Raw genomic sequence first — 69,057 nt, forward strand, 5'->3', positions numbered from 1 at the left:
AATGTAACAATTGAAAAGTATCCGATAATACCATCAGAGTGTGATACTGGGCCGTTTGCTGTCAATCACAATCTGATAATCCAAAGAAAAGCCAGAAAATAACCTCATTTCATCATTAGGGTAATAAATGTCCAAGCCAAAAATTAGTGCTCAAATAAAATTGAGTTGAGTTTTTTTCTTCAATTATATGAATGATTAATGGAAAGTTGAAGGTTTCTTGTTTTATTTTGTCGTTTTCATGAATTTTCACAAATTTGCTTGTAATTTGCTTGACGGAAATTAGCGCGCGCACACACACACACACACACACACACACACACGCACACAGGCATTGAACTTTAAAAAAAATACAAATTTATGTAAAACAACTTTAATGACATAGTTTCTCAACTGAGATAAGAGCACAAGTATTTCACAGCTACAAGACGGACTGAGCCGCTGACCAAAAACACATCAACTGGTCTAATGTGTTAATGTGTCTTTAAGTCTATTAACACGTGACTACAAATTTTTAACAGTTTCTCCTCCATACGTCAGTGTAGAATTTTTGTGTTCTTCTGCTTGTGTATGCCTTGTTTTCTGGTCACCTCAGCTGTGACTGGAGCCTGGAGGAACAGGGGCTATTCCATCAGGCTGGGAGGATGGGTCTGTGAAAGCAATACAATAAGTAGGTGTCATCACAGCCAAAGAATACGATTAAAATAGCACCAAAACAGGACGTAGACGCTGATTGAACAAAACATACTTACACATGCCGTTGGGAGCACCAGGGTGACGAGCAGCCTGTGTATTTCCTCCTCCAGGTATCATCTGGTTGGGCATGGGCTGGCCTGAATGAGAAGCATCGGCTTAAATGTAACTAGAGAATGTCACGTGACGACGCACAGGAAACAAACAAGGATCTAACTGATCAGAACCAAAGAACTGAGTGGCACTGGAGCATTTTAACTAAACAAGGCTGTGGTTTTGTTGTCCTTAAAGGATTCATCTGATTGGTTTGTGTGCTTTTTTTTGAAGTGTGTGTTTGAGGTCACACCTAGATGTTGTGTTGTGTATCCCGACTGCCCCTGCTGCTCCCTCTGCTGGCGAACCTTCATCTCTGCCTGTTTGAGCTGCTCTGTGTGGAACGTCTGTCTCTCTGACAGGAGCTGCTGCCGCTGCTGCTCCAGCTGCACGAGACAAATGCACAGACACGCATGCACACACACCAAAAATTTTTGCTGATAATTTAGTATTTGATTTTAACAAAAACAGGACAGTCATTTAATCAAAAACATATTTTTCAATAAATGTAGGTTCACAGAAAAATAAAATATATACAGTAGTCCTTCATTAATCGCAGGAGTTACGTACAAAAATACCCCGCAATAGATGAAATCTAATCTTTTTTTCTTTTTTTTTACAATTATTATAGGTATTTTAAGGCTATAAAATCCCTCACTACACACTTTATTCACTTTTCTCAGACAGGTCTTAAAATTTTCACAATTTTTTCTCTTGTTTAAACAAAACAGGATGCAGAACACAATGCACTGTAAAAAAAAAAAACCCATGCAAAATTGCACTAGAAAACTGCAAAAATACAAAAAAGGCCGCAAAAGGTGAACGGAATTATAGCGAGGGACCACAGTATATTAAATATATATCAGGAATACTACATCCTATGTCTGTAATACTTCAATAGTTAGGTGATCTTAGGCAAAGGTTTTAGCTGCACATTTTTCTCCTGTGAAGTCCATGTTCTGCCTTTGTAAGATGACATTTTCATAAGCAGCGATATTAATTATAATCGAAGCAAAAGGAAGAACCTTTTATGCCATCTTAAGGGTTTAAATGGGCTGCCACAAATATTAAGTTCACTCACAGCCTCTTTCTCACGGTCCATGATGGTTTCCAGCTCCTCAAAGTGCCTCAGCTTTATCTCCAGCTTCTTCATTTGTGTCTCCACCAGCAGAGCCACCAAAGATTTGATCTTTCTCTCCTCTACTGCTGCCAAGTGCTGGAGAATGAAAAAAAGTGAAGAAGAAAACATTTAGCTAAATACTGTAAATGATGAACATGCGTTGAGCACATATTTAATAAAGATAGCAATGCTGTTTTTATTTAAAGATGACAGTACTAACTGTTCAATAAAAAAAATCTTGAAGTCACATTAAACCAGAGCAAGACCATGATTGCAGAGTTGAGCTTTAAGTATATTGCATATAAGCAAGATATATTCACTGTATTAATATTTGAATCAACGAATTTAGAAACCACCTTAGCCTTTGAAGCTGCTGAGGCCAAAGCAGCTGCTGCCGCCGTGGTAACGCTGCCCTCCACCAGATCCAGCTCCATCACTCGGCTGTCATCGATATCTCCCTGCTGCTGCCCAATGGACTCGTCGTCATCGCCTCGGCCTGCAATTCAGGAAGAAGCTAATGCTCATTTCATCAGATGCTAACCCCAAAAGGCATCTCAGAGAAATGGAGCATTTTGAGTTTGCATTTTTGTTGATTGTGCATACTGTATACTCCACATATTTACATACCGTCTCCCTCCTCTGGCAGGATATTTTCAGCATTTTCTCTTTTGACTCGTTCTCCCTCCATTTTGGCTCCACTCAGTTCCACCTTAAGCCCATCCATCCTTAAATGAACCTGAAACAAATCCACACACTAACAATAAGGCATAAGATAAAAAATAACCAGCCGACAGAAGAAAATCACGTCGAATCACTTCTGTCTGCTTTACCTGATGGGAGGTGGAGTTGATCTCAAGTTTTTCTGTATCCATCAACTCTGAAGTACAGAGGATATTTTATAGATGCATTGTAGACAGCAGAGATATGCAGTTATTTGTGTGTAAGTAAATACACATTCATTACAATCTTACCCATTTTGTTAGGCTGGTTGGACATTTCAGAAATCTTATCCATTGACTCTTCCTGCACTCGGGAAAACTCCTCTGAAAACCAAAGGGGAATCACTTCACAGAATTTGTACATATAGTTCACTACCTTGACTAATTCAGACAAAATCAGTGACAGCGGCCATTAATGTGGAGTTGTATGTCAGCGTAGGAGGTCTCTCACCAAGTGCAGCCTTGGCTGCAGATGAAGCCACACGTGGGTCCACCACAGATGCCAGGAAGGCCACAGTGCTCATGACAGGGTTTTCTGATTGGCTGAAAGGCACAGGCTGGTATGCCAGTGGTCCCAGGGAGGCTGAGGAGTCTTCTAGGTAAGGGTCCTCTATCGGAAGACGGAGGAAATGGAGGATGCACTCATCCTGCGGTCTGGAGCCCACATGCTCAGAAACTTTGTTCCAGTCGTCCCTATAGACCTCCAAGGCCTGACAGGAACAAATAGTAGAGATGTGGAGGAAAGTAATGTAAATCCACATAGCTTATACTTCTCATAAATCATTCATAATCTATTTCCATTTTCAGTTAGAAATAATGCATCCATCATAGAAAAACAGTAAATTCTTTACCTCTAATAGCAAGAGTGTCTCCTGTTCTGTCCATTCGCTTCCTGCACTTGCTCCTTTAGTCTGAGAAACATGTAATAAGAACCACTTCAGTCAATTATCAATTCAACACTTGTTTAACAAAAATGTTGAGATGACAGACAAGTTAAATGACTAAATGAGAATGTATTTGTAAAATGTGTCAACAAATGACTGAAATTAGGTCAGCGTAGGAAAACTAAGACTTTTAGCAATATCTCCTTCTCAGTATGCTTGCATTGTTGCTTGGTCAGACCTTGGGATGTTTCTTGGTATAGATGTCAGTGCGCAGGCCAAAATTTTGGCAATCTGAAGGCTTGTCTCTGCTTTTTTCTGGGAAATACAACATGTGTTGCGAGGCTGACACCTACAAGAGCGAGAGCAGAGGCATCAGGAGGCAATTCAAATGATACTAACATGTGTTTCACGTTCATCTGTGACGAGCTGACATGCGGTGATTGGCTCCTTGTGTGTTTTACCTGCAGGGGTTTGTGCTGTAGGGGGGCCAACCCGGTTGGTGTGTCAGCAAGAACATTGAAATGAGGAGTGGGTGGGGGACCCATGGGGAGGGGTCTGCTCTCTGCATCCACCTGGTAGTTAATCAAACCCCACTGCTCCAAAAATGCATGAACCCTGGATGCAAAAAATATTTAATTCTTCTGTTATTATTAAGATGACAGTTTTGCAGCAGAAAATCTGCCTCTGTGGATGGAAATATGTAGGCGCACAAATCAAACCTGCTGGAAAATCAGCAGGTGTCATGTTTTTAATTAAAAATTAAAGCTGCAATTAAATGGCAGAGCCATTAAGTGCAGAGCGTATTCCTCCTAAACAGTGAGAGATTGCACTAAATACATTCAAATTAAAAACAAAACCCACACTCCATTAATGTTGCAGGTGAAACCGTTATTTTGTGGCAGTAAACATCCACACACTAAATTATACCTCATCACAGCACAGACGTCTCCCGTGAGGTTGCGCCTGCAGGATGTTGAGCTGAGATATTCCTGTGGGTTGAGCCGGTACGTGTCAATCATGAAGTTACGGTACGCCAAGTAGCTGCAACGTACAGGGAAGATCACGTTTGTAGTGACACTATTTCCGTCATCTGTTTAAACTTGAACAGTTAAGTGTGAATATTTGAAGTACTCACATTTCGGGAGATTTAGATTTGTTCTTCCCATTGAAGAATTCAGGCAATGCACGTTTCTCTATTGCATGAATGCTGGAATACACGGATAGAAAAGGTTTTTAAGCTATGAAGTTGGCCGTGCATTAAGGACAGCTACATTTTGAGTTAATGTCACAAAACAAAGATAAACATAAATAAGTATGCGTTTGCGTATTTATTTACCTGTTGTAATTGAACCAAGATGTGTAGCTAGGTATAATAATATGATGGGTTTGTTCTGTGATGCTGTCCTCTCCCTCTGACAAGCGACTTATCTCTCTGCCATCTTCATCTTCCTGGACATACACATAAATACAGAATGAATTTAATAAAACTGAAATAACAACAATAACTGATACAGATGACACAATTCACCATCAATTAAAAGAAAAACAACTTCTTAAATAGGAAACATAATCTTTGGTTTTTATCGTATTTACCCTTCCTGGGAAATCATCCTCCTGTTCGTCTGGAGAAAGGAAAGGTGAATGACAGATGAACTCAAGGTACACAAAAGCAATCCTACTTCATAAAAAATTTATTTTTTAATCATGAAAACATTTATTTACACATGCATTTCTCCTAACAAATTAATTAGAACATGTGAACCTACCCAAATCAGCCATGATCCCTCCTTTGACGGGTGTATTTTCACTGTCTTTCTTCAGGTTGACTACAAGAGATGGATAAGCATGAAAATTATCTAGAGAAGATATTCTACTTCCCAAATGCTTAATATTACACTTTTTGGTAATATTTTACCAATCTTGGGTAGTATAACTTCTTCCATGTTGGGAACTGGGGTAGGGTCCTCCATATCTTTGGTCAAATCCTCTTCTGGCTCTTCTTCCTGTTGTCCACGTCTTCTCCTGTGCAAACACGCAAAAATTGATGTTGACATTGTGTAATGAAATGCAATACGAAAGGGAAACCATAGTGCTGAAATAAAACTGCTGTCTGATACCCTTTTTTTCCTTTCTTCCTGCCTTCAGAGGAGGGTGGAGAAGGGGAGCGTCTTCTCTTTTTGGAAGGGCTGGCTTTAGAATCCTGCAAGAGAGTAGATGGTAGTTAAAAAAAGCAAGAGATGAAGCAAAATTAACTGAAATCACATAGATCAACATACGTTGCATTTTGAAAGTGAAGGTCTTGCGGGTTACGATTTCCTCAATTTTCGCCAATAAAAATTGCTAGAGCTTCATTTTTAATTATGTATCATCTACATTTTCACACAAACCTGGTGATCACGGAGGTGAATACGCTGGCGGAGAATGATTGGTACATTCCTCTCATCCACACAATAGTCTTCCTCGTTCATCCACTCATTGAAAACATCTGTATCCAGAACCCAACCAGCATGAACCTGAACCACACACACACACACACACATGCAATATGAGTTCAAAAAGAATCTGCACCATACCATATCAGATATCAGTAAAGCTTGCAGATAAATGAAAAGACTTTAGCTATCAATTCTCATGGTGAATATTCAAGAATATATTGAATGGAAGCTTTCTAGTTCCATACATGATGTAGGATTTTTTGTATCCTCCTTGGCAGGTGAGCAAAAATGTAATTTTTTTTGGTGGTATTTTTAACTCATTTTAAGTCATGTTGTGAAATAAAAAATGACAAGGTGTAGTGTTAAATAATACATCTTTAAAAGATTTTTAAAACTAATATAGCAGAGAGAAGTACGTATAAAGTTTTAGATTTTAGTATTTTTGGATGTGTTCAGTGGTACAGACCCGCCATTGCTTTTCCAAAAGTGGCAGCTCTTCAACCTCTCCCTCAACATCACTTGAGGACAGCCAACTGTCGTAACTGTGGAAAAAGAACAACAAACATAAAGAGTATTTAGGTTGCTTCTGAAAGCAGTAGAAATAATAATGGAAAGGAAACAGCAGGCAAGGAGTCACATACACATAGATAAACAGTGGAAAGGTTGACAGCAGATTTTCCTATAAAGAGTTCCTTGACATTTTGGGAAACACGCGTACTAATGATAAATATGAACCCATAGCCCACACGAGGAGGAAACAGTCCCTTTACCTCTGTCTGACCACCTATCGGTGAAATTTGACTCATCCTAAACCTTTAAAGCAAACTATTGCATCACTGTCAGAGGTTGTCAGCAGTCACAAACTTCAGGAACTAATCTTCCTGCTGAAATATTCAAACTTGTCAAAATTTATTACATTCAATAAATATATAATTAATGCAATTATACATAGAATCAAAAAAGTGGAGATCTCTGTGTTTTTTTTTCAAGACAGGACTGTCAGACATTTTTTTTTCCTCCTCACCATTCTTTTGAAGTTTTACGAAAGGTGACACAGAAGGAGGAATGAAACTATTTGTGACTGCGTTTTTTGAATGGCAATACGTCCTTAAGTTACAAATTTACTGTCAAATTAAGTTAATAGTGCACACCAATCCAGACTGCAGGGGAGTGAATACTGTACAATATTTTCAATGATTGACAGTTTGCTCTGGGCAAAGCCCTGTGACTGTGTTGCTTTGTTCACAGTCTGAGCTATCGTTAATAGTTAGTAAAGATTTGGTTGGTGACCCACATAAACCTGCTGTTAATTATTGTTTATTAACCTTGTAGAAAGGATCAACAAATGTTAAGTCTTCAAACAGCTGGAAATATAATCCCACTGTTGTAAATCAAAGGTTACTTCTACACTATCGGAGGAAAAAACATGTGTCAGCTTTGTTGATGAAAGTTTAAAAAAATGTAGATAAAACTTAAGTCTCATTAATCATGTTTAGTGCATTTAAAAGTTCCCAAATTCTACTAAAGGCCTCCGTGTGATGGGCAAAGTTCAGAGTAAGAATATAGGTTAAAGCAGAAACGAATAGATGATGCCTTTAAATGAATTATTGTTATAAAACTGTCATTGGCCTTATTTACTAGCAAGTTGTGTAAAGTAGCGTGATATGGCCTTCAAAAACAAAAGTTTAAAAGGATTGAGCTACTGTGTATGGTTTTTACGTGCAGTACCTGAACGCACCACAGCGTGCTGATTTAACAGTCTTTAAGTGTGTGAGTGTGTGTGTGTGTTTGTGTGTGTGTGTGTGTGCGTGCGTGCATGCGTGTGTACATTACCTGTCAGGGTGCATGCCCCAGTGCACCAAGACATGTTTGTCTTTCCGCATGACAGGACGCATCCACTCATCTGACAATAAATGCAGGGGAAAAAAGATGTAAACTTAAATAAGAATTATACATTCAGAATCAGTAAACTTGACAGTCATTGTCCCAGGTAAGACAACAAACTTTGTGTACGCAACACACAAAATACAGAATTATAGAAACACACACACACTCCACTACCTCTGACAGTCTTTGAAAGACACACATACACATACGGACACAAAGGTAAACTGACCTTCCTCGGCAGAAGCGGGAGAGGGGTAGATGTGGTGACTGGCGAGTGTCTGGTCCTCAGTGAATGTACCCTGTGGAAGGACAAACTGTGAATCAGTAGCATTTACAGTGAACTGAATTATCAGAGCTACCCTTGCTTTCATGGATTACTATTTTTAGATCAGTCATACGGTGTACACTTCAACCTGGAAACATTAACTGATCCATCAGTCCATCTAACTCTCTGATCATTTTTACGCTCTGCAGTGTTTTACCTGGTGTCTAGAGACAATAGCAGTAAGTCTGCTTGCCAGTTCCGGATTCAATGTGGGGTCCAAATACACTGCAGGTAGTGACATGCAGTTGTTCTGTGGGCAAAAAAAAAGAAAACCCACAGGTGTGTTTTTTAGTGGTGTCCTTGATGAGCTTTTGGTCGTTAGTATTTATGTTTGTTTATGGCACCTGGATCAGTGCTCTTTCAATCGCACCAAACATCTCAACATTCCTCTCAGTTCTGGATGGATTCTGCAGGTCAAACCTCCGCCTTTGAAAATAGGGAATGGAAAAGAGCTGAAGATAAAAGGGATGACATTGTGACATGGCATAGGAACTACAAGGTTATGACTCACCAGCCTTGCTCTGCCTTGAATTTATATGCAGTGCCAAGAATATGGCAGAGTCCACCCCCTGCCCGCAGGTCCAGGAAGCACTGTGCCTGCAAACAAATTGCAAAATTGCTCAGTTTGTTTTATTTGTTTTAACCCTTCTTGCAAACATTCCCACACTTTATACCTTCTAAATTCTTTACAATCACACCATACATTAAAACTTGTCATATAATTATAGAGTGATTTCAACCTCTCCAAAAAAAAACCAAGACTAATAAGAAATATTTTGAAATGTTGGAGAATGCAAGCAACCATTAAGGTTTCAAACAGGTTAAGTCTAAATCAATTGGAAATATCTGTCGTCTTAATCTGCAAAAACGTGCAATCTGTGATTGGAAATTTTATTTTTTTAAAAAGACAATAAGAAAAAGACTCACTGGCAATTTGGTGAGAGCAGGACTGACAGCTTGTCTGCCAAAGGCATCCTCTTGAAACTGGAGAAGCTGCAGCGTAACTGCAGCCAAAGCTTGACACGATGGAGCATCCACTAGCACATACTAACAGAAACACAGAATGTATAATGAGCTGGAGGATAATATTCTGTTATTTCATGTTAATGTCACTTAATATCGACATTACGGTACCAATTTAGCTACTGCATTTGGTGCGATGTATCTCTAAGACTTAGAATATCTATTAATATTCTCAGTAAATACATATTTAATGGCACAATTTGATTTAAAAACAACAATTGTGAGATAATGTAAATGTAACACTGTACTCCACGACACATTTGTTTACGGTCTTAGCTGTCGGATTTGCTAGCAGGGGGCGGCTAGCTTTTCAGCTAGCTTCCTGGTCGGCTAACTACCTTTTTGTAGTGCTTCCCGACCCACTGTCGCACCACATCCAGCTGGGCTAAAGTATCCGCACTCTCCCAAAACCGAGCAGATGGACTACTGTCTTTCTTCCGATGTGTAAGTATTCCGGAAGTGTGTTGGCTTGCGCCTGGAATCCCAAAATTTGCTCCTCCAGACATTGTGACCATAATAAACGAGATATATCTGAAACGGGATTAAGCTAGCTAGCGAGCCCGCTAGCGCTCGCGTTGTCGTTTTTTTTCTCGCGAGACTTGAGGAAACGTCACAGTCAGGTCAGCGTAAGCGTTTTCTATTGTTTTCTATTTTTGGATATTTCACTTTTTAATTTTCAGATGTTTTTTTTTTTTAAATAACTTGTATTTAACACTTGAATCAAAAATATAAACTTTGTAAAAATAATAATAAATGCAAATAATTTAACTTGAGGAAACGTCACAGTCAGGTCAGCGTAAGCGTTTTCTATTGTTTTCTATTTTTGGATATTTCACTTTTTAATTTTCAGATGTTTTTTAAAAAAACAAACTTGTATTTAACACTTGAATCAAAAATATAAACTTTGTAAAAATAATAATAAATGCAAATAATTTAAACATACCGGATACACACTTTTGTATCACACACTCTTATTTTGAAGTACACACGGAAATAACTGCTCAGAACATGTTCACAAATATGACGTGAATAGGTTGGTGGGTAAACCTTATGATCCAAAACTACATTACGAATAATTGTTTAAGTACGGTCATTACTTATTTTCTGTGAAGCTGCGTCTCAGTTTTGGAACATTCGTGTTGTCTTAGGCCTGCAATTTTCCCGGAACCAGTTCTCGTGTCTGAGTTTGTTACGAATATTTTCCTTTCCATGCTATAGTTGGATCTGGTAACCCACAGACTACATACACCCTCAACCGAGTGAAGACAGCGAAACCTCCACCGTGGCACTGACATGGAAGCATCCTTCAGAAGAACTTGGACTCGTTCTCACTTGATGTTTTTGTAGGTTGATATTCAATGGGTGTCCAGGGGCTGACCACCTTTGTGGAGGGGAACAAACACTTGCTTCAGGATGTGAAGTTCAGGGACAGTCGTCTGGTAATTGATGGCTGCAGTCTGTATTTCCGCCTCTACTTTAACTATGGTTTGGACCAGCTGCATGGAGGGGACTATGATGCCTTCACTTGCCTGCTCAACCAGTTCTTCTCTGCCTTGGAAACATGCAACATCCAGCCATATGTGGTACTGGACGGAGGTAACAACAGCTTTTAGACTGCAGTTCTTTCATTTTTGGAAAATCAGCTTTTCACCGTTGCACAAGTTTTTTCATTGGGTGTGTGGTGTAAAGTGGGCTGCAATGTTGTCTAACAAGAAGGTGGGAATTGTTACCTGTTTGTATGGAATGTGCTGGTCTGTATAAACAAGATATGACTCAATAATGGAAGTCACATGATAGCCTAGACATGTTATACTTTCTAACATCAATGTAGGCATTGATGAGCAAACTAAATATAACAAAAGCATTTTGTCACGTGTGTCAAAAATCCAAGTTATTTTACACCTGCTCCATTCTAAGATTGCCTGCAGTTGTAATCCCATCATAATCTACATTCTGTCTTATTCCTGTGGTTTCAAGGTGTTGACCCCAGTGACAAGAAGTTTCCAACCATGCGTCAACGCCTTCAGTCCAAGATAAAAGAGGCGGACAGTCTTTCCCGTGGCCGTAATGGTTGTGTTCTCCCCATCCTCACAAGGAATGTCTTCATCCAGGTGCTCATCCAGAGAGGAGTTCCGTTGGTCCAGTGTCTGTTTGAGGCTGACAGGGAAATCGCTTGTTTGGCTCACCAGTGGAAATGCCCAGTTCTGTCCAATGACAGTGACTTTTATATCTTTGACCTGCCAGGTATGGATAGTGACAGAATGTTTGTTTCTGTACATTCAAACATGGTAGGTTTATAATGAATGATGGTAATATTATCTAGCACTGGGCGTTTCGCATTACATGTGGTGTGTATGTTTGTTTTCTACCTTAGGTGGTTATCTGCCACTCCATTTTTTCCACTGGTCCAACCTCAACGGCAAGGCGTCTCAGCGTTATATCTCAGCTCGATGCTACACGACTAATGGGCTGTGTCGCTGGTTTGGTGGCATGAACCGGGAGTTGCTACCATTGTGTGCTGTCCTGACTGGTAATGACTATGGCAATCCAAAAGATGCTGAAACACTCCTAAGTCTGTTGGATGTGAATGCATTAAGAAGAGGAGGTGGCAGGGGTAAAAGTAGTACTTCCCGCATTGAGGGCGTCCTCCTTTGGCTGTCTTCTTTTTCCTGTGCAGCGAAGGCCCTAGAGGAAGTGAGCGGTTTAATGAAGGAGGAAATGAAAGCTGGAGGTGGCAAGAGCAAGAGAGGACAGAATAGTGGCCTTAGTTCACAGTTATGGGCAGGCATGCAGGAGTATCGCATCACCTCTGAAAGCTCTCTGGCTCGCTGGTTTTCAGTTAGGGAACCCCCTGGAGGCTCAAGCTCGTGGCTCCCGGAGTGCCTGTCGCTGGTGGCAGCACAAGGGCTGTTGGATCCTTTGGTAGTAAATGCAGTTGTGATGCACCGGGCTCTGCTCATCCCACAGGTGGAGAACAGCAAACTGGCCAGCAGCCACTGCTGTGCCAGGTCCATACGCCAGGCCATGTATGGGATATTAACACAGAGAGACCAAGATGTTCAACCGCAGGATTTGAGGGCGCAAGAGATCATCAGCCAGGGTGTGAGAGGTGGAAGAGGGCGAGGGGTGAGGGGGTGGAGAGGTGGTCAGACTGATGGCAGTAAGGGTCAGGGCTTTCCTTTACACACACAGCAAGGTGTAAATGTAGCAGTTGGTGGAGTGCAGGCTCAGATCTTTAGTGTCCCAATGTATGTGGATGAGTACGACCGTCTTGATCTGAACCTGAAGAAAAACCAAGTGGAGGCACGACCACCCAGAAACCCCCTACATCTGGATACAATCGGCCAGGTAAACATGACGATGCAATGCGTGTTATTCTCAGTTGAAACAGTTTTGGTTTATATCAGATTTGATAGAAATTACTCATATGATTTGATTTTCTTAATTTAGATTCCTGTGGCAGTTCGTCTTGGTGTCTTCTTGGAAGTCCTGGGGACGAAGGAGACTGCGTTGGCTCCTGTTCCTCTCCAACTGAGGTTGGCTGTAGCGGTGACAGGCTTCTGGATGCGAGAGGCTACACCAACACCTTCACCGTTCCAGCTCCAAGCTTTGGTACTGGCTATGGTTTATGGAGAGCTCTCCTGGAACAACCTGCATGGATCCTCTGACTATCGATATCCTGGTTTGTGGTTTTGTATTTTCAAATGTAGCTAAATAACATGTCAAATAGTGATAAGTTCCCTATGATCTTAAAATAAATGACTACTTGTATCATCATAGTCCCACAGCTAGACTGGTCTGCAGAACGCAACGTGTTGGCAGGGCTGGATAAACTTCGTTTGAGGCCAGGGTCGAGACGAGGCCTGGATGTTGGAGTTGCACACAGTCTCAGTCAGTGGCAAGCCTGCGTCTGGAGTGCACTGTGTCTGAATCAGTTACTGCTGCTGCCAATACCTGAACCACACCTATCATGGTAAGCCACACGGATCATGAAGATTTTTTGGCACTCAAAACATTTACAGTTTATATACAAAGAAATAAACACTCACCGAGACAATGTACAAGGGCTCACTATCAATAGATGTCACAATAAATGGAAGTATTGATATCTGTTAACTTCTCCGTGTGTCTCAGGCTGTTCAGCGGTACTTTGATTCACGGCTTCGTCAGCTATCTAAAGGGGGGCCGAGCTGCTGAGTCGCTCCTCGTTGGGGGTTCCTTGTCCAGACAACTCTACTTTTCTCTGATGGAAGCTGTGAGAAGCTGCAGCTCCAAAAACCATCATTCCTCTTTGGCAGGACGAGGGAGGAAAAGAGGAAGAGGACAGGGAGGGAGAGGAAGAGGACAGGGTTCGAGAGGAAGAGGCAGAGGTGGAAGAGGAGCAAGAGGAGGGGGGAGAGGGACTGACGAGTTTAACAACAGGTTTGCACTTCTGATGAGTGAGGAAGAGTATGATGAGTTTGATTACTGATTGATGAGGCAAAGAAAAATGACAAATATTAAGTAGTTTAATATTGAGCTTTATTTGACCAAATAATCACATTCCAGTGTTTAATAATGAAAAACACTCAGGGAATGCTGAATGAACTACTCATTTTACCACTTGGGCACCCATGGTACCTTTTTCATTGTATTGCACTATTTTAACTTGTTTATATTTCCCATCCATCTCAAATGACGGCATTTGCTTGCCGTATTTTAGCAAACTTAGGAACTTTTATGAAAGTTATAACTAATTATGAAATATTTCAAGGTCAGTTTTCACATTATATGGACACAAAACAATGAATTTAAAGATCTTTTCTGTGATGTATTGTTTTTTTAACAAAATAGTGCCTAAATTTATTCATCTTTGTGCTTTATCAACGGCTGATCATATATCACATTATCATACAGGTATACCTCACCATACGTCATTAAATGGTTCCAAGTGACATGTAAGTAAAAAAAATTGCGTATGTTGAATTAACTTGTCTCAAGTTTAAACCAAAAATAACTATTCCCACTTTTGTACTATTTATGAATGCATTTTCAATAATATATGGTTAATACAAAACTATTTTAAGCTTACAAATTTTAGTTTTTAATGAAGTACAGAAAAAAAATCTAAATTTACTAATAAAATTTGGCAATGTTTACCATATATTGCAGATGCTTTATGAATGATCTAAAAGCCTTTAAGGTTATAAATAAAAGAAGTTGAGTAAATTGACGTAAACTTTTTATTTTTCCATGTATTTCTTTTGTAAACCGAACTCAAAACGAAGTAAGCCGAGGTTTACCTGTATTCAGTTTTATTCAGGACCACATACAGCTGTAATTATGTTACTTTTTTTTAAACACATACATTAAACTAAAATTACTCAAATAAAATACAATATATCAGAAACAGCTCACTTTTATCAGTCCTAAACCAATCTGACAATCTAAGCAAACTATCTCACGAAGCATCTTAATGAGAGAATAAAACTAACTTTAGGTACAACAGGTATATAAACATTTGTGGACATTGTCCCTGTGGCACCTCAACATAATTGACACACCAACAACTTATTCACCTAAATGCACAAGTATTCACATTAGTATGTTGTGGCACAACGAGTCTTTGCCTTAAATATGTCAGCTCAGGCGACTTACGACAGTAACATCTTCATATCTGCTGAAGCTTATTCTAAGAGGATGATGAGGCTGAGGCAGATGAAGAGGCAGCAGATGCTGCGTGTGACTGAGAGTCTATGAGGTCCATGTCCTCGTCTTCATTGACTCCACAGGTGTCGACCACACAGATTAAGCAGCTGGTGACAGGAAATGCTCTCACTTTGCTGCAGGTCACCCACCTGAAAGATGACAGCAATCAGGACAACTTTCAGTCATGGTGATGCATTTAGGTTCAAGGGTCACATGGTAATACTGAAAACCTACAGTCATTTCAAGTCTTTGTAGCGAGAACATTATCGGTGACAAAAACATCAGTTCTTTTCATTTGAGTTAATACAACAACCTGTCAGTGTCAGTGTGATACTCCAGGACGTGTCCAAGCCGCCCTACACCTTGGAACCCTGCCAGGACATAGATGACGTCACCGACCGCAGCACACTTCACGGTCACACCTCGCCAGGGCATAGCTGAAGCAGCTCGCCACTCATTACTGGCAATGTCATAGTACTCCACCGAGTCCAGTCCACCTAGAAAGGAGACAAGGATAAAAAAAAATTTGTTCAGTCAAGCTTTTACAGCATTATTTATTCTTCATTGCCATGTAGTGATGTCCCATACTTACCCATTGCCCCCTGCCCTCCAACAGCATAGATCCTGTTGTTGACAACTGCCAACCCGTGGTTCTTCCTGGCCTCTCTCATCCCACACAACTCGCTCCATCTGGGGACAGATTAGTTTAGGATTAAATATTATGGGATTTATCTCCTTGTACACCTGAATTGGTTTTTAAAAATTGGTGAAACTACAGTTTTGGCCTTTTTGTTTGATAAAAATATCTCATGAATTTATTAGCCTGTTGTTAGGAATACATAGGTTTTATATAATTATACTGACATGACCAAACAGACTTATAAATACCGTTTCTTCATACTGTAGCAGTTGCTGCTAATGGTCTACTGAAATCTGGACATGTAAATAATCGAATCATAATTCCCTCAACTTCTTTTTATTATTTCATGTAAGTTGTCAAACCAGTGGCATAAAGCCTGACATTCTTTACATTGTACAGGTGTAAATTTCCCATTTTGGGAACATTATGCATATTTGTCTATCTAGGTCTGACCCATTGTAATAACTTACTGTTGTGTGCTGGGGTCATAAACCTCACAGTTATTGAGGATCCTGCCAGACACGTTGTTGCCCACAGTTCCCCCACAGACGTAGATGTGACCGTTGGCCTCCACTGAACCGTGGCTGCAGCGAGCCATCAGCATACTGGTTTTCACTTGCCATGACTCCGTTCTGGTGTCGTAGCATTCGAAGAGGTTGAGAGCAGAGCTTCCTGCAGACACAGGCGCACAGTAAATACCACAATTTAATGCTTTCAGAAGTAAGAGGTTTTACCACCATGAAGGATTGAAAACAATTTTATCCAAGACTCAAAAATCATTATGAAAACATCCAGCACACACACACACACACACTGCCAACCCACACCCTAGAGCCAACTCCCCAGTTCCTGTTCTGAAGTTCATCCCTTCCCCCTTCCTGTGCTCACCAACTTCTGACCCTCCAGATGTGTAGATCTTGCCCTGTGCAGCACAAGCTGCCAGGCTGTCACGAGGCGTGGGTGGACCCAGCTTGGAGTACCAGCTGTCCTTCAGGACGTTGTAGCAATCCATCCTCTTGATAGGGAAGAGCTGTGAGCCGCCCAGGATGTAGACCACATTGTCCCAGAAGACCGCCGTGGCATCTCGGCGCTTCTCAAAGGGGCAGCGAATATCTGTCCAGCTGGAGTCCTGCAGAGAATGCCAAACGGTAACTTTATAGTAAAGATGAATAAATGGCAAAACAGGTAGTTTACACACATTTGGAGATATCCGACTACTGTAGTTCTACTGTAACACTGGCCAAGTATTCATTTAAGTGTTTTCTTCTTCTCAAGAATTAAATTTCAAGGAGGAAAATCTTACTCTGCATCAACAAATCTAAATTCAAAACAATTGTTTGAATCATTTTATTTTTCTGTGTATTCTTTTGAAAACTGACGTACAATCAAGAACGACTTAAGTCAAAACAAATATTATTTTTAAGGAATAATACTTTTGTGTTTAGAGTAGTAATGGCACTTAAATGACCTCATATGGTGTGTATAGTTTGAAATTTAATGAATAATGACTTGCGAACAATTCAGCTTACAATAACCTCTCGGAAACAGTTGTATACGTAGGGTGAGGATTACGTATGCCACCAAACCTTGTGGGTCAAATTTGTTTACATGTAAATCTCAGTACCTTGGGGTTGAAGTAGCGGCAGGACTGAGGTTGGGAGCCTCCAAACAGAGCGATGCGGTAGTCGTGCTTCTTGCGGCGCGGTCGGCTGCTCTCTCCAAGATCCTCCCGATCCTCCAGGGACAGCAGATGGTAGCGCATCCCACCTGGGTAAAAAAACGCAGGCTGTTTTGTTTAGGTTTTTTTTAATGAACACATTAGACCATAGTACTTAAACTTAAATTGGGCTTGTGAATTTGCATTACAAGAGCCCTGTTAAACGATTTTATCATCCATTACTAAAAAATTGATGACAGCTAAAAGTCACACTAAGGGAACATTTTCCTCACAGCGTAATTCTTAATGAAATTACTTGTTATTGGTAACCTTTCTGGTTAACTATGGTTAGTGTGTTTTGTGTGTGTTTTGACTCACTGATAACCATCTTCAGGCACTGTGGGTTGTCCTGGATGAGAGGCTCAGCTTGTACTGTTTTGGAGAGGAAGGTTTTGGACACAAGAGGGAAGCGAACACATCCCAACACCTCCACGATGTACTGTTGTCGATTACACGCATCATACTTGAGCCAGCGCAATGCTGCATCATAAATCTAAACAACAACACAACAACAAAACTGGTGGGAACATATAAGTTTAACTTAACACATTTTTATACATCATATTTACTACAATTATCAGGAACATTAATGTTTCCTAATGAAACAAGTGAAATTATTGTAAAAACATGCATACCTGGGCCTCAGCACGGACAGTAAGTTTGTCCTGGTGTAACAGATGTGTGAGTTGCGTGACGTCCAGTTGAAGGAACTCATCTAATTTGTAGACTTCAGTGAAATGGAGCTGGAAAAAGTCTTCTGCCGCCGCCTTCAGTTCAGGGCAGTCCATACAGTCTGCCAGGGCAGAAATCCCTGAAGGTGGGACAAGGATTAGTAAGGTGAGCCAGGATCAAGGTACCGGCTCAGGAAAATTTCTCTGTGTGAAGTCAAATGTGCGTCTAATAGAATTGTCACTAATAGCTCAATAAATAAATAATTGAGCTCTGCAAAGTAAGGGGTAAAAGTGTGTGAGATATGACTTGATTGCAGTTATGGAATGAAAGTTTTGAAAGTTATGTCCTTACCAAGGCAGTTTGTTGCATCAATTTGCCCTTTGAGAAACTCCACACACATCTTTTTCACAGGCTCAATCTGGTACTGGTTGGCTGCATCCAGCAACGACTGGACGTTACTGCTGTTCACTGAGATTCTGATGAAACACACACGCACAGCAATACACAGGTGTTATTCTGATATGAAAGTAAAAGCTCTATGATCTAATCATCTTTCAACTTTAGTTACTCGTCTCATAAAATAAGGATTTTTGATGTTTTTACAATTCTTACCGAGCCGTGTAGATAAATTCAATCAACAGCTCAACAATATCAGACTCAGCACTCCTGAGCTCCACCTCATGGGACATTGACTCCATCATTCTGGCTGGAAGTTAAAAAAAAATGCAGGTACACTTCAGTGATAAAGAAAGAGAATAAAAACCAATTGCAGAATCACATTTAACGTGCAATGCTGTGAGTTCTGAACACCACAAACAACTTGTAAGGTTGGTTGAATGTGTAAATGTGACAGTGTAAACATTAGCCACAGACACAGCATCACACACATGTTGGGGTTGTGCAAGTCCATGAGACGAATGATTACAGTAATTTCCGCACTATAAGGCACACATAAAAGCCTTTAATTTCCTCCAAAACCTACAGTGCGCCTTATAATCCAGTGCGCCTTACATATGAAACAGTTTTAGAATAGGCCATTCATTGAAAGTGCGCCTTATAGTGCATAAAATACAAAATACTTTGTATCCCTGTCCTTGATACATACAGTATTTGGTTGTTTGTGTTGTGTCTCACTGGAAATCAAAGGCATATTTTTCAATATTGTGGTTTCCATATGTTCAATGCACAAAATAACAACTCATGATTATGTGATTTACATCCAAACTTACTCGTAAACATGAGGCTGAAGAAGTGGCTTGCAGCAGCCAGCACTACTCTATGGGCAGGAAAGTGTTTCCCCTGAACCACCAGGGTCACATCACAAAGAGTACCCTAAAGCAAACACACAAGTAGTTACAAACACACACACACACACACACACACACACACACACACACACACACACACACACACACACACACACACTACATGTCATTCCTGATCTGCCTGCTGTTTGTCATTTCCTCGCTCACACACCTGTTTCCTCAGGTTGTTCATGACTCCCATGATGCTCGACAGTTGTCTGTACTCCTCTTTGCTTGCACATTTCCTCTCGGTCTTCTTCTTGGATGTCGTCGGTTTCTCTGGTGAGGCTACTCCCGTCATGTCAGCAGTCTATTTAAAAACAGTTCACTTAAAAATATTGATAAAAACAAAAACAGAATTCTAGCTGCCAAAGCAGCGTGTAGCTCCGGTCTGTTTGTTGTAGCTCAACTACAGTGTTCTTGCTAGCAGTAGCTTGCTTCTCTTAACGCAAAGATTTATAAAAGGAAAGTCAGACAGACTCGATTTCAAGTGTTAAAATTAATGTTGAAGTGGCGTTTATTTTAAAATACATCCAAATCTTTGTGATTCACTCCATGTTCCCTTTCGCGCTTTTTCTTCTTCTACGGTTCCTTATCGGGTTGAACTCGCGGTCGCCACCTATCGGCGGAAGCCGTGAAACTACTCACTGGCATTTCTTTTTTTTTCCTTTTTTTTTTTTTAGGAATGCGGAATTACTGTAGTTATCTTTTACCAACGCTTGCAGATCTACAAGAAATGCTTAACTATTCACAACACTGAAGTAGATAGTATATCAGATTTTATCACATAAATAACCGAGGACTTGATTTAACAAATAGCGACAGCAGAGTTTTTGGTTTTGCTCTCCTGCAGGTGCACCTTTATGTTATTATCATTGTTTTACAGTAATGCAGGAAATAAAACCAGGATCTCATGACATCGACGTCATTTTCAGTGTGAACTACAGATGCATTGTTAGAAATAAGTGACCCAAAAACAAATTGAGAGCATAGACCCGAGCTGTTAACAATGCTCCGTTTTCTCTGTTGTTGCTGCTTCGCAAATGAAAACTCCGACGAGGTATGTGTTGAAGTTTTTGGGAATATTTGCAGAAAATGGTTTCTTTAGAGATCAGACTAGAAAGCATAGCTAAATTGTGTCAGTGGATTAAACTATTACTGAATGTTGTATAGAATGCATAAGCGCACTACAGCCATCGTCACAATATCACTTTCCTAAAATGACGAAAAGTTATTTAAAACCAGAATTTTATCGTTTGACACAAATGCAACGTGACAATATTGAACCTTGAAGTAGGCTATGATAAGGTCTCCATAAATGCGCAATGAAACAGACGTGCGTCAAGAATAGTTCACTTATTATATGACAATGTCATGACTTGCATCGGGATGAATGAAAGCTTTGTTACTGCTTTATGTTTCTTTTTCTTTTTAAAAAAAGTGCCATTAAACAAGAAAAAGTACAATTCCATTTCAGAGGCAGCCTCTTTTGCATCCCAGACCATCTGATTTGAATGGAGGTGGATCAGCAAGGCAGACAAGGCCAGCACACAGTGGTACTTAAACTTACAAAATGTTTGTCTCTCAAACCTGTGTATTTCCATACAGTTATTTATACATGATTTTACAATTTACTTCTTTACTTCTTTTCATTTATTCATTTTTTCCATCGCTGCAAAACTTGTAATGGAGGATGGAGAAATGTGGCAGAATGTGTTAGGTTCTGGAGCTGATGTTACTAATGTCCTTGTGTGTGTTGTGATTCATGGATATCCTTTTTTAATTTTTTCATAACTGATTAATTGAGGTATTCTTTATTATTACTATTATCTTTTAGTATTCTTGTTATTATTATTATTACTGTATTTTTGTTCTCTTAACTACACCTTAATACTTATGTTTATTTTTATGATCTTTATAAATTGTGATTTATGGGATGGGACTATGATTTTGAAATGATTAATTTGATAGAATGCTGCTTTGTATATCTCAATAAATATTTGAATGCAAATTAAATGTATAAATCAGTGAAACATTTTTTTGTGTGTTACTGTTGTGTGATACTCGTTTTCTTCTATCAGGTGCGCAAACTACTAATCGGATGGGCAAGTTGTCAATGAGGAGAGTGTGTGTGCCAGAGTTGGACCAGAGGTTTTCTGACGTCTCTGAGACCTTCAATGACCAACAGGAGCACTATGAAGCTATGGTCAGACACATCAATAATGTGCGACAGATCTATGGTTGCAACTACAGTGATACCCTAACCTTAGCTGAATGCCTGGGCAAGATCACAGAGGAGCACGGTACGAGATTTTTGACACTGCACCTATAGCCCCGGAATTAAAAATTCTTTAGAGGCTGTTAGCCTAGGGCTCAATAACCTTCATACTTGCATTCAGCCACATTCCAAATGGGCTGACCTCAACTCAGTCACAGGCATCCTGGTGCTTTCCTGCAGCAGGATTAGCCACAAGTTTAAAGGTTGTATTTTGAAAATCAAATAAATGCATGACTAAAAGATGCAATGTAAAAAAAGAAACATTTGTCTCATGTTCCAATGGACGTTTTACAAAAATATAGTCTGAATATTGTAACCCTAAGCTAAGCGTATGCTGTTTGAAAGCCCTTAAACCCCCCTAATGGTACAGACCAAGTGACTGCAACATCAATTTTCTGTTTCTTTGTTTCTTTGTGTCTCTGATTTGATGTCAATTTCTATCCACTCCCAGAGGCCAAGTACAGGATCTCACTCAAGATAAAGGGTTACGATTTCTTCCTCAATGTGGATCCTGTGGGATCATCTGAGGAAAGTATGGAGGAACCACTTCCTCCACACTTGCAGCTGGCTCAGGATGAGCTAAAAGGCACTTCTGAGAATGCCAAGGCTGCCATCTCCAAAGGTACTGCACTTCAAGAGTTAATTGGCTGGCTGCTCCGTAGCAAGGATCAAATGGCTGAGCAAGTGAAGGGTTACACAGCCTCTTACCAGGAACAAGGAAGGCTAATTGAGAACCTGGAGGAAAACCTGAATGAAGTGAGGAGGGCAAAGGAGTTGTCTTCTGGATATAGACAAAAAGTTGGCGAAGTCTTCACTGAGGCTGCAGAGATTGCAGGGGCTTCTTTGTAGATCTTTCATTTCAAATGCAATCCACCACTGATACTATATTGCAGATATTCAGGGTTCAATTATTTTCAGATATCATGCACATGCTTTCACAATTTTTACTTAGGACATGTATTTTACACCCAAATCTCTTTATCATTTTCTGAAATGCATATTCTTTTGCAACAACATTGGTGTCATGAATATTGCAAAACAAACAATTATAATACTGCATAATAATAATAATAATTTTAATGACTAATGAATCATTTCAAATCTCAAACTACTGTGTAGGCCTTTTGTTTGATAGATGTTATTCTAGTGGTTAACAATAGGGGGCGCTATGCACTTTCTTTTGTAATGTACTGTAATAACAGTAGTAGTTCTTTATTCATTTCAGAAATTGTATGTTTCTGAGAAATTTTATCAAAATGAATAAACACTCATTAACTACAGAAATCATATATGAGTAAAGTATTTTCAACAAAGGTTTAGGATTGTATAAAGTATTTAAAATAAAGTACCAGTACTTTGAGTGTGAAGGAAAGGCATTAACGAGGAACGTTCTTTTCCTTAACACCAAGAGACCTGTTTTGCTTTTGAACCGTTCCTGTTTAGTTATGGTAACTTTCAGGGAGAATTCTCTACTTATGACCGGCACCATGACTTCATCAGATGTTAAAAACACGATGTCACGGAAAAGCAAGCAGATCATTTATTCACAAATATGACAACAATAGAACTATATTTTATTAAAGTAAAGGTAACCGTTAGGCAGTCATGATTTCTAAAAGAAAACAGATTCGAAGAAATGCTTTGTTGTAAAGTGTGTAACACGTGGTGGGAAAAACCCGACGATGAGAAGGTCTACAAAATAAGCTAACTGTGGCTAATATGTAGCACAGCCATATACTAATCATATTTTTCACGACTTTCACTATACTATGTTAGCGTGATACAATCATTACAAATTTTTAAATGATAAAATATTCAAAATAACTTATGTGTAATTTTAATTTCTACGCTGTAGTATCAATTATTCACACAGTGAGATCTCATTCCAGATGTCAATGATTTACTTATTTATGAATCGGTTAAAGCACGTCTGGGAGATCCATAGATCATCCTTCTGTCAAAGATCGGTGACTGACAGCGACAACCTACCATGCTCGTGGAAATTACTGCAATACATTCCTAGTGTCTTATTTGATTGGATCCTGGATTTAAGGGGCGTGGCGTTAGAGTGTACACTAGTTTAATCATTGGTTCAGACGCTTGTCACTTTTTCAGAGAGCGAGTTTCCTCGTCTAAGGCTGTACGTGTGATGAAAGTACTGAAGATGGAAGGATCTGATGTTGATGAATTATTTAGGTGATTTATGGAGTAGCGAAGTGATAGCGATTTGCTCGTCTTGTTGGAACCTTAGAGGACAACGATCCCAAAAAGTCGACGGATAGCATGCTCGTAAGTAAACAGTAATTTAACCGGTTTACTTGGTGTCGCGCCTTAGCGGGGCTAGCTAACTGACAAGCTAATCTGTAAGGAAGCAGTGTGACAGCATGAAGTCATTCAGCAAGTCCAGACAGAAGTGTGATAATTCCGTGGTCTGGAGTCGATATTTATTTAACGAGTACTCTTAACGGGAAAGATCATGTTTGCTACCGAGCTACCAGCGCCTTGGGATGCGGTTTAACATCGTATTGAGGAATCTGAGTAACTGGTTGTCATTGTGTCAAAGCAGCTGGTTGTCGGTGGTTCCCTAATAAATAAAGACAACAGTAAACAAAACAACAACCAACGGAATTCTGTCGGTCATATTAAACCAACGAGCTACTGATGGACAATTTTGAGCCTAGAACCTTTATCTGCTTTATTAACAGCTGTGAGTGTTTTGCGGTTTTCCATGACTACACATTTGAGATTCCTCAGGTGGTGTGTGTGTGTGTGTGTGTGTGTGTGTGTGTGTGTGTGTGTGTGTGTGTGTGTGTGTGTGTGTGTGTGTGTGTGTGTGTGTGTGCGTGTGTGTGCATACACCGGTTTGGCAAAGATGAAAATCCACTAAAAATGATCTGCTAAAAATGTTGTCGGATGATGCCAGTGTAGAGATCTCCTGGTGTGCAGCTTTCCCACATATTATCCATTGACAGTCCTGCTTCATGCCATCAGCTCCTTCATTAATATACTGTATACTGTATATGTCAGAGGCAGTAATATGTCTTTCTACGTCTGGTGTCCTTCAAGGAGACCTTGCTTATTGATAAATCAAGTACTGCTTACAGTTTCACTGATACAGTATCTTGACCTTGTTTGCTATACATTTGACTTTGAGTGTGTGCCTGTGTTTGTAATTCGATTGCTGCTAACTCCTCAGCAATAGATGGGTCTGTTGGGAGTGTGATGACGCACCGGTTAAGTGGTGATGTTATGGTTCAGATGTGTGTGTGTGTGTGTGTGTGTGTGTGTGTGTGTGTGTATGCACAGTCTGGGCAAACCTCCTTAATGCTGTCTGACAGTGGACCCTGGTAGGTCATAAGGCAAGAAGATGGTGGGCGATATGCTGTCACCCAGCATCAGTGCTGGAGTCACCCATGCCTCTGGTTACATGAATTACACTGACAATGAGCAAACAGTTGCTTTCTCTTCCCTTTAATGATCTTCCAAGTCCTGCTTACTCCAGCATGATGTAGGTGAAGCGCACATTTCAAAAGATCTTTTTGTCAAGTTATCAATTAGCAAAGCTTTATATATAAATTCACAACTGGGGAAAAAAGGTAGAAATTGAAACTCATAACGAGGCCTAACAGTGATTCTTGAATATGAAAGTCAGTGCCTGAACAGCAATGTAAAAATGTTGAATACATGCAAGGAAATGATCAAATAAGTTATATAATTCAAACTTATAAGTCACTGATTTTAATCACTAGTCAAAAATGTAGTCATAACAAATTTATCACTGACTTAGAGGTAGCATAGAAAGGTTTGTAGACTTTAATAGGATTTGTCCCTATCAGATCTGTCTGTCGCCCACAGTAGCACCTTATCTTTATTTCTACTTGGCGACAGGCGGTCCTGGAGCAGAAGGAGAACGCCGCTTTCCTCCAGTATTGGAGCGAAACGGCTGTCAAAGACGACCGTAAATAGAACAATGTGGGAAACATTGATGCAAACAGGGTTAACTACCAGGCTCAGGTATCCATCAATCAATCAATCCGCTTTTATTTGTAAGGCACTTAATCACATCAACAGACATTTCAAAGCACATTTCAAAGGTAGTCGATAAAAAGCCTATACCAACTGACAACATGGAGAAGCTTTTAGGCAAACTTGAGAGGTGTGAAAACAAAATGCAGAATTCCTTGGAGTGAACAAACTTTAGGAGTCGCCTCAGGGGCAAGGGTGGAGGTATCTGTTTAAAAGGATTAGGTGTGTGGGTAAACTGCTTTTAATACATTTAAAAATTTTATTATTTGATCCAACTTTACAACACTTGTCTTTCCTTTGTTGTGTTCTCATTAATCCGGGTGTCATTCTCACCCTAACCGGTCTTTTGTGTTACATCCTGTGTGACGGGAAAGAGTGGCCGGGGCACCTCTGTCAGTCCCAACGCAAAACACTCTGTGTTCCCTTCATTTCCTCCTTTCAAAGCTGCTGTATTACTTCCTGAAAAAAGATATCTATGTAGTAGGAAGTGACAGCAGAGGGTGGATGTGTGTCTGTGTGTATTTTACCTGTTCCATTCTCACATGGACTTACTTTAATATTGTCTCTACCAGCTCTCACATACAGGTACGTTTACAGACGATACTCTGTGGTTTGTGGTTATTCTGTTAATCAATAGAAAAAGGTAATGCTTGTTGCTTACAGCAAGAATTCTGAATGTTGCTGGAGCAAATCTGTTTGTGTTGAAAGAAGCCTCTGGAAAGGAGGAGTCCAAAATCTTGTTTAGACTGCCGTCCATGTGTGTTTGCGTGTGTGTATCTCAGAGTTTAAGACAGATGCGTGGGTGAAAATTCAGAAGGAACAAGCTGTCAGCGTTAGCTAGCTCACAGGAACAGACATTGTCAAACTAGATATTGAAGAAACAAATGTTTGAAGAATACACAACACATATTCCGTCTCTTTTTTTTTTTTTAGTGTTTGGCTGCGTCTGAATATTTTCTTAGGCTGTATTGATCTCAGAGGTGTGTGTTTCGGTATGTCGTGTGTTTCCCAGAGCCGAGAAAGTTTACCACGGGCAGCACTGATTGAAATCTAATGAACTCTCGTCCTCCTCCTCCATCCTTTTGATTGTCATACATCACTTTTCTTTTAACTCTGTCCAGACATCCAGTTCTCTCTCCCTCTGTTCATTTAGCCGTTGATCCGTGCTCTCCGACTGCACTGCCTGTTCCCTCACCCGCATAAGTCATGCATCTACCTTTTCATCACATCATCGGCTTGTTACTCGCACTTGTCGAGCCTGTCCGACCACTTGTCCTTAACACTGTTTCTTCATGTGTGCTTGTGCCAATCAGCGCGGCGCAGCTGCAGGAAAGAAGCTCACCAGCTGCTGCATCGCTTGTTGTTTGTTTGTGTGTTTGCATTCACATTGATTTCTGTCACGATCTGTAAGTTCACAATGTAACATAATAATAACACAATTATGCTCAGTTATGTACTGCCGGGCTATACTGTTTCATTTCTCCAAGCACCAGTTGCTCGTGTTTATTTGTGTTGCCGTATAGCTTAGTGACATTTGAGGTGATTGATCGACTTACTTTTTCGGCTGACTGATGGTTCTCAGTTGTTATAAAAACTTAGGTGTCAGCCAAACTCAACTCCTTTACTGGTAACCTGAATATTAGCAGCGTTATCAAAATACCATACTTCATGAAAACACATATAGCTTGATAATGACTGTTGAAGATGGTTGATAACAATTTTTTTTTTTGTTCTGCCTGAATACATAGTTAAAAAAACAAAAACAAAAAACGATTATGTGATAAATCAAGGTAAGGGTAAAGTAATCATCAAGTTTTTATTTAAATTAAAAACCTTTCTGATTTAAGCTGACTACTGTTGGAAATTACAATGAACATCTAGTTACTGCTTTTTGACATTTGAAACACATACAAAAGTTAGCCTGGTAATAACAACTACAGGTATTATATTAATTTGTTGCTTCAAGTATTCAATATAATAGGCTTTTAAATTTAAACTTAAGAAGATCTAGTGGTTATAGGTCAGTAAACATGCGTTTAAGGAGTATTGAACCTTTTACTGTTGTGTGATTCCATCTGAATAGGTTCATGAACAGCTTAACATCACATTTTATCCCAGGGGTTTTTGAATCGGTGCAGCTTCTGTCTCTAGACTCCCGCACATGTTTTAGTGACATGTAAAACATTCAAATACTTTCACATCATGCGTGCGGTCGGAGACAGTGATTTTCTACTTTCTGTGGTCCCTTTCAATCCCTTCTTCCTTGTTTTCAGAGATGGCTGTTGAGTTTCGACGTAATTCTATTATTTCAGTAGGCAGCGTGATTATGGTTTATATGGATACAAATGAGGAAGATAAAACAGATAGCTTGCACCAGAGGACAGAGTTGAATAGTGAAAAGAGAACTCTGTTGGAGGAGAAACCTCTTACAGAACTGACTCATGCATTAATCACAGCCGTTTATTTTATTGTTTGTGAGCCTGTATTTAAAACGTACATACAATTCAAGGGCATGGGATAAAGAACAAGCTTCTACAAAAGAATTAATTTCTCTAAATGGAGGCTTTATAAACCTTTACAATTTCATGAGTCACTGGCTCGCCCACCCCCTCTCGTTCCTGTCGTTGGTACAGTCCATAAATAGACACCTGGCTACCATGGAGGGACTAAACACCAGAATGAAGCTTTTGGATGTGTGAAAAATAGATTAGGGAACAGGAAAGATGGGCAGAGAGAAATGACGATGCTGTGTGGGAGGATGAGTGGGAGAAAGGAAGGAACAAAGAAGAGGTGGACGTCATTCTGAAATAGATATTGTGAAGGTTTTTGATAACTCTGATTTTAAAATTATTCTCATAATCTCCTGATTGTGTTTGTATTGCAACAACCATTTCAGGTGTGTGTGTGTGTGTGTGTGTGTGTGTGTGTGTGTGTTGGAATCGTTCCATCCTCAGATCTGATTTGAGCGCATGTTTCTACATGACAAGTGTGCACTTAAAAGGACTTTTTCCTCGGCTCGTCTTACCAGTCGCACCAAACATGGACTTGGTTTCTCCTTTCAACAGCCAGGCGAGATCTGTGCTGGTGGTTTGAGCACGCTGACACGATGTACCGGTCTGCGAACACAGACTACATGATGGATGACACTTTGTCCGCCTCAAGTTTTTTGTGATACTTCAGACCCAAGTTCATGGAATGATGAGGTCTGGAACTATTTAGTTCATTGATACATCACAGCCCCCCCAGAGCCAACTGTGTATTTAGTCTGCACTGATTTTCAACAGGACAGAAGTATAAGTATATTCCATTCGAGCTATTTGCTATGAAATTGCGTTCATGACCTTCACGGTCTCTCTTGGCTGAATCTTACTGACTTTGTTGTTCCTTTTGCTCCGGCATCACTCACATGTATTTACATGACATTTGGTGAATTTGTCATTCTCAGAGAATTGAATTGTAATAACTTGATGCCCTTATTTTTGCAATTTATATCAGGCAATCAATCAGTCAATAAAATTGTATTTATATAGTGCCAAATCATAACAGAAATCATCTCATGGTACTTAACATCTAGAGCTGGTATAAACCAGTCTCTCAAGCCTATATATAGAAAATCTGCTCATTTATTTTAAATCCAACATCATCCTCATGTTGTACTTGTGATATTTTTTCTAAATGTACTTCAGAATCCCAGCTGAATAATTATTTTTTTTATCCCTCTGTTTAACGTTCCCTCAGTATACAGGTATTTGTTTCTCCATTTTTTTGTTCCCATTTGTCTTTTCTGACTCCAAAAGTGTAAAGTCACATAGGAACCAGCACGTGCTTTATTAAAACAATCCTGTCCAGGGAATAAACAAGCCATGATAGAGAAACACTGGATACTACTGCCAGTTCAACAAGCATCTAAATTCTGCTCTGCTATATTTTGGTGCCACCTGCTTCCAACTGGGCTTCTGTGTGTTTATGTGTGGTTGATTTATTATTTTTTTTACTACCCTAAGTTGACAGCAGCTATGTTACTCTTTAGAAGTGAAATGTACTGTAAATCTGGAGAGGGTGAAGCGCAGGGGGGAAACGGTATGAGAGGGACACAGAGGCTTAATGTTTCTTTCTTTTTGAACTGCCTGCAGCTTGTACAGTTCCTATTCACCTCTGCCATGGTATTCTTAGCTGTTTTCAATAGGATATTTTTATCCAGATAGCGAGCGATAGAAGGATGGCAAACAGTGGCGACCGCTTGCATGTGTGCGCATGTGTAAAGTGCACTTAATGTTTGTTGTGTAGTAAATGCACAATGTGTGTGTTTTGCTTTTTTTCAGGGAGAAGTGACTCCACTGCAGATGAGGGATCATGTTGGCTATGGACCAAGGAGTGGTGGAGGAGTGGTTGTCAGAATTTAAGGTACTGCTTTACTTCACTGTGTGTACATCCGTGTGGATAGACACACAAAAACGCAATGGGGCGGTGTGACAAAAGAGGAGCATCTTATTTACTCCCAACAGTCACGTTCTGTACAATAGTAGTTATTATGTATGTGTGTGTGTGTGTTTCAGACACTCCCCGACAGCGCTGTGTCCAACTATGCATCCTCGTTAAAAGACAAAGGCGCTCTGGTCCCTGCTCTCTATAAGGTCATCCGAGAGAACTACAGCGACGTACGGACAGACTTTTTAAAAAAATTTTGAATCATGAAAACGTCACAAATGAATCTCAGATCACAACCTTTCACCACCAATCAGTGTTTTCCACCGTTTTCTACACTGTTTACCTGTGATTATCATATCTCTATCGATCTTATATTATAATTCCAAATATAATTCACATATTTGCTGATTGTGGCTACGAAATGTTACTCGAAACATTTTTTTTTTTTTTACAGTTGTCTGTTGCTGTGATGTAACGATATACTGTATGTGGCTTTGTGGTTTCCTGCCCTCTCTAGTTGCTGGAGCCAGTGTGTCACCAGTTGTTCGAGTTTTACCGAAGCGGCGAGCCGAAGCTGCGGCGGTTTACGCTGCAGTTCCTGCCAGAGCTCCTGTGGAGCCTCCTGTCCGTCAGTGCAGCCAGAGACCCCCACACCTCAGGCTGCATCGAGGCCCTGCTGCTGGGCATTTACAACCTGGTAGGGAGGATGGTGAAGGGTTTTAGCCTGATGCGTCTATTTTAATTCTCAATAGCCCATTTTGTCACAGCTTATCTGTTAATGAGGAGAGCTGCTGCTGTTAATACCAAGTAGTTTCCGGTGGGATAAGGACAAATAATAGAAGAACGGTGCGTGATCCTCAGCAAGTGGGCGTAATCGTGCAGCTCCAGAAGCAAGCTATTGAAACACTCGACTGTTTCTAGAATCTGCATCATTTTTTCACTGTTTTCTTCCTTGTGAGATATTCATGCATGGAGTTTGACAGGAAATGTTAGTGAGAAAGAGAGGAATCGAAACTTAATGACATTGCAAACACACAATATGGAAGCGTTTCATTCCGCAAATGCTCCCTAATGCCACAGCAGAAATGCCAGCTCTTTCAATTATTAAAGTGAGCTGAGTCCTATTTTCATACATCTATGCTCTTGGTGTCCTATCAGCAAACTTCCTATCTGAATAGCAGAATAGGTCAGCTGTCACTCATCACACTGGCTGCCTCCCATTAATCTATTTGACATTAACATGCTCACAGGAGGCACCAGAACTGCAGGGTTTGTGTGTGTGTGGAGTGATCACACACACAAACACACACACCAGCAGAATGAGTGGGGGAACAGAGACCCTGAGGTCAACACACACACACACATACCCTCACGCCTCACAGAGGTGGGCGCTCCAAGTGATGAGCACACGCTCTTCGCAGATTCAGGGCTGACAGATTTAAAAAGTCCAGTTTCTCTCACTCACAGGATCTTTCTGTCCTTGTCCTCCTGTCTTTGTCTTTCACAGGAAATTGTTGATAAAGACGGACAAAGTAAAGTATTGTCCTTCACTGTCCCTTCCCTCTCAAAACCCTCAGTGTATCATGAGGTGAGAAACACACAGATATTTTCATACGGTGTCACACGTCCAGCTTTTGAACTCAACCTTAATTTCTTCTGACGTCCAGCCTTCGGCCATCGGTTCCATTGCCCTAACGGAAGGGGCTCTAGCCAATCACGGGCTGAGCAGGGTGGTGTACAGCGGGCCGCACCTCCAGAGAGAGACGTTCACAGCACAAAACAGGTAAGACGCTACATGGATACACTTGTTTTTGAGTCTCCAGTGTGTGTGTGACATTATTAAAATGGGCTCTGCTGGCAGAAAGGCCACCAAATCGCGTTAAATGACGCTACTCTAGTCTCAGTCTCTAAATATTATATAGAACATGTTAAAAGTCATTTGCTGGTGTCGAGTTAGGAAGAAGGGATCTTTCCAGAATTAACACAACTGAATCTTTGACTTAGCTATTGAAGTTGAGTTGCATAGTGAGTTACATATCAATGCCAAGGTCTGGCAAGGTCGAGGAATTCATGGAATTAAAAACATGAATCTCTGATTCTGGTTGGAGTAAAAAAAAAGAAGAAGAAAAAAAAAGACAACTTGTTTTTGAAATCCTTATTGAAGTGATCCTGCAGCTGTGAGTTCTGATTGTCATTTGTTTTGTGTGAGACGTGTGATTTCAAGAATATGTTTGTGGTTGAGGTTTGAGGTGCTGACCTTCCTGCTGCTGTGCTACAATGCTGCTCTCAGCTACATGACCTCCACCTCCCTCCAGTCCCTCTGCCAGCTCAGCTCCAGGTACAACACATAACAGCATAATGGAATCTACTGAAATGTCACTTTGCCATTGGGACATTATACACACACACACACACACAGACACGCAACTATATCATTTTGACCTTCATACCACTTTCTTGATTGTTGAGCTTTTCGAGGAGGTTACTACCAAACAAACACTCACCAGCTGCTTTGTAAGCAGAGACTTATCCGATCCTCTTATAGACTTTAGGGTAGGAGAGATCCAAGATACCTGTTATTTAGCAATCACACACCACAGGTCAGTGGTTTTGGTATTCTGCCAGCTGACGTTGAACATTGCTCTGATAAGCACAGAGCTAAAGAGGAGCCATCAGCTTTGATTTCCTACTGGACAACTTGATACAACATTTAGCAGCTTGCGAAGCTTCAAATGCCCAGAATCCACCTCTGCATTTTGCTGAAAATGTTTCTTGCAACTTTTATGTTGCCACTTAGTGTGTGTGACGAGACACAGGGGATAGAAATCCCCTCAGTGGAGCTGCTGATAAGTAACTTCACTTAAGTGGTTTTCCAAATTGATGCTTTCCTGTTTCACTGATGCACACTTACCCATTGTGTCTTTAATGATTATCCTACAGGGTATGTATATGCGGTTACCCACGGCAACAGATGCGGCGCTACAAAGGCATTAGTACACGAATGACGGTCACGTCAGAATTCCTCGTTCAGCTCATCACAGGGATCCACTATTCCTTGTGAGTGTTCACACACGTGTGTATAAAGCAGCACAGTTTCTGTTGTAGGTTATATGTGTAATGCTAAGCATTTAATCTGCTCCATATGTCCACGATGGTGAGTTTTCAGGATGATGCTCCTGATGAAATCACAACGCGTGAAAAACCATTCGACATCAGCTTGAACTGACTTGCGTCTGCTTTCAACCGCTCTCAAATAATATTCATTCTAATATCTTATAATAAAGTTGTTAAAGATGGCCCTGTGAATCAAACAAAACCCGCATGTCATTCCCTAGATTATTCATAAACAGCAATCCACCCATAAAACACTGTCCGTAGTGCTGGTAGATGGCTGACACTCCATTGGTGAACTTGGCTCTTTAACGTGAACATGCTGTGTTTAGGTGTAACGGGGAAGTCGATCTGGGATCCAAAGCCCTGGACGACGTCCTGTACCGGGCCCAGCTGGAGTTATTTCCTGAAGCTCTGTTGGTGGGTGAAATCATAAACGTATAAATAGGACTTGGTGTGTATTGTATGTGTTCACGTGATTTAGACGCACATGCTTCCCTGTGGTTTTTCAGGCACAGCACAGTACGCTGTATTGTGTTGTTCGCTGTGTGTGTCAGAGACTGCAAGCAGAGTGTAATCCCACTAGATTATTTACATGCTTTCCACTCTGCTTCGTTAAGCCGTAATCCTCGAGGCCCAGGGAGTAGAGGATTGAACCGGAGCTCACAGCATTACTACACAAATCGAGGTGTACTTTTCGACAAACAATTGACCTTTGAATTTTCATTAAGAATGGAGTTGAGGTTTGTTGAATCAGACTTTTGATTCCAAACTCAAGATATGTGTTACGATGTTGCTGATGCCACAGTGCTGCATATTTAAACTTTTTTTTTTTTTATTTAGAAAGAGCACTTTCAAGTGACAATGTCACATTCTGTTACATTCAGCCTCAAGCACATACTTTATATATATAAAATGAAATTACAATGCATATTTAAACTTTATACTCAAAAAACAGGTCTTGTAATTGTTCTTTTTCTAAAAAACAAATCGGGCAACAAATCATGAGTGCAAAGACAAAATCCAGATGGTTCTATAGGTGCTTTGGATACAGAAGTACTTAAAGTCCGTGAAACAAAGCGTATTTTCTGCCTCACCATAACAAATCCATTCATTTTTAATGGCAACAACCTCTGCGTCAGAGATGTAATTGATGCTGCATTAATTACAAGCATCTGTACAATGACACTGTTTCTACTGCATGTCTGTGTTGCCGATTTAAGCCACAACTCTGAACACAACCTCCTGAGGACCAGGTGAGATCTGCTGGGAATCAATTCAGGGTAAAGGCGAGCCACCATCGGGCCAAAGCTTTAGACTCCCTGTAACTCACTACCCCCTTAATCTCACTTTGTATCACACACGTCTTATTACATCTATCTTAACATAACTTTGGGTGGTGTGCCTCATGGGACCAGTGTGTTTCAACCTCTCAGACAAAAGAGAAGTTGTGTAGTGATTATGATTCCTTATACCTCACGTTAGGTAACTGTTACAACATCAGTAGCTCAAGTACCACTTGAGAGTTTAGTGGGAACTGATGTTGTTATACAAAATCTGGTGTTATGCAGACAGATCTGAAGGTAGATCAGTAAACGCTGGTCATGCAGTGACAGAAACACCGTTACATAGAATTTCAGATCATAGAAAGAATATGAAAGAACAAGAAAATTGTCTCTCTGAATTTCATTAAATGAACTTAGAGAAAAAAACACATATTTTCCTTAGATGTTGTCTCACAGAAATCAGTATTGTTTCATTAACTGTGTGTTCACTAGAGCGAGACATGATGTGTACTAGATAACAGAACAGACATTCTGGAGGCCACAGAATGTGGTTAGAAGACAGTGATCATGTCAAAGTTTCACGATAATGGTTAAGTCTGCAAAGTCTACATGTTTTTTTTTTAAAATATAAAACTTTAAAAATGAAAGTAGTGATAAAAATGACTAAATTTGGTATCCTGTATATGTAATAAATTGCCATAACAGTGACCAGCAATCTTACTATGGTTTTCTGCTTGTATCGTTCTTAAAAACAGGTCTTTCGAGACCTGTCACTTTTACTTTAATAATCTAAAATGAATGTAAAAAATAGTCGACACTTGTATACATCAAAATTAACAGCATTCTGCACATTCAAAGATGCTTTAGCTTTTTTCTTCGTACGTTTTTAACACCATTAATCAGATCAGCTCCACACCTCTCTAAGTTGGCAGTAATAGCTGTGATGTTCCACATCAGTTAGTCAGAAGTAACATGGTATACAACATGTTGGGTCAGTGTCTTAACCTTTCAGCGAGCCAGTCTGAGTGTCAGTTCTCAGCTCATTTGCACTTCTCCTCACCCTCAGGTGGGTAACGCCATCAAGTCGTCACTGCACGGTGCTGCTCTGAAGAGCAACAACAAGGAGGGCGCCCGGAGTATCCAGGTGGAGATCACGCCCACCTCTTCCAGGATCTCACGAAATGCTGTCACCTCCCTCTCTATCAGAGGACACCGCTGGAAGAGAAATGGTATGACCCACATGGAAAGAAATCAGGGAAATTGAGATGTAAGGACACAATCTCACCTTTTGTGTTTTTTTCCACTAAAACAACAAAAGATGTTTAATGGAGAAATCTGAAGGAGGGAGCTATAGAAATGGTACCATAACTTGTCTGGTGGTACCGTGTCATCAGGTTGCGTTCAGTCTCAAGACTCTTAGAGCATCGGTCCTCAACCACTGGCTCACGACCCCGTACCGGGCCGCGGACCATTAGGTACCGGGCGGCACAGAACGTTGGAGTTTTTCTTTTTTTTAATGGATCATCAGTCTAAAGATGTTTTATTTTGAAAAATAACTTCTGTGCACAATGACGCACAGATGAATGCATGCGCTTGTGCCTCTTGACAGGTCTCGCTCAAGTGACAGGTTACCAGCTGTTACCCCAAAAATTAAGCCCACAACTGCTCCAGTGTTCTGGATTAATATCAAGGCAGGATATCCTGAGATCACACCAAAAAGTATTGAAAACCCTGCTTCCATATCCACCCTCCTATCTTTGTGTGGCAGGATTTTTTTCAGTGACAATGAACAAAAACAAAGTACAGAGTAGACCGGACGTCGGTAACACACTTCAGGTGTCATTGTCTCCCATTATCCCTAGATGGGACCGACTGATTGCAGAGCAACAAACTCAGAGCTCCCACTAATTCTCATTATTATTATTGAATTGACTTTTTATATAAAATGATCAGTATTTCTCCCACATTGAATGCTTTGATTGTAAGTTACAACATTTCAAAATAAACTTCATCATCGCAGTCACTTGAATTGACTTTTTAATTATAATTTTTACTAAAAAGAATTTTCATTCTCAGATAAATAATTTCATTTACAGAGATGTTGATCTCTTTATTCATAACTTTCATTTCCTAACTGACCTTTTAGGATTTGTCCTGATATGTAATGATAGAGACAAAGTTTGACAGCAGTCAGCGTAAACCCCCCCCCCCCCAAAACACTAATTTAACAAGAATCCAGTCCATTAATTGTGTGGATAATATCATACAGAGGAGTTACAGTGAGTACACTCTGTGCCGGAGATGGATTAATAGTAGTATTAGAACAACTGCTTCTATTCCAGAAAATGATCACATTCCTCATGTGGTTCAGAATAAAGAGGGAGAGGTACGGATAGGACGGGTAAATTACAGCCTTCAGGTTTAATGAGAGTCTAACACTCCTTTTTCATCTGGTGGATTTCTGCTCCTTGGTGCCAGCTACTTGTTTATGCATAAAGCTTTTGTTGTGAAGAGATGATGGATGGAAAATTCCATTAAATATTAATCCACGTATGGAGGCTGAGCCTCCACCCAGTCCGTTGACTTTTCATATTCATTCCATAGAGTGTTTTCTTTGACCATTCACTATGATTTGTCTGTTTATTTTCTGCCATTACATTGATTATTTCTGTGCGTCTAGTTTTGGTTGTGTGGGCCTGTGTATTTGACCATCTTTTTTATTTTTCATGTATGTTTGCATGATTATGTCCGTCTGTCTGTCCATCTCTGTGTGTGTTTATGTGTGTATGCATTCATATGCATTGTCAAACTGCACCCCCCTCACCCACCCACCAGAGTCCCAGGAGGTGAGTGTAGACAGTGAGGCTTCGCTGGGGGGTGTGGCCATCCCCGAGATCAGTGTGACAGGCGTGAGCGGCGAGCGAATGCCTAACGGAGACTCCATGCGGTCACGCCCCGATGGCCGCGCCCAGCTCGACTGCGACACGTTGGGCTCCCCCTCCGAGGTCAGCCTGGACCCCCGAGGTCATGACCCCAGCACCCGGGGTCAGGAGGTCAGGAGGCAGAAGTCTGTGAGACGGATGGTGGAGAATGAGGGTTCTGGGTCGACCTCCACAGGGAGGAGCCAGTACTAAGGTCCTGCCCCTTCTTCCCCCTGCCCCATTCCTGGGGTAACCTAGGTAACCATGTGTAGGGGCGTGGTCTAAAAAGCTGCATGATGACTTCCCCCTTTTACCTTTTTTGCGCTGAGCTCCACCAACCTGTCTTCGCCTAATTTCACCATTTCTCTCATCTGTCTAACATCATTCATTTATTTACACTCTCCTTTGTGGCTAAAACTTCCTTCTGAAGACCTGCTAGTGAGATTCCCTCAAGTTAAGTGAACTATATAAGAATTAAATGAATAACATACCAGTAACCCAATAAAAATGTTTAATTATGAATGTCCTTGGTTGGAAGAGACAATCCAGAAAAGTGTACTCATTTGCCTGCATTCGCACCACAGGGTCCATCCACCCCACAAGTTACAGCCCTAAAATGTCAGGTTTTAGATTCTTTCACCATGAAATGAGGAAACCATTCCTAATTTATTTTGTATGAGAACATTTTACAGCATTTGCGGATCTAACTTTTTGAATTAAACAGCCCTTGGGCTACTTACAAAGTTTAAGAAAACGGATTTAAAAAAATAATAAAATAAAGCAACCCTTGGTTTTTTTTGTCCCTTTTTGGGAAAATGCACCCGTTGTCATGGCAATCCTTCAAATAGGTAAAGTGTAATTGACATAAAAACAGTTAAAAAAAAAAACCCAAAATTGAGCATTTACCTGATTAATGCCAAATTTTCCCACCAAATCTCAAGAATCCAGGCAAACAAACCTGTTGCTGATTTTGATTGTCCTTATTTAACTGTTCCGATTTCATTCTCCAGTCATGAAAGGAGCTACGAAACTCATTTTTGATTCAGCATGAAATTGCAGGGTTTTTCTAGCTGAATCTTAATCCGTTAAGTTATTTACAAAGCAAACCAGTTATATCCGGCATGATCCTCAACCAATAATTGTATCAGTTTGCAGAATCATGGTTGTGTGGTCTCTTCTAGCACGCGGTGGTACGCCTCAACACATCACCCCTGGGTTGCACCTGGTGACAGATTGCTCCCTTCTGACTTCCTGCCTGTCTGTCTGTTTACAGGAATTCTGTTGTAGTGATCAGCATCAGATCAAATGTGTACTTGTGCGTTAATTTGTGTGTGTGTGTGTGTGTGTGTGTGGTTGGCCACTCACACAGGTGTGGATGCGTGTATTGAGAAAAACAAAATCAGCCCAGACCTTTTAGTGTGTTTGTGTTAGCCTAGAGGAACGTACTGAGGGTTTACTTTACGGCACCTTCTGTTTGCCTTCCTCCTCTTTCCCTCTGTGGTCTTTCCTAGGCTTGTGCTCTTCGGCTCTGCCCTCTCCTGTCTTTGGGTAAAATGTGCACTTCTCTACCAGTCAACCACTGACTGTTAAGCTAACCAACATGTTGGGATGGAATGCACTTTATGTTGTTTCACATCAGGTGGCGAAGCGTCCATTCTGCTAGGGTTATAACCTGAAAGCGCCACCTGCTGGATATTAATGCAACTTCTGTCATGCAGCCCAGTGAAGGGCTACATTACTATCACATTGGACTCCATGCAGAACACTCAATGCTTTAAATTGTTTTTTTAATGCAGTTTGATCTACTCAGATGGGCTGCATGACAGATAAGTTGCTGATTACTTCCTCTGCACGTTCTTGTTTTTAATTTCAGTGCTTGTTTTGTCTCTCTCTGTCTGTCCGTCTCTCAGACGCAGTGGATCTGGGTTCCCCGGATGAGCTGATGGATATTTCCGAGGTGGACGAGGGGGTGTGGCCAGGTGGTGTGGGACCTGACATGACCCCACCCACCATCACTGTCAGCAACAGCGTCACCACATTAAACCTGGGTGCGAAAGCCATGAGGAAATGTCGGTTTGGGGGCCGCACCAGCAAAGATAAAGACAAGGAGGCGGGCCTTCTGACTGCAGGCCGAGCTGCCAGTGAGAGCACGGAGCTGTCTGTCAAGCGAATGACGCTCACTTCCAGCCAATCGGTGCCCAAGGCGGGAGCTCTCACCAGCCTCACCCGCACGGCCAGCGCCGTCTTCTCCCGCTCTTTTGAGCAGGTGACCAGCGGCAGCGCCCCTCCTTTAAGCAACCACACTGCCTCTGAAGCGGGCCGCTACTCGTGCAGCCTGCAAGAGGAAGGACTGGGGTACCTGAGCCCGGCGCCGAACCACACCCAGCGCTCCCCGAGCATCAGCGTGCACCTTGGATCTGACCTTTGAACCTTCAGAGACTACTTTAACCCCTCACCTTTGTTCCGGCGACCCTGTACCTGTGACCTGGAAGCCCAAGCCATGCCAACTGCAAAATACTACAAAATCCACCCTTGTCGCTCAGTTTTAACAGTTTTGATTACATGTGCTGTAAACTAGCCTGCTCCGTTCAGACATCCAGAGAACTGTTAGCTCTCTCTGTTCCTCCCCTCCCCAGCAGAGTCTCCTCTGGGTCTGTTGGAGGTGGCATGTCAGGGACAACCCCTCCATCTCCATCATCTTTAGCGGATTGTCGCTGCAAAGTCGTACCAGGACAAAACTGTACTCCATCGTAGAGTAGCTCGTCATAAGTGGGTGCATTTGAGACCCAGTACTAAACGAGTCATATGGAAAAGTATTTCTGGGATTTCTTGCCCTGCATGGCTTTTCCATAGATCTATCCTGACCTTGCACAGGTTTGTTAAAGGGCAGATGTTGTGTGCGTGTGCGTGTGTGTGCGTGTGTGTGTGTGTGTGTGTGTGAGAGAGAGCATGCATGAGCGTGAGTTTGTTCAGTTGTTTTTAGAATAAAGGCTGCTGTTCGATACCCTGGTTGAGGTATTGTTCTCCAAGTTCAAGCTAGTGTTTCTACATCTTAATGAAACAAAAAAAACCCATCTCTTTCCATAGCAATACAAACGTATTCAGCGTGTTCCATCTTGGGGATGATTACCCAAACTCATGTTGGTGTTCACAGGTTCAGCTGTTTTCTGCATTTTCCCTTCAAACTGCAGGAAAAGCAACTACATTATAAACAAATAGTATGATTAGAACCAATTCTTTATGTTTACAACTGCACAGTATTGCCATGATTGTGGAAAAGCAATATTTGTCCCTCAATTTTGGTTCTACTAGCACTTTTCCTGAAATGCTGTGTATTTGATAGCAAAAATAAAATGTGGACCTCTGAAAAATGATGTGGATGATTTTAAATTTTGAATTCGCACCTGGAAGAGAAAATTGTCTTCTCAACTTTGGTATTTTCTTATAAAGAAGAGAAGCTTCAGTCTCAGCTGTGGTATTTTGTGAGATGTTTTGTTATTCTGTACAAATCTTTTATCTAACCTTTAAAAAAAAACCTCCAGACTTGAAGTCCACCTGCTTGTACAGAGCTAAAAGAATCTCAGCAAAGCTGCTAATGAATCTAATTGTGTATTTTGGCAGTAAGAAGGCAAACAGGGCAACAAGAAGTCTTTTCTCCTTCCCGATTCAACCATCGGTCTAACCGTTTGTAGAACTTTGGTGATGTGTTTCCTGTGTCCATCAGTGTTGTTCTGATCATGTCACATGACCTGATCTTTTCTTTTACCAAAAATGGAATTAAACTCCACTCATCTTTACTACATTTGATGTAATAGATCAGGCGCTCATGTTGCCATTCCCTGTCCTGTTGTCTGTACTAGAGCTGTTCAGTAGATCGGTAACAATCATTGTGTTTCTGTATCTGAGTTTACAGAATGTGAATGGGTTAGCTCGTTTTACATCAAACTGTTGTACTAAAGTTGGTTTCTATTGGCCTTTCCATGTCTACAAGTAATTCAATGCTATTTCTGGAAATAAAGTGTTTCTATATTTCACTTGTGTGTTCCGTTTTAAATCTAAATGTAAAAAAGCTCTGTGAAATTTATGCAGTCAGCTTTTTATTTTGATCGATAAATATATAAATTTTCTGTAAATTTGTAAACGATTTTTAAATACAAGTGGGAAACTAGATTTTAGCAACTAGAAGTGTTGCTTCACAAGGAAATTTCTGACAGTTGATCAGTCTTTTTTAATTTAAGTGTGAAACAAATGAAACAATATTTTCTTTATTGATTAAAAGTTTATCTATGCACACGTCCCGTGGATAAATAAATAATTTAGGGACTTTTGAAGGTCGAACTGTTACACATCCGTCCACAAGGTGGCGACACGGTCACAATTTGACGGTGCTGAACAGTTCCGTTTTCTACGTCACTTCCGCTTTCCAAGTCCTTGGCAGGAGCGTCACCGTTGTCACGCTTCAGGATAAACTCATGGCTAAACTGAACAAAGAGACCAAACAGCGGCTGCAGCAGCTGTTCCAGTGCGGCCAGTTTGTCATCCGATGGGGTTTTATCCCAACCGTGTTGTACCTCGGTCAGTATACGAACCGCACCTGAGCTGGGGGACATGCCTCGCTAACATTAGCCTAGCTTAGCACGCTCACTGTCATAATCTCACTTAAAATATTATATTCCACTTCAATAAATCATCCCATTATGAGCACATTTTATATAAAATTATGTTAATCTGCCTAAATTTTTATTCGCAGTGTTTCTGAGATATGTGAAACGATTCTGTAGCATTTAGCTTGCACATTCATAGCTCTATAGATGTAGCAGACCAAGTTGAGCCGTTTGGAAACCAGATTCACCTTGAAATATAGATGTGTTTACAATTAGAAATGATGTAGTAGTCGCGTATTCACTTGGTGGACTCTTTTCTGACAGTAAAGTACAGTAAATGAAGATGTGAAAGTACCTCCTTTGCTAACAAGCAGCATCAACTATACAGTATACTAGTGGGAGAGAAGTCATTTCTCAATGATGGACTGAGGGTAGTGAAAGTTTTCCTCTGCTTGGATTGCTTAATTAAATCACTTGACCTCTTCATAAGAATACCCACCTAGTTCTCGGATCTGTTTATATGTATTTTTTATATGGAAACAGTGACTGTTTCCTGTGCTGCTGGGTGGGTTTTTGCACATGATGATGAATCTAAGCTTCCATGGAAGGGCGTCATTAACTGGTCACGTTACATTTCTGCCCATGAGGTTCTTGTAAGATTAAAGTAGGTGGGGAGCAAATAGTGACTGTTTCATTAATTTGTCCAGATCTACAAAGTACAGTGTTTAATCCATTGTGAAAAGATACACAGTTCTGAACCGTCAATTCTAAGCATAGTTGATGTAATTAATTTAAAAAAGCAGTGTCTCGGGCTGTTGAAAAAGTGGGACATGTGAATCGGCCCATTTATCTATTTCCACTCGAACATTTTATAGTTTCATTCTCTGCTATATGCCCAAATATCTACCAAGGTTTGTATAAAAGCCTTGTGGTAGTTTTTGTGTCCTGTTAGCAGAACCGTTTGGAATTGTTCCTGTGGCAGGTTGAGTACGTGCCAGCGTACTTGCATAGGGAAGTTAAGATGTGTGCTTACATCACCTCACAGTCGGTGGAGTTGCCCATTGTGAGTAAATTTTCTATCACTTCAGCATTTTGGAAATGCCAGCACTGATATCATCCATTTACCCCACTGCTTCTCACCGTGGTTCTTCCAACTGCTTTACTTCTGAAGAGCTGTATTTTCTTGCATTGCACATTAAACTGTACATTAATCACCTCAATAAGGCTGCATTCATTAGGCTGTTATGATCTGATGACATTAAAACAATAAAGTATGAATGATTAATGACAATGAATTAAAAGGTAGACTTGTCAAATTATCTTACAATTATTCACATGTTAAAGTAAACTCCTTTTGATGGTTTACATCTATAGTTGGAAAGACTAAGTGAGAAAAAATTGAGAATCCTCAGTCTTGGACCAAGATAGTAAGAAGGCAAAATTTACTTGAAATTTCGTCATTTTATAAAGAGTGGTTTGCATCACGGTTAACTCCCTTTAATATCCATGTATAAAGGTTGATAAATGGAAATCTTTCCTCCGAGCGTGGGTGGTGAGTCAGATGTACTGCTGACTGAATCGGATGTGAGCGCAATGGCCCTTTCACACTAATTCATAAAAAAAAGTATTTGAATGAGCATGCAAATACCAGAGCTCTGTGATGCAATAGTGCTGGGGCCACAAAGATCTTGCGCAGTGAATTGGGGAAAGATAAACTAAGTGTCACATTATGATCTGAGATTTGATGAGATCATAATGTGATGTATTTTTCAACTTTTTTTTTAATGCAGATGTGTGCCAATGTCCGCATTACAAAAATACTGCCTTCAGTGTTGATTACCATGATGATGGCAATTTTAAAAATCTGTTTCTGAGTTTAAAAGAAAAGTAGGGGATATGATCATGTTAAATTATTTGTGGATAAATAAGAATACAGTTCTTGGAAATGCGTTTTTAATAGCCATCACTGTCACGGACAAGTTCTGGAGCAATGTGTATAGTTATTCAACTAATCGCTCTGTTTGCTCTCTTTCATGCTGATTCAACTCTTTGACAACTTTCTCTTTTCTGTCGCTCTTTTCAAAGGGAAACTCGTAGACTTCAATTCTTCTGGTTTTTACTTGCAGGTTTCAAACGTGGAGCAGATCCGGGAATGCCTGAACCCACAGTCTTGAGGTAAATACATATAAGCTTGACATCTGCACTTCCTGTTAGATTGCATTTACTGATGACTATGACACAAATTGTGATGCTTAAGTTTTTCCACTATAATGCAGTCTAGGGCCAAAACTGGCTGTCATATATCTTTGACACATTTTGCTGCACACAGATGAACTAGTTCACATTATCTCTGTTGTTAATGGATGGATGACCATGAAGATGAACAAGTAAATAAAAAACACAAAGACACTTCATTCATAGTAATCTAGAAAGTCATGACAAACCCATCTCAAATGATGTGCAGGAGGTTAAACTCTCCTTACAATGTTTCATGTCATTTTCAGGAGATGCTGGTGTTTATGTGTCATTGTTTGTGGACGATCAGTTAAGTTCTGCTTTTTTATCTTTTCTCTAGTTTACTATGGGGCTGAAGGATGTCTCCACACAACTAGTCCCCCAGCCTCATGAAGACCAAATCACCTACCTGTTACTTAAAGGCCAAGAAACTGACTAGCTTTCACTTTCCTGTCAATAAATTGTGCTTGCTGCTCAAACATCGGGGATATGAATTTGATGTCTTACCACACCATACATGAATGGTTTGTCGACTGTTGGGACGCAGCACATTTGGACAAACAAGATGGAATCAAGACTAATTCTGAAAATACTTAGCTTTGAGTGAACTGTGTTTGTTTTATTGGGAATTTGTGATGATGGCTATTGGATGTACCCTTTATTAATTGTTTTTCCTCTTTTCATTTGTAATTTAAAAGTTCTGGAAATAAAACAGCACAGATGTTACTCTTGTCTTTATTATTAGGATAAGTGTAAGTGGTGTTGGAAATCTACCACAAAATGTCGTAAACTAGTCATTCAAGTTGCCCATAACACAGCTCACTGTTATCGCTCTTTTCCCAGCCTCCAAACCACATAAATATGGAAGTTTGAAAACCAAGCCATGCAAAGACACCCTGGGACAGAATTTGCAAGGAAACATTTCTTATCATGCAAATCATTTTTATTTCTGTATTTGCACAACATATATCCCCCAGAAACTGACAGAATTTGACATCTCATTGCATTGAAATTATTCATCCATCCATAAATACAAACATACATACATTTTCTTGTAATTTAACTATATCAAAATTGAGTTTGGTAAGTGAATAAATAACATCTTACATTACTATAAATATAGAAACCTTTTTAGAATTAATTGTTCCATGACAAATAAATACAAGTATAAAAAGTATAAATAAGTTGTCTCGTATTGGAAAATTGAAGCCCTGAGGCTTGGGAGATTTCCTACAATCATATATTGCTTTAGACATCACGTACCCACAACGGGACACTTAAGCTACTCCCATTTTCCCTGAAGTAAACAGTCAAATTTCATTGTTTTTCTCTACACCCCTGTTGTGCATGCCTCTTCTAGGTTTCTCCCTTTTATCGATGACCCTTTTGCCGCGGATGAGGAAGTGGTGGAGCTTGTACAGGATGCTATGCGCAGTCATCTTTCTGTGGAAATTGTCGGAGTTGTTGACGTCCCTCAGCAGCTGCTCTTCCTGGCTGTTGGTGAGGACTGAAACCTGCCCAGGGGCATTTATCTGTGGGGCAAGAGTGAAATTGGTGCAAAATTATTCAAGTGTGTCATTATAACAGTTCTTTAATCATTACTTATATATAGTCAGACATAAAAGAAAGTATTTAGATTTATGCAACAATAGGGCATTTTTGGTAACTAGATTACACGGTACAAAACTCACGAGTACTTTGTGACAGTTCCAATCTATTCAAAATAATTCCAACTTAAAGTTACAGCTTTAGCTAGTTGGCTACAGTCAAAAATACATCAGCAATAATCATGTAAAATTCAACAGCATGTCTGGACACACACTTTTACTGCTGGTTTAATTAATTAACTCATTGAACACAATCAGCTTTTATTTGTAAAGTGCTTAATCACATCAATATACATTTTGACGCACTTTTACACGTGACGAGAAAGTGTCACGTCTTAAATCCTTCTCCCAGCACTTGGATCTAAAGAACATGATGGAAAGTCAGCCAGATGAAAGGAAATCACATAAAGACAATGGATGGCCCACCTTTTCCTTTATCTCTGTGATCAGAAGGTTGACATAGTGTCTGGTCTCTATGGGGATGAAGCTGTTGGGGAACTCCTGCGCCACATGCTTGAGCAGAACCGAGTAAACACGGAGCCCCTGGAGCAACCGAATGAAACAAGCCTCCTGGACAGGACAACAGAAAGTCACTCTTACAATTCCAACAACTTCACATCACGTTACTCCTTCCATCCGGATGACAAAGGAGAAGAGGCTCTACCTTGCTGAAGTTGGAGAAAGGGCAGAGTGCTGGAAGAGAGGGGATTCTGTATTTGTCCAGGAAGTCATAGTCCAACATACCCTGAAATTCAGCTTCAAACTGACAGAGAAAAGCAAAACAGCGGAAATCAGGAGCAAACCTTAACAAACAAGTCATTAAAAAGTCAAAAGAAGCCAGCAACAAACAAACGACCCAGAGAAATCCAGGGGCATCGACCCACTGGGACATGTTGAGTCTGATTTAGGTTCTACAAGTGAATGATCTTTGTTGCCACTAGGGTGTTATTATTATTACCTGCTTGGAAACCTGATTTCTACTCATAAAATTGTATTTCCCCTGTAATTTGTTTTTTTTTCACTGTCACTGTGATTTATTTTAATTTATACATATCATAATCAGATTATTTATTTTTGTTTATTTGTTAATTACATAATTTTGGCATTTTTCTAGTGCTCAGATTGGTCCTGGTGGGATTAATAATGGATCTGTTGTATACCACATCACAGCTGAGTTCTAATTTAAGTTAATTAATTTTGAATTGGATTACATTCAAAATAAAGAGGAAACTACATTTGTCATAATGTTATAATCCAGAGTGTCAAAGTAGTTTAACCTTCACTAAATGAATCAATTCCGTTTAATGTCAAACTGCTGGGTAATAATTCACTCTTGGATTATAGGTTTTATGTATAGCTGCTGCCTCAAGTCAGCAAAAGATTACCTGTTAAAGATGTTCTTTCCTCTGACATTTTTCTAATTACTATTGAATACATCGGGTTAGGAATTTACAATCGCTTGATGGCATTTAGGTTTTATATATTTATAATTTAACTTTTAATAATAATTACACTTGCAGTAATTTCCATTGGCAGTTTAAAACTCTTACCTCCTTCCGATGGCGCTCTGTTGTGTAAAGAGCCGCTTTCAGGACTGTCTTCAACGCGTCGACGGGCCACTCGGTGACCCCCTCCTCACCCGACGGGTCACCGTTCGGGCTGTCAGTGGACGCGTCTGGCAACGGAAACCCGGATGTACAGAGCAGAAGAGCTGCCAGCGTCACCGCAGAGATCCAGTCTGTGTGGAGAGGAGAAGCATGAATGAATGAGAAGAGGAAGAAACGCAGGAAATGCGCGCACTACGGGCTGCCAGCCACTAACCGGGGTTGGAGGGCATCTTGCGCTGCTGGGAGGCACTTGTTCCGTTTCCACTGATGCCTGGGGCCGCAAGAGCCAGAAGGAGTCGTCCCATCTGTGTGTCGGGGTGGCATTTTATATTCTTCAGTTTGGAGGAATTTCCCAATCTACCTCCCTGCAACAGCCAGGGGATGAACCGCATGCGTCAAGCATCCGGAGGAAGATGGATGGAGTGTTAGTTGTGAAAACTGAAATAATCATATTACTAATATAATGCAAACATACTTTAATGTGATATAAATTCAGTTTTTATTTATAGTTAAGTCTGCTTAAGTCCACTTAAACCCATATCTTTTTTTCCTAGTAGAAACAGTTGCCTTTAGAGCATGTGTACATGTCACGTGACGAGAAAGTGTCGTGGTTTTAAACTTTTTTTTTTTTTAACCATAGACGGGATGAGTTTCACTGGAAATTCAAAACATGGCTTCCTGCCAGAGGTAAAAAAAAAAAAAAGAACGAACACAGATTTCTGACTCAGTGCAGTGAATGATGTGCAGTGATAGAAAGGAATGTATAGACACACGCTGTCTTTATATTCCTGTCGTTGACTCTCTGCCAACTCAAGATTAAGTTAAATTTCACTAACACTGATGTAAAATGTTTTTCTGATTGCATTATCATAAATCTGTCCCATTGTTCCCTCAGTTTTCTTGGTTTTGTGTGTGTGTGAGTGCGTGCGTGCGTGCGTGTGTGTGTGTGTGTGTGTGTGTTTTCTTGTTTCCTCACTCCGATGTTGTGTGATATTTTCATGTTCCTGTACTTTTCCATGATTGAGTTTGAGTTTTTGCTAGAGATGAGATCATGTTTTTTGATCACCCACTCATTGTTCTTGGTCATTGTCCTGTCTATCTGTCTGTCTATCTGTCTGTTTGTCTGTCTGTCTGTCAGAAAACATCACCCCCACCCAGACCATCAGTGAGTTTCATTTGTTCAAGTGAAGTTTGGATTCTAATTTACTTCAAATTCAAGAATCATGTGGATTATAATTTACATTTCCACAGTTTAAATTGTCATGCACTGTTACCGCAGATTAACATCTGAAGACTAATCATTTTTTCCTCCTTCCTTTCCTCTATTGATAGTCAAAAAGCAAAGTCACTATATCCACATAATGTGCTGGATCAATACCGATTTACTGAACTCAATCATATAATGCCAAAATATTTCCCTACACTGTCTCACGAGTGCTTTGCATAGCCAGTCTGTCAGGAAGTTAAAATTGACTTGGAGGTTTGGGAGCGAAGTTGGAAGAGGCATTGGCTCCTAAATGATCTCTGCTGTTGTGTCTTGTGATTCCACAAAACAACCCAAAGATCTACTGAAAAAAAGTTCATCACTGTATAGATACAAATCTCCTGTAGGTATCCTTATTCAGTCAGAACGTCATGTGAATATGAGATGAGTCTTTAACAAATAATATTACGTAATATTAATCAGAAGTAACATGCTTTATTTTTCCACTCTGAGACACCAAAAGAAGAAACTTTCTTGTTTTAAAAATCCCTGAGTATTAGTTACTGTATATTTTGTCACATCTTTGAGTAATAATAATTGTAATTGCCCTGTAGATAGATAGATAGATAGATAGATAGATAGATAGATAGATAGATAGATAGATAGATAGATAGATAGATAGATAGATAGATAGATAGATAGATAGATAGATAGATAGATAGATAGATAGATAGATAGATAGATAGATAGATAGATAGATAGATAGATAGATAGATAGATAGATAGATAGATATTGTATTAATCCTGGAGGAAATTGCACATATCCACTGCTCAGGCATTTCATAATAAATACATACTGGATAAAAAAAGAAACGCTGACACCAAAGGACATACCACAAGACATACACTACACTAGCAGACACATGTGGCATTAACAGGACATATACTAAACTATAACTAAAATATAAACAGTATAATATAAAATAAAATAACATAAATAAAAATAAAAAGTGCAAGTGAAAATTAGCAGGAGGCCCACGTAGTGGGTAAGTTACACCCTTCTTACAATGTTGGGCGTCACTATCTAATATCACATCTAATATCTGTCTAATATCACAAAATCTATCTATCTAATGTCACAACTATCACAACTATCTAATATCACAACATCTAATATCTAATATCTATCTAATATCTATCTCACAATGGTCAAAAATATAAGGCGTCACTATCTAATATCAAAACATCACAACACCTTGGCTCCACTACACTGCGGCACAGGCTGACATCTCATCCCCTCCATTCAATCGCGTGCTGACCTCGCCACCTCCCCCCCGCTCCTCCTGACAGAGTCATTGTACCCCCTGATGGCACGGGGCACGAAGGAGGACCTGGACCTCAGCCTCTCTGTGGAGGCGCTGTGTGACATCAGTCTGTTGCTGAAGGTGCTTCTCTGCTGGGAGAAGGTGGTGTTCAGGGGGTGGCTGGTATTGTTCATGATAGCCTTAACTTTAGACATGGTCCTGCTCTGCAGAAGTGTCTCCACAGAGTCCAGGCTCAGCCCGACCACTGAGCCCGCTCTGCAGAAGAGTCTGTTCAGACGGTTATTAGCATGAGTCCTCTTCATTTAGTCCTCTTCATTTCATTAGCACGAGTCCTCTTCGTTTCGCTTCATGTTCAGCTTGGGTTTATTACTAATAAGGACATTTTAGAATTCTAACATTTTAAACTAATAAGATGAACGTAGTAAACATAGTAGTTACCATCATCAAAGCTTCTGCGAGCATTTATGTCAAAGCGCCATGAATTTCACAGCCTCACAGTGATCATTTGATCTTCTTCATATTGTTTTCTGGAATAATGAGATTTCATGACTAGGGGAACTAATTCACTCCTCCTGTCTCAGATCACACAACGTCTGGTAGTCGTTGCACCTCCTTCTGAGTCATGTGGGATGTGGAGGTGTCATGAAGAAGCATCTCATATTCCTGGATGTTCATCCACCCATTAAGATGCTGCTTTGTGTGTCTGATACTGAACAGCAGCTGGGATTTCGATCTCCTCCTTTTCCCAAAATTCATCCCACCCACAAAAATATTTCCAAGATAAGAAAACAAAAGTGTGTCACTATTTAGGATATTCTGCAGTGTGTCATAATTCTGCAAAACCTGATAGAGAAATTAAACTAATAATTGTCAAAATATGAGTCATAAAGTCATGACTCGGACTGTATACCATTTATCAAATGCCCAGTACTGGCATTTTGATTTTTTTGAATCATTTGAATGAATGAAAAGGAAGAAAAGTCTTTGATTGAACTACCAGAGCCAGATATGCAATTTAATTTTTAATAATTTAAAGAGAAGTCAGATCTCTTCTTTAACTTTTGGTTACATTTCATGACTTTCTGCTTTTGCTTTCAATGAATTCAGCTTTCCAACAAGCCAGAAGTAACGATTATTTATTAACTTCACAGGTCTGTTGGATGATTCACAATCAAAATAGTTCATTCTATATAATTCTCCCTGTTATTGTTTTCCAATCTGTAATTTTTCTGCTTTCCAGATTTCCAAATTTCTAGATTGTGTAAACACAATACACCAAACATTTTTCAGCTGGCAAGTTGAGATTTTAGAATTTCATTGATTGAAAAGCAGCATCTGTGTAACACGGGACTGGGGAGATTTTGCTCCTTTCCCAATTTGCAGTAGGATACGATTATGAATTTAATTTACATGTGATTATTGTGCTTAGTTCTCTTATTTAACAGGAAAAATCTGGTGAGGCAGAAAAAGAAGCTGTGACTCTCATTACTTCTTTTCTCAGGATGTTCAATTGTATAGTTTAATTGGGTTTTTTTTTTTAAAATATTTTGTTGCTTTTTAGAAAATTGGTTTACTCAAAATCATTACAACTTGTTTTTGAACAAAGGCGGATTTTAAATTAATACATAGTTTTTTTCTACACCTGTGAAATGGACTGCTCTGAGACACCAGAAATCAATCAATAAATCAATAAATCAATCTATCAATTTGTTTAGGGTTAGGGCACCAAAAAAAAAAAATTCAACAGAGTAGGAGAAGTCAGGGGAGAATGAGGTAGAGGATAAGAAGGAGAGTGAGGAAGAGGAGTAGAGGGAGAGCGAGGAAGAGGAGTACAGAGGGGCCCAGGTTATCATTGGAAGTCCCCCAACAGTCTAGTCTATAACAGCCCTGTGAGATGTGCTACTAAATGCTAACTATTACAGTCTTTTTCATGACCATATTACTGGAATGATGTTGTATATGATTGTGAACACAATCTCTTACAAATGTGCGACTGGTGATGATCATCATGACGGATACATGGAATTTCAGAGATCAACAGAGCAACTGAAAATGGATACTAGAAATCCTACTAATCCATACAGATTAATCATATCTGTGTGGATTAATCTCTCAGACATTAGCATCATGTTTTATCTAAGCAAGCCAGACAGTCTGGCAGTTTGGTTAGAAATTGGGAAATAAGCATATCATCTTGAACTCTCGATCTGAGTAATAAAATTTGCAGTTTGAGAACATTGGAACCGTGCTGGTGAACTGCTCCAATTCATTCAGGTTTAACAGAGCAGAAGGGGTTAAAAGGAAAGTTTCCATTTGATCTAAGTTTGTGTTTTTGTTCCTCTTAAACTTTTATTCAGATTCTAAGAAAAGGAGGTCAGAGCAGGAAGCGTTAACTCATTGAGGAAAGTTATGGGTTGTCTATATCAGGGAGAATGACTAAAGATAGAGAGTAGGATCCGTTAAGCATCACCTCAGTTCCATATAACCCCCGCTGTCTTCAGAGACTAACCGCATCACAAGAAGGCAGTCAGGAGGAGTCTAAAAGTAAAAAAATGAACAAAATGTCTTTTGGTTTTGCACCATGCTATGACTTACAGACTTATAACTGTAGTAAGCACTAAATAACAGGTTTGCAGAAGTACAGTAGAGGTTTCATAACAGCCTGCAGCATAACCTGACGTCTTTCTTTACATAATTTCCAAAGGTAAAGTACAGATCTTTTTTCGGACATTGTTGGCCTTTCCCAGAATTAAGGTTATAAATAACTGTAGCATTAATAGAGTAGCAGAGGAAGGAAAACTAGGATGAATTAATGATTTCTGTCAAGCAAACAAACGTAATGTCTAAATAAAGCAATCCTCTTTTTATCTTTCACTATCAACGATACTGAAAGCAATACTGCTGTCACTTTTTTATTATTTGATATGCAATCCAATACATTGATTTCAGTGTGAATGTGTTTGTGACAGCAGCTGTTTTGTCCTCTCTAGTTAAATATAAAGTCATCTTGATTAATATCACAATGTTTGAATTTTTTTTAATCTGTCAAACTAAAGCTGAAGAATGCAGATTGCAGATAATCCCTTCATATTGCGGTTAAACATATAGTTATAAAAAAAAATGAAGATACACGTAGAAATAAAAGAAATAACACTTGAAATAGTAATAATAATAACGAATAATAAATCAATTAAAAAAAATCTAGGGTCAGACAAAATAAATTGCACACCCAATAAGATGTAAAGAAAAATAGAAATTAAAAATATAAAAACAGTTTGAATGCAAATACAAGTAAAATAACAACATTAACGTTTTAAGAAGGGAGTTAAAAGAGATCACTGACTCAGCCTGACAACCTCAGGCAGATTGTTCAAGAGCCTCAGGGCTCTAACTGTAAATGCTCTACCCCCTTTAGCCTTCAGCCCCCCAACAAATAAAAAACTTGTGCCTCAGGATCCTAAAATTTTACTAGCATGTATGAAAGTGAATGCTTGGAGATACAGCTTTGAGAGAGGCTGTGAAGGAGTAAAATCTAAAATTATGTCCTAAAACTGTGGCTAAAACAGGAGGAATGTGATCATATTTATGATTACAATTAGAATACTGGAGGGTTCTGGAATGTCTGGAATCCATCAATATATTTGACTAATACATTGATCAATGTGAAAATATAAATGGACAATCTTTTTCAAATGTTTCAACAATAATAAAATCAAATATTATTATAACCACATTGTTCTGATCTGCTACACATTTTTTTGCATTTCATGTCATTAAGTGTGTTGTGTCATGGAATGTTAAAAACACACACACAAAAAATTTCATATAAAAATTAGAGGATAGTCCCATGGGTAAACTCCTTAATCATAGTGTGTGCAAGTTTAAATAACAATATCAATAAATAACATGACACTGGAAATTTGCCTCCTGTGGAGGAATGAAGGAAAGGAATACAGGAATATTTTATCCTATCCTATCCTATCCTATCCTATCCTATCCTATCCTATCCTATCCTATCCTATCCCATCTTATCTTATCTTATCTTATCTTATATTATCTTATCCTATCCTATCCTATCCTATCCTATCCTATCCTATCCTATCCTATCCTATCCTATCCTATCCTATCCTATCCTATCTTATCTTATCTTATCTTATCTTATCTTGTCTTGTCTTGTCTTGTCTTGTCTTGTCTTGTCTTGTCTTGTCTTGTCTTGTCTTGTCTTGTCTGATCTGCTCTGCTCTGCTCTGCTCTGCTCTGATCTTATCTTATCTTATCTTATCTTATCTTATCTTATCTTATCTTATCTTATCTTATCTTATCTTATCTTATCTTATTCCTCTAACTTTAGTTTCTGGCTAATGCAGTGGCATTACTCAACTTGATTTGATGCAAATAAGATGCCCATGAAATCCAGTGACACCAGAATCCCTCCACTTTCTTGTTGTGCCACTGACAAAATCTCAAAAGAAATTAATTCATAGAGTCACATTTCTTTCTCCTGACAGCACTACAAATGTTTAGTAATGTTAGGATGTATTTTAGACACTGTTCTTCAGTGGTACACATACTAATTAATTTCTATTTTGTTTGATTATCTTTTATTCCCTCATCCACTGTGCTGTCTAGACTTCACATTAAACAGTGTGATATCTAAAGATTTTTTGGGATGAAGCCCATCGCATTGCAGCTCTGTTCAGTCTGCAGTTCACCTTGGTGATTGCTAGATGGCAATCATGTAGCATCCGTGACAAAAGGTGCAGCACATTCAGTGCTGTCTTCCCTCCTAGGCAGCAGCATGAAAAGACTGTTCTGTCCTTTGCCCAGGCATACCAGTCATAATACATGACCTTCACATTGAATGGGAACTGCTTGAGGGCCTACATGGACATGGAAGCATGTGACAGGACTTTTTATTGAATATAAATGGGTCGTTGGTTCAGGTTCATATAATTTTTGACTTCAAATACTAAAATGATCACTGCATGCTTTTAAAGCGTAAACGGATGTTCTTCCCCGACAAATAAGACTCAGCCCACGGTGACAACAGCAGGTCTGTGCTGATGTTTAGAAGGCTAGAAACGTACATCAGATTAATTTAGCACGTCGCCTCATTTCCACCATTAGTACAGTTAAATGTTTGCTGCGGTAGATGGTGCCTGGCAGAAAATCTTTGGCTCCTAGACTCCACAGATGACGCTGAAGGTGGTGGTGGTGGTGGTGGTGGCTGATGACTCTGCTAAGAATGACAAAACGATGAAGTTGGTGAATCTGTAAAAACTGGGCAATGATCAGATCATGGAGAAACTGAGATGATAGGCTACACAAGCGTGTTTCTTTGTAAGATATTTCAATTTGGATCAAAATGATGGACCAGCCTATTTTTTTTAACATCTGTCATTCACTAAAGGTCATGCTACTACAAAAAAACGTTTCATCTATTTCTTGATGTTAGCTTTGCTTCTGTTCTTGTCTGACCTTATAAATCACATTCATTTTAATGTGGCCAGCCTAACTTGTCTTTGCCTTCTGACGCTGCTGTCTCCATGTCAGCACTCCTTCCCCGTCTTTTCATCCCTGCCAAGCTGGTTTCTTATGAATTTCCCATTCCTCTTCCCATCCTTTCATCCTCCCCTCCTCTTTGTAGCTATTTCTCACTCTTTTCTCCAGCCCCTTCTTCTCTCTCCTTTCCTTTGGCGCTTCTTCCTCCTTCTTCCACAAATGGGGAGCTCCATAAGAGATGGGGGGGAAATTGTAACTCCAGTCAGTCCGCCACAGGCATGCCTCAATATTTAATCAGGAGTGCATTTGTTTGAAGAGGGGTCTGACCATGTGTGCATGAATCCTGTATTTATATGCAGGAGACGGACACATTGATGTGTGCGCTATCTGAGTGTGTGGTGACATTTTTAGGATGAAAGGTTTTCTCCCATACTATGGTAATTGGTTCACTATCTCGTGCACCTTTTTCCCTCCAATTGTTCCTCTCCCTCCTTCTTCTCCCATCTCCTTCACTCTACTACCCCTCCCCCTATAATCCATTTTTCTCCCTGTGCATGATCATGTAATCCTGGTGTGTTGTATAGTCTGCATGTACACTACTATGAAAGACTCATCCATTCAGATGCTGTAGAATCAGGTTTATTTGATTTTGCTGTGTGTGCATAAATGGAAGTATGTGCATGTATGTGTTTATCAGCGGCTGGTCCCATGGGGCCACCAGGGACCACAAATCAGCACGTTTCATCATCCTCCAGACTCAACACAAGAAAATCCAAAGTCCTCTATTCTTCTTTTGCTTCTTCAGCAATTCAGCAAATACCATTTTCCCCCCTATTTTTCTTATTTTCTGTTGGGTTTAGACTTATACTGGCGCAGTAAGACTAAATATGAGTTTTACTGTTCCAGTTAGTGTGCAGCTAAATCCATGATGCATGAACTAATTTCAAAAAATGGTTGTAAAGAATGTCATAGCTATACAGATGCAATCTTATAATCTTTCTGGAATTTAAACTGTAAATAAACCAGGGCATTCCACAGCTTGATGCTGTTCATCAGATCTCAGATGTCAGCTACATGACATTGACCAAAAAAAAAGTACTTATTTTGTTTGGTTGTGTTGAGTTTTTGATTGGTCTTTTAACAGATTACAGGGAGCATTTTTCTCTGATGAATAAAACATTTTCCCCGGAGTAATAATTTAGCAAAAGTCAAGGTGGTTCTCTGTAGAGAATGTGGCATCACAACAGCAACTCTGAAAAACTACAAGAAAAAAACAGTTCAACATAATATTTGGGCCCTGAAAACATTAGTGTATGCACATATTGCCTTATTTAAATTACAATAATCAGTGGTTATTTTCTCATATTGTCAGCACTGTCATTAACATCTAACCAAATACCAACAGACGATATAAAGATGAAATGATTAAATGAAGGGGAAATTGTAAATAACAGATAGAGTAAGTAACTAAACACTGTTTACCTCCACAAATCAGACAAGTTGCAGTTTATATCTGTGTCTGTTCTGACTGTCATGTCATATGTTCTATACAAGGAAGACTTTTAAGGGACAAGACCGGATCTTGGTTAAATTGAACTACCAGATTCACGATACCTGATGTCACAGTGTCCAACCAGAATAGCGTTCTTCTGCTTTTGAATGATGATGTGGATTAATTGCCAGATTTTATGGGTGATGGCTAAAAGACTGGTGTGACAATGGCCTTGACCTTCAGCTAAGCTCAGGAGTCACGGAATCAAATCAATTTCACTTTAACTTCAAAGTATTTATTTTGATCATGAACAGGTATTTATTTAATGTCTTTACACTGACTGTTAAGTTATCTTACAAGGCTTATGCAGAATTTATTTTTTCTTTCTGTCATTTTCATTCAAGTCTAAATGTACTCATAGGACAGAAACATTTGTGCAAGCGTCTTCATTAACTCAGTGACTCATCTCACTTTATAAATGAAAGCTAAGTAAATGTTCAAGTGATTACCCAAGTGGACTATTAGAATGTCCCTGTGGCAGACCTTCCATTTCTAAACAGATCTGTAATGGAGCTCTAGGAGAACATTGCCCTCACATGGTAGGAAGGCTCATTTCTCTGATGAACAACAATATATTAAAGTATAGACACATATTTGATAAGATTTTTTCCCATTCTCCACAGTCTGAGCTTCTCATGTTTCTCCAGGGGTCTCTTACAACACTTTTAAATTGCTGTTAAGGAGGAAAACTCTGTTCCTTTTCTAAAAGTGAGTCTGCTTTCAGCATTGAATTTTCATTCAAACCATTGAGTTTGTTTTAACAATGTGTATGTATTATTCAGCTGCCAAACAGCATATGCAGTAGGACATCTTATTGCACTGGCTAACCATGGTGCTGGTATAATCTGAGTCCCTGAAAGAGGGTAATTATCTCAGATTACAAGCCCTATCAGGAAAGTGGGTTTGACTTCTGAGTTGTACAAATGAACTCACTGAACACAAACTGTAATCAAATTTATGTCCTTTTGAGTCTCAGGCTTGGATCCTTACACAATTATGGTTCAATCAAATCAAATTTAATTTCCCAACTGAAGAACATCCATTCAGTGACAAGTTCTTTTGTCAGATTTACAGAGAACTGCTGCGGAGCCTCTTACTATAATAGAAAACAACTGCAGCCATTCAACACAATTTCTGCTTCCTGCAGTTGAAAACATTTCTTTGTCTGCTGCCATTAACAATAAAAAAAAAGGTGGGAAAACTATCACCACCATTTTCTTATTCATGGCATTAAACAAAATTAATGCTGTGAATTATTGCATTAATAATAACAATAATTATCACAATTATTGTTGTTTTTCATTAATTGTAATGAGGATGAATGGAGTACTGACTGAGATACAGTTGAAAAGCACATTTTTCAGTGATGTCTGGTGGGTGAAATGTTAACTTTGGAAATAATCTGGCTCTCAGTAATACTCGGGATCCAAACACTAAGGCTTTCTTAAACCAAAACCAATCATCAGCATGCCAAAAAAAACATACAGCAACTGAAGCAAAACAAGAAGGAGGTGAAAAGGATTGTTTGATGATAACTTCTTAATATTTTAAGTATTGGGGAACCCAATAAGGAGACATGTTGTCTCGTCTTCCACAATCCATGAAGGGCTGAGACACTCTCAGGTTTCAGATCACCTGCCTTCAGCCTCAGGTTGTCTGGAACGATAAATCTCCAGGCTCCATTCTCACCCACCAAGGACAAAACTGTTTCAAATCTGGACCAAAAACACTTCAGCCATTCACCGCGTTGGATGAGACACTCCAACACTCCTCGTCTGCTCCTTGTTTACCTATGGAAATTCGAGCCAGGTGATGTGATGTAATGACGTATCCCTATACTCCCCCCCACCCTCCCCCCACCGGATAGTTTGTGTTGTATTGAATTTTGACACAAACGAACATAAAAATGAAACGTCATTAACACACACACACACTGAGAGTGTGAATATTTCAAAGGCGCCTCGCCCTTCGTCAGTTAGACGGTTGAAACGGGAACGTTCCTGCGCACCTGTGCGCCTCCCGCCCCTCCACTAAACACACATCAGTCGAGTGGCGCTAACGAGTGGGACGCGCGAGCCACAGGCTGGAACGACGTCGCGTGCTGCGGAACACATCGACTGGGCTCCGCTCCGCTCCGCTGCGCGCGATCCGGCTGCAGATGCAGGTCGCTGAGTGTGTGAGCGCGAGGCGGGGGGGAAATGGCGAGGGGGCGCGAGCGGCGGTGCGCCTCGTGAGGATACAGTAGAAGACAGCCGGAGCGGAGGCAGGCAGGCAGGCGGCAGCTCGAGCAGCGACGGGAGAAGGTAGAGGGAGGGGAACCATGGAGGACTCCGAGCCCGCCGAGGACAGCCTGCTCGCGGGTTTACGGTGGCACCGGAGCGCGCGGGACCAGGCGCAACTCAAACACAAAATCCGGGATCTGCCGGGGCTACTCAAGCATGGACTGCACCTGCGGAAGAAGAGCGTGAGTATTTTCAGACCCATAGGTTGACTGTTCGTCCTTTTCCGTCTTGTGTTTGGATGAATGGTAGCAACGGGTTTAAGGCTTCATCTTTTTCTCTTTCTTTCTTTTTTTTTTTTTTTAAACCGTCAGTTTTCCCGACGGCGCTCAGCTGCGAGGGTGTTTCGTAACCCCGTCACGACTCAGGTGTTGTCATTTTATTACAAGCGTTGCTGTCGCAGAGTGTGTGTGTGTGTGTGTGTGTGTGTGTGTGTGTGTGTGTGTGTGTGTGTGTGTGTGTGTGTGTGTATGTGTGTGTGTGTGTGTGTGTGTGTGTGTGTGTGTGTGTAAACCAAAGAGAGAGAGAGAGAGCACGCTCGAGCTATATTCATAATAACCAATTTGCTCATGGACATCACACCTTCACACTCCGGTAGTCAAGGCAACACCCTCCCCACGCAGGATTTGTCTTTAAATGTCTTCCAATCGTCCACAACTGAGACGCAGTTCAAGTTAAGCAACAGATCCTCGCATTTCTAAAGCAGGAGGCAGCAAATAAACATTTTTTATTAAAAAACACTAATCTAGACTCTCATTCAAAGCAGAGCATTTACCTCCACCAAAAACCAAGAGTTCCCTATAATTCAATCAAACCTCATCTAAACTGAAACTCGCAGCGTTTGGATCTATAATTTAAGGTTATGGGATTTGTAACAGCCAACCATTTAAATCTGGTGGATCCAGATGTTTGTTTGTCGGCTCCAAACTGCACATGTTCATTGCAGTCCCGTAAACAAGCATTTTTTTTAATCAAGATCTATTTTTATATAGTGACACATCTCACAGTGTTTAATACATTAAAAAAATTCTGAATCTGAACCAGATTTTAATGGGTTCTGTTCTAGTCTATTTTCATAGTTTCATAGAAATTGATTCTTTAGCTTTACATAATCCAGTTGATAACCAACCAACAACCTGCTGCTATAAACATTACATCACCAGTAATAAACTGTTTTAGCATACCTAATCCAAACGGGGCCAATTTGTAGATCAACCATCTAGAAATAATCCCATTAGTCGTCTGGTACTGTTTTTAGTTTTCGGTCCACTAAGCATTTACTGTATGTGACACGACATGCCCTGATGTGGACCAAACGTACCTTACAAGCTAAATGTCTGCTCACAATGTCACCCCTGCTCATCTTCATCATCTGTGGCAGCCAGAAGAAAAACACACGTCGGATTTTTGTTTGAGGGAATCGGAGTGTCAGGGCTTCCCGTCCCACTGGGCCCAAACGTCTTAAGGATGTGCAACAACTTCAGATTATCTCATGTTAGATGTTATTTTAAGTGAAGGTTTCAAATATAGTTCAGTTTCTCATCACAAGGCTCTTGTGAAAACAAATCAATCATTGTAAATCCTTATTATAATGAATTTCAGGTTCAAGAGCTTGATAACTGGTGTAGAATTTAAAACTCAATCAACCAGTGGATTTGTTGTGTCATATTTGTATTGATGTCAGTGAATGACCTGAAGGGAATGAAAATAGTAGGTAAAGAAAATGGTGACACCCCCCCCCCCCGTCTTCATCTGAGTCGATGTGTGTGTCTGTGTGTCTGTGTGTGTGTGTGTGTGATGAGGCGTGGGTAAGTAGTGTAAAGGTATGGCTGTTCTATGCAGACTGGTTCTCTCAGTTTGCTACGCTCCACCTGCACAGACACACACTGATATGTGCACTTAAATATTCCCCCAAAAAGATGAGAAACAAAGTACGATGCTTCGTTTTTGTGCTGCACAACAGTCACACTCAGCATTGCAAATGCTCCAAACACAAAATATCTGTTCTACATAAAAGTAGGCATCTCTCACAAGAGGGCACTTCCTCACCTTTTGTCATTTAATGTATTTGATGTGATATATTTTCTTTTTCCATCCATCCATCCTTTTGTAGACGAGACGATGATGATTATCTCATCTATACAAGGAAATAGATGAATGATTATTTTCTTTTTTATTTTGATATCACAAAGTGCAGAACGTCTGACCTAAAGTAGTTTCCCACATTACTGCGTGTGCTTCTCTGATGTTTACACACAGCTTATGAGGTGAAAAGAAAAATTCCATCAGGCAAAGCCATCTGTTGTCTTTGATTCCAGCAAGCACCAGGTTTGCATTTGACAATCCTGCTTTAGTGTTCTCTGTGACTTGCTCTCTAATAAAATTAAGTTCTTGTCATGGGGTGAAGAGGAGCAGGAAGGTTTTGACCTTCTTTCCATACTTCTACTCTGTGCAGTAGCCACACTGTAGAAGTCCAGCAACACCACAAGTATGGCTAGGAAGAAGGACACTGACAGATGAAGCTGATCATTTTGCTTCAGTTGTTGGACAAACTGTGACACAGAAAGGATTTTTTTTAAAGAATATCACAGGTAAAACTAATCAGAAGCAGATTATTAGAGCTTCCCTCCGGCTGTTTCTCAATGTGTTCATAAAATAGTTCGATTCATAGATGTAACACATGTGACATTGAGTCGTATCCATCACAGTTCAGTGTTTGCAATCTTCATGCAATCAAAACTGAACCATGATGCAATCCCAGTCCAGTTGTACTATTTTGTTTGGAGTTGTAGCTACAGTGCATCATCTTTTCTTCTTATTAAAAAGATTTACCATTTTAAATTCATATTATACATGTATATAAATATATAGTTTGATGCTCTAGATAGATACATCATTTCAGTAGTAAAATGAGATTACCGCTGCCTTAATGGAAGCTAATGGACTTTCAAGATGATTCTTTTTCAATGAGGTTTGATGATATTCCTCAGAAGATCATCAAAATTCTGCAATTTACATTTGCAGCAAAAAAACACAGGCTTTCCATGTGGTTTTCTTTCTACCAGCAATATTTCACATCCATAACTGCATTATATATTGAGCACAAGAAGATGAAAGGGCAAATGTGCAGCGGAGAAAGAGAGACTCGTCTTACGTTCACTCTTTGTGAATCTAGGCATATCATTAGAACCTTTCTGTGAATTCCAACTGCATTAACTTGAAAATATGAAAAAAACAGACAAATACACAAGTGGAATACATCAGGGCCTTTTGTCTGTAAATTACAGCAACCTTAATGGCCTGTTATTATTTAAACCACCTCAATGAAGGCAGGAATAAACCACGAGCATTCAGTCTCTTTCAAAGAATGACATGTTTCAGTATTGATTCAAATGAAAACGTCGACTTTGATATGATATTTTCTCATAATACTGATGAGCTTGATTGAATCAGGCGCATTTTAAGGATGCTCATCCTACAATGAGGGCGCTCAGTCGAGCGCTTACCTCCACCCAAGCACAACAGTCCCTTTTAATTAAATTACACCCTATAATCCAAATTCCCACGAGACTGTGCGTCATCAAAGTAGCCACCCTTGGGGTTCTTGAAAGAGAAAAAACGCCATTCCTTCATCCAGATTCATTTGAAATGTGATGGTTTCTTTCCTTTTGCATGGCAAATCATTCCACCCAGTTTCCTATTAATTTTTCAAATAGTGTAATCAAGATGATAAATTGTGAATCCACCTCTTTATTCGGATCCTTTTTAAACCTTTATAGGTTTTAGCATGCTACAGGCACAACCTTCTATACCAAGTACATTCTGTAATTGATGTATAACAAAGAGTGCTGAAAACATCCGAAAGATTAAACATGAAAATTAATTTCCTGGATCTGACACCTTTGTCGAAATCCTCTAAAGTATATTTTGTGTGATCCTACTTATTATCAAACCAACAAACAATCACACGCTGGTAAAAGGTTATCTTCTTTGGTGGATGAGAAATTTTTTTCAAGTCAAATATGATCTGGTCACCCAAAATGTTCATATTTCAGACATTCTCCTATTAACAAATGATCCCACTGTTACAAAATAAGACATAAAATAAATAATCAGTTGATCAAAGTTTTACTCTTATTCATTTCCCATTGACATGCGATTCCTAAAATTAGACCACTATCAACAGCTGTCTTGTCAGGACAACAAAAGGTCTGCTGTCTCGTCAGATCGGCGTGGGTTGCGTTTCCTAGAGGTTGCTTTCACTGAAGCGTCGCCGCTATGATGTCTCTATTTTACTTCCTTGTATGACAGGTCAGTCGGAGTGGACAGGAGCTTACTGTGTGTGTGTGGGGGGGTGGGGGGTGGGGGTGGAGCACAACTCTTCACTGTGCTCAGCAATCTAATCTGAGAGTAATCCATTTCTTGCAGATAATGACCCTGCTCTCTTCTGCTCCCACTCCCTCTCTCTCTGTATACACCCTTTGAAGTCATCACACGGATAAGCGTGTCAGCATGTGCTCTCTCTTTATAGCCCTCATTCATTTAGCCTTTTCTCCCTCTGTCAGTATCCTCTGGCCCTCCGGTGTACTGGCAGCAATGGACCAAACACCCTGTGATGTATTTTGTAAGAAACTGAGGTGCAGACAAAGAGGTTCACATGAACATGGCTGGCAGACATTCTTCTCACCGTCTTACAGTTTGAATGAAACTTCCTCCAGCGTTGGTGTGTGTCTTGAGTGTGTTTGTAACAAGAGATGATGGCAGACAAACAAAGACCTCTTGAGAGATCTGTATTCACCAGACAAGGGAGACAAAAGAGATGGAGAGATAAGATAGAGCAACCATGACAAAAGAGGGAACCAAGCAGCAAGACAGAGATTGGTCGAGTCAGAAACAATTTATTTTAGTCTGTCTGCTTGGCTGGCTGGTGTGCTCTACTTAACCCCCTAGTTCAAGCTCTGCAAGTCAGACTCGAACACACACAAAAAAAGAAGCCTCTCATCTTTGCTGATATCTCTCAGGACATCCACACTCAGCAAAACTTTTCCACTGCCCAAAAAAGTTCCTTAAATTGCTTTGAAATGTGCACAAATCTGTACAATTGTGTTCATTGAATGCACAGCTACCTTCCAGCATTCTCAGGGATTCCATCGATTTTCCTGCTGGGCTGTAGCTGATAATTAGTTTTCCTTGTCGATTAATTTGCCTATTACCGTTTGGCATTTATGAAATGCTTGGTGTCTAAAATAAAAGCCTGATTCTATTTTCTGATACTCCAAGATGGCGTGTTCACGGTGTTGGTTCTGTCCCAGCAACTATTTACGACATAGATATTTAAATTACAGAATCTGCAGTAGAGCAGCAAACCAGAAATGAAGATCTATATTTTAATGTGAAAGGAGTAATTTCCTGTTGTTTAATTAATTGGATTTGAGTAGTTTGCGAGAATGACATGAAATAATGAGTTGATCGGCCTCTTTGTGTGTAAGCATTGCAATTCTTTCAGAGTTTTTACAAGCCTGTGGTAAATTAACACCAGTAGCTTGTTTTTGTGATTCAGTTTTTCTACAGATGAAGCAATGAAGATGCAATGTTTTGATAAGGGAGCAGTGGATCAGCTGGTTGGTGGATTCTCTTTCTTGTGCACGGAGCTAGTCTAGCTTGTTGTCCTTGTTTCCAGTGTTTATGCTAAGCTAACCGACTGCTTGCTGTGGCATTATATTTCGTGCACAGACAGGAGAATGAATCAAACGCTTCCTCTGAATAGGGTGTGTGTGTGTGAACAGTTGCTCGCTTGTGTATGAGACATCCCAGACAGCGTCACGGCTCTAATGAGACTCACACACACTGCTCCACAACCCTCTAATCACACCGCTATTTCATTTTCTTGCAACTCAAAGCCACTTCCATTTATTAATCTTCCCCTTCTCCTCATCTTACTCACTTTAAAAAAAAATCCATTTCCTACATTTAGAATGATCTCTCTGTCTTTACCTCATTGCTCTCCCTCCATCTGTCATACTCATATTCCTTGCCATATCCCGTTCCTCTTTCTTCTCTTGTGTGCTATTCATTTGTGTTGATTCAGCTACGTCAATCCTCCATAGTTGCTCAGGTGCCTTTCATTTGTTCCATCATTTGAGCTTTCTGTTTCTCTCTATTTGTCATAATCTGCTGGTTTGTTCTTGCCATTCAGTGAGCGGTGAAGGGAAGCGGCGATCGCTTCCACAGGCTTCATTTTCTGTTAAGTTTTGCAGAGAGAATCAAACCCTCGTGTCCATCGGGGAGCGCGGTTCACTGACTGAGCTTACAGACCAGTTGCACTCTTATTGCAAGAGCGTCTCATTTATCTATCTTTCTCTCTGACAACGTGATTGTCATCCTAATAGGATTCCATAATTTGCAGTTTATGGAGGATTTTCCAAGCACATGCCCATGTTTGGTATTTTCCATAAGATATCCAGCGATAATGATGATGTATTGTACCAATACTGAATGACTTTCACACCATTTATTACTCTCCAATCTCTCTGCTGGGTTAAATTGCTTGGATTATTAAAGCCCTGCAGATAACCTACTGCTTCTGCTTCACGGTTATTCTGGAACCCCTTTTAGTCTTAGCTTTGTTCTCTTGCTTAAAAATAAACTCTTTCCAAAGTCAGCATTCTCTTGTATCTCTTGTGTGCAGTAATACATTCTTTCCATGATTAGTTTGTATTTTGTTTTAATCATTTTAGACCTCATCATATCAACATGGCATCATCACGACCAGGTATTTAGTAAGATGCCCTCCAGATATCTCCATATTGTTGTTGTTTCCCCATAAAACCTGTAGGTCTGTTAGTATTGCTCACCCTCTCAATAGCATATGGACCTATCTGAATGAGAATCAATATATTATGCACTATATATTTACTGTCTATTCATTGACTTTTTAATCACCTTTTTCTGCAGAGGTCAAGAAATTCAGTGGAAATGATTGTGATACATGAAGGCTTATTATTCAAAGTCAAGGTAATCTCATGTAGCGGAGATGATCTATATTGCACGCTAATGTTAACTTAATAAAGGTTTATCTACTCATATATTATGAGGTTGATATGGTTGTTGCCCACTGACATTGTTAGTGCATTAGACTGATTATGTGCTGCTCAGTATGCTGTCATAAGACACACATTAGTTGGTCCACAGGAGGAAGAGAAAGGCTCATCAATCTCCAGTCAAATCTAACTCTGCAATACACCTCTGCAAAAATTAGTTTGCTACCACCATTGTAACACATGGAGTGTAACCCTATTAGTTGTAATTCTAAACTTGATTGTAAATCTGTGAATTACAAGTACTTTCAAGCAAGAGACCAATGTATGAAGTTCTATTTCTGCTAGTAGGACAGGCGTTGTAACTGTCCAATGAATGGATTAGAGGCTTTTTCCTGCTCTAGTTTATCTGTCGTATGGGCCAACAGTTGACATCCACTTTTCACACATTTGTCACCCTAACAAAATTATAGGTGAAAATAACTATGAATAATGGCTGAATTCCATTTTGCTCCAGTAACAGTGTCCAAGTGTCATGCATGCTGGCTCACTGTCACAGTGTCATTGGCTCACAGGGACATTTGTATAGAACAGAGCTGTGGTTCAGTTTATCAGTAACACCTGTTATTTTACTGACAGGTGAATATGCACTCATGAAAAAGGCCCAATACAGATTCCATTTGGGATATTTTTGCCTTACCTAGATGTTTGACACCTGGAGACATGTATTGTGTATTTAACCTAAAATCATTTGTCGCACCTTGGTTACACAGAGGTGATCTCTACTCAAATAAAAATACTTAGCTACAGCAGTGATAAACTTTTGGGTATGTCAGTCTAAATGAAATAAATATTTCAGCACTCATTCTGCACTATATGCTCATTGACTTTTATCTCAATATTGTGTCCTGATAAGAGGCAGAAAACCTCTTCAAACAATACCGATGATAAGCGGCAAAGTGTGAAAAAAAAGGTTTCTGGGAGGTGATCGCTCTTAGAGATATACGTCATTTCCTTGTATGGGTTTGAAAGTAACAGATTAACGTTTGTAGTTATTGCTTTCTTCATAAAGTGTGATTGAAATCTTTTTATCAAATTGTTATTGAATGTTGCTCATATATTACCATTAAAAATGGACGAGCACAGATGTTTGATTGGCTGAAATAACTTCACAAATACACCATGGGATTAAGGTTTTAATATGTGTCAGTGCAGGATACTTTTACCTTATTTGACATAATTTTTATGTTGCTGTTGAATTATAATATTCATCACAGTCTAAACCACAAAGACTCATAGAACCTGTTAAGAATTATGTAACTATGAACATGAGGCTGAGAAATGTTTGAAACTGTATTAATCCTGCAGCAGAGAAGCCAGGACAAGATGTCACTAAATTGCATTTGAGTTTATTGCATTGCAGAGCTCTTTCCACTCTGCTTGATTTAATTCTCGATCTGTTTTAATCTGTTTTTATGAACACCGTATCAATGCTGCCATTCAGTTCCTCTGTGATGATCCATAAATATTAAGAGTTTAGTTCCTGTTTGGAGAAACAAAAGTGAATGGATACACCCAGGTCAAAGGGCATGACATGGCAACATTAGCCGTACAGATATTTATGTTGGGGTCAAAGTTCGACTGAGAGTCTTACTTCTGTACTCATTAATTTCATATTTACTATTCTACAGGTGTATTATAAAGAATACATATCCGAGTACGAGGAACTGTGGTTATGCTGTTGGTTTGACTAACGTTTTTTAAGAGATGAAAAAGGTCTCTTGTCGTAGTTGTATTTGTTCAGTGTATTTACTGTGTTTCATTGGCTAATAGATTGTGTGTGTTTCTTTTCCACAGCAATCACCCGACACTATCGCCGGACCGAGCGCTGGACCCACAACCCACAAGGTGAGCAGAAACACACACAGATGATGTCATCCCTTTGCTTTTTTGCTGTGAAGTGAAACTGTTTGTTTTGCCTCAATACAGATGACATCATAGGTGAGATTACCTTGATCTTTTCCCAAACTAGTTTCACGACCAACACGCACACACACACACACACACACAGACACACACACACACACAGGTACACACAGATTTGTGTGTGTCATAGAGTTTTAATTTGTCATGCATTTGGCAGATATGTCAGTGCAGTCTGGAAAAAAGTCCTTAAGGCTTATACATCTGACGTGAGTACACTTTGTTCACTTTGTGAAAGCTTAAGACATAGAGTTTTAAAAAATAACATAAGTCATAAAACATCTGAAGCAAAGATGCTGCTTATTTATTTGCTTTCCTGTTAATCGTGTACCAAAGCATCTTTGCACGAATGCTTGTCCCACATTACTGTTAACTTTTTATTGGTTGTTTGTTTTTGGATGTTCTAGTGTACTGCTACTGGTTGACAACTGTTTTTCAACAGTTTAGATGAGTCAGTCATTGCTAATCTTGATCCACTTGCTCATCAAGTAATTTTGTGCAACTGGAAATAAGTTCTGGCTGTGTGGCCCCCAATTTAACCTGACCTCCTTGTTATTACAAAAAGGATCAATAATTCTGATTTGAGGGCTTATTTTAAACCAGGATACAGATAAGACTGATAACTAATTACTCAAACAGGCCTGTATACCTACCCTTTTAGTGTTTACCCTAAAAACAACGATGTTTGCATTCAAGATAAACATGGTTTTAGAGACGCAACAGAAACATTTAATTTATTTGCTTCTTTGTAAACCGATTCCAAACCTATTTTCCTATTTTGAAATCTGTTGTAATTAAATCCATGTGGCTCCAGCTAACTTTTCTCTTTCCCACCATTAATGGGCAAGTTTCTGCAGGCAGGAATAGTGACAGAT

General features: G+C 39.9%; 8 protein-coding genes across 15 annotated transcripts in view; 5 read left to right on the plus strand and 3 right to left on the minus strand.

Annotated features, from left to right (window-relative positions):
• Window positions 1–354: 354 nt before the first annotated feature.
• smarcc1b (SWI/SNF related, matrix associated, actin dependent regulator of chromatin, subfamily c, member 1b) lies at window positions 355–9,757 on the minus strand. Of its 2 annotated transcripts, none has more exons than XM_068332371.1 (28): window positions 9,515–9,757; window positions 9,081–9,200; window positions 8,665–8,750; window positions 8,498–8,579; window positions 8,311–8,403; window positions 8,058–8,127; window positions 7,775–7,844; window positions 6,408–6,483; window positions 5,894–6,019; window positions 5,624–5,706; window positions 5,422–5,528; window positions 5,273–5,332; window positions 5,100–5,128; window positions 4,843–4,955; window positions 4,642–4,713; window positions 4,434–4,547; window positions 3,968–4,121; window positions 3,745–3,855; window positions 3,474–3,533; window positions 3,074–3,332; window positions 2,875–2,946; window positions 2,734–2,780; window positions 2,531–2,639; window positions 2,260–2,399; window positions 1,865–1,999; window positions 1,037–1,169; window positions 750–830; window positions 355–647 (listed from the first exon to the last, which is right to left on the minus strand). In XM_068332371.1, exons 1-28 carry the CDS (start codon window positions 9,689–9,691, stop codon window positions 589–591), a joined length of 2,838 nt encoding a protein of 945 aa, XP_068188472.1. In that variant the 5' UTR covers window positions 9,692–9,757; the 3' UTR covers window positions 355–588. The 2 variants fall into 2 exon arrangements, with proteins under 2 accessions (XP_068188472.1, XP_068188471.1); XM_068332370.1 differs by having other exon boundaries at window positions 2,531–2,657.
• On the plus strand, window positions 9,532–14,311 carry aste1b (asteroid homolog 1b). 3 transcript variants are annotated; one of them, XM_068332373.1, is made up of 7 exons: window positions 9,532–9,620; window positions 10,395–10,772; window positions 11,154–11,420; window positions 11,551–12,524; window positions 12,627–12,858; window positions 12,957–13,149; window positions 13,311–14,311. In XM_068332373.1, exons 2-7 carry the CDS (start codon window positions 10,535–10,537, stop codon window positions 13,645–13,647), a joined length of 2,241 nt encoding a protein of 746 aa, XP_068188474.1. In that variant the 5' UTR covers window positions 9,532–9,620; window positions 10,395–10,534; the 3' UTR covers window positions 13,648–14,311. The 3 variants fall into 3 exon arrangements, with proteins under 3 accessions (XP_068188474.1, XP_068188476.1, XP_068188475.1); XM_068332375.1 differs by lacking the exon at window positions 9,532–9,620 and adding an exon at window positions 10,193–10,209; XM_068332374.1 differs by lacking the exon at window positions 9,532–9,620 and adding an exon at window positions 10,195–10,213.
• A 190-nt stretch (window positions 14,312–14,501) lies between these two features.
• klhl7 (kelch-like family member 7) lies at window positions 14,502–19,766 on the minus strand. Of its 2 annotated transcripts, XM_068332376.1 has the most exons (12): window positions 19,370–19,766; window positions 19,123–19,225; window positions 18,506–18,599; window positions 18,245–18,369; window positions 17,857–18,032; window positions 17,540–17,714; window positions 17,129–17,271; window positions 16,393–16,633; window positions 15,975–16,176; window positions 15,457–15,554; window positions 15,178–15,361; window positions 14,502–15,013 (listed from the first exon to the last, which is right to left on the minus strand). In XM_068332376.1, the coding sequence occupies exons 1-12, from the start codon at window positions 19,496–19,498 to the stop codon at window positions 14,848–14,850; spliced, it is 1,836 nt and encodes a 611-aa protein (XP_068188477.1). In that variant the 5' UTR covers window positions 19,499–19,766; the 3' UTR covers window positions 14,502–14,847. The 2 variants fall into 2 exon arrangements, with proteins under 2 accessions (XP_068188477.1, XP_068188478.1); XM_068332377.1 differs by lacking the exon at window positions 19,123–19,225.
• On the plus strand, window positions 19,372–22,731 carry si:ch73-345f18.3 (uncharacterized). 2 transcript variants are annotated; one of them, XM_068332379.1, is made up of 4 exons: window positions 19,372–19,479; window positions 20,675–20,753; window positions 21,279–21,500; window positions 21,927–22,731. In XM_068332379.1, the coding sequence occupies exons 1-4, from the start codon at window positions 19,462–19,464 to the stop codon at window positions 22,322–22,324; spliced, it is 717 nt and encodes a 238-aa protein (XP_068188480.1). In that variant the 5' UTR covers window positions 19,372–19,461; the 3' UTR covers window positions 22,325–22,731. The 2 variants fall into 2 exon arrangements, with proteins under 2 accessions (XP_068188480.1, XP_068188479.1); XM_068332378.1 differs by lacking the exon at window positions 19,372–19,479 and adding an exon at window positions 19,878–20,257 and having other exon boundaries at window positions 21,927–22,730.
• An 872-nt stretch (window positions 22,732–23,603) lies between these two features.
• hycc1 (hyccin PI4KA lipid kinase complex subunit 1) lies at window positions 23,604–41,281 on the plus strand. 3 transcript variants are annotated; one of them, XM_068333282.1, is made up of 12 exons: window positions 23,604–23,764; window positions 29,824–29,905; window positions 30,058–30,159; window positions 30,447–30,626; window positions 31,437–31,517; window positions 31,597–31,712; window positions 32,172–32,267; window positions 32,870–32,986; window positions 33,373–33,460; window positions 35,393–35,555; window positions 37,162–37,505; window positions 39,158–39,297. In XM_068333282.1, exons 2-11 carry the CDS (start codon window positions 29,855–29,857, stop codon window positions 37,458–37,460), a joined length of 1,293 nt encoding a protein of 430 aa, XP_068189383.1. In that variant the 5' UTR covers window positions 23,604–23,764; window positions 29,824–29,854; the 3' UTR covers window positions 37,461–37,505; window positions 39,158–39,297. The 3 variants fall into 3 exon arrangements, with proteins under 3 accessions (XP_068189383.1, XP_068189380.1, XP_068189382.1); XM_068333279.1 differs by lacking the exon at window positions 37,162–37,505 and having other exon boundaries at window positions 39,158–41,281; XM_068333281.1 differs by lacking the exons at window positions 23,604–23,764; window positions 37,162–37,505 and adding an exon at window positions 25,989–26,086 and having other exon boundaries at window positions 39,158–41,281.
• Window positions 41,282–41,660: 379 nt separating this feature from the next.
• Window positions 41,661–44,812, plus strand: tomm7 (translocase of outer mitochondrial membrane 7 homolog (yeast)). The gene is made up of 3 exons (XM_068333337.1): window positions 41,661–41,822; window positions 43,978–44,026; window positions 44,427–44,812. The coding sequence occupies exons 1-3, from the start codon at window positions 41,720–41,722 to the stop codon at window positions 44,440–44,442; spliced, it is 168 nt and encodes a 55-aa protein (XP_068189438.1). The 5' UTR covers window positions 41,661–41,719; the 3' UTR covers window positions 44,443–44,812.
• A 253-nt stretch (window positions 44,813–45,065) lies between these two features.
• Window positions 45,066–47,559, minus strand: LOC137607631 (interleukin-6-like). Its single transcript, XM_068333530.1, has 5 exons — window positions 47,515–47,559; window positions 47,244–47,431; window positions 46,358–46,456; window positions 46,120–46,263; window positions 45,066–45,618 (listed from the first exon to the last, which is right to left on the minus strand). The coding sequence occupies exons 1-5, from the start codon at window positions 47,528–47,530 to the stop codon at window positions 45,397–45,399; spliced, it is 669 nt and encodes a 222-aa protein (XP_068189631.1). The 5' UTR covers window positions 47,531–47,559; the 3' UTR covers window positions 45,066–45,396.
• Window positions 47,560–59,006: 11,447 nt separating this feature from the next.
• The window catches only part of rapgef5a (Rap guanine nucleotide exchange factor (GEF) 5a), a 36,232-nt gene continuing 26,181 nt past the window's right edge, over window positions 59,007–69,057 (plus strand). The window contains exons 1-2 of the mRNA XM_068332340.1: window positions 59,007–59,347; window positions 68,057–68,107. Coding sequence (XP_068188441.1) covers window positions 59,204–59,347; window positions 68,057–68,107 — 195 coding nt within the window. The 5' untranslated portion in view covers window positions 59,007–59,203. The remainder of the gene's footprint in view (window positions 59,348–68,056; window positions 68,108–69,057) is intronic.

Source organism: Antennarius striatus, chromosome 14 (assembly GCF_040054535.1).
Source record: "Antennarius striatus isolate MH-2024 chromosome 14, ASM4005453v1, whole genome shotgun sequence".
NCBI lineage: Eukaryota > Metazoa > Chordata > Actinopteri > Lophiiformes > Antennariidae > Antennarius > Antennarius striatus.

Coding starts and splice junctions, on each gene's coding strand:
- smarcc1b (XM_068332370.1), bottom strand. CDS start 9,691: ATGGTCACAATGTCTGGAGGAGCAAATTTTGGGATTCCAGGCGCAAGC. Junction 2,000..2,259: donor CAGCAGCTTCAAAGGCTAAG/GTGGTTTCTAAA, acceptor TTCATTCTCCAG/CACTTGGCAGCAGTAGAGGA. Junction 648..749: donor TGGTGCTCCCAACGGCATGT/GTAAGTATGTTT, acceptor TTGCTTTCACAG/ACCCATCCTCCCAGCCTGAT.
- aste1b (XM_068332373.1), top strand. CDS start 10,535: ATGGGTGTCCAGGGGCTGACCACCTTTGTGGAGGGGAACAAACACTTG. Junction 11,421..11,550: donor TTATATCTTTGACCTGCCAG/GTATGGATAGTG, acceptor TTTCTACCTTAG/GTGGTTATCTGCCACTCCAT. Junction 13,150..13,310: donor CCTGAACCACACCTATCATG/GTAAGCCACACG, acceptor CGTGTGTCTCAG/GCTGTTCAGCGGTACTTTGA.
- klhl7 (XM_068332376.1), bottom strand. CDS start 19,498: ATGACGGGAGTAGCCTCACCAGAGAAACCGACGACATCCAAGAAGAAG. Junction 18,370..18,505: donor GAATTTATCTACACGGCTCG/GTAAGAATTGTA, acceptor GTGTTTCATCAG/AATCTCAGTGAACAGCAGTA. Junction 15,362..15,456: donor TGGAGGGCAGGGGGCAATGG/GTAAGTATGGGA, acceptor TCTCCTTTCTAG/GTGGACTGGACTCGGTGGAG.
- si:ch73-345f18.3 (XM_068332378.1), top strand. CDS start 20,207: ATGCTCCGTTTTCTCTGTTGTTGCTGCTTCGCAAATGAAAACTCCGAC. Junction 20,754..21,278: donor GACAAGGCCAGCACACAGTG/GTACTTAAACTT, acceptor TTCTTCTATCAG/GTGCGCAAACTACTAATCGG. Junction 21,501..21,926: donor CAAGATCACAGAGGAGCACG/GTACGAGATTTT, acceptor ATCCACTCCCAG/AGGCCAAGTACAGGATCTCA.
- hycc1 (XM_068333279.1), top strand. CDS start 29,855: ATGTTGGCTATGGACCAAGGAGTGGTGGAGGAGTGGTTGTCAGAATTT. Junction 30,160..30,446: donor TCCGAGAGAACTACAGCGAC/GTACGGACAGAC, acceptor TGCCCTCTCTAG/TTGCTGGAGCCAGTGTGTCA. Junction 30,627..31,436: donor TGCTGGGCATTTACAACCTG/GTAGGGAGGATG, acceptor TGTCTTTCACAG/GAAATTGTTGATAAAGACGG.
- tomm7 (XM_068333337.1), top strand. CDS start 41,720: ATGGCTAAACTGAACAAAGAGACCAAACAGCGGCTGCAGCAGCTGTTC. Junction 41,823..43,977: donor CCCAACCGTGTTGTACCTCG/GTCAGTATACGA, acceptor TTTTACTTGCAG/GTTTCAAACGTGGAGCAGAT.
- LOC137607631 (XM_068333530.1), bottom strand. Junction 46,457..47,243: donor CAGAGCGCCATCGGAAGGAG/GTAAGAGTTTTA, acceptor TTTCTCTGTCAG/TTTGAAGCTGAATTTCAGGG. Junction 45,619..46,119: donor TCACAGAGATAAAGGAAAAG/GTGGGCCATCCA, acceptor CTTGCCCCACAG/ATAAATGCCCCTGGGCAGGT.